At 42.0% G+C, this 72089-nt stretch overlaps 2 protein-coding genes and 1 pseudogene across 2 annotated transcripts in view; all 3 read left to right on the top strand.

Annotated features, from left to right (window-relative positions):
* The first annotated feature begins 22540 nt into the window (after nt 1–22540).
* LOC145393680 (sodium-coupled monocarboxylate transporter 1-like) lies at nt 22541–30522 on the top strand. Its single transcript, XM_080267728.1, has 9 exons — nt 22541–22766; nt 23288–23421; nt 24061–24249; nt 24809–24960; nt 25275–25415; nt 26447–26665; nt 27538–27656; nt 28843–28997; nt 30265–30522. The coding sequence occupies exons 1-9, from the start codon at nt 22541–22543 to the stop codon at nt 30520–30522; spliced, it is 1593 nt and encodes a 530-aa protein (XP_080123854.1).
* A 10640-nt stretch (nt 30523–41162) lies between these two features.
* Nucleotides 41163–55184, top strand: LOC145393679 (sodium-coupled monocarboxylate transporter 1-like; annotated as a pseudogene).
* Nucleotides 55185–68097: 12913 nt separating this feature from the next.
* Nucleotides 68098–72089, top strand: part of LOC145393677 (sodium-coupled monocarboxylate transporter 1-like) — a 15110-nt gene continuing 11118 nt past the window's right edge. Inside the window, exons 1-2 of the mRNA XM_080267727.1 lie at nt 68098–68323; nt 68914–69047. Coding sequence (XP_080123853.1) covers nt 68098–68323; nt 68914–69047 — 360 coding nt within the window. The remainder of the gene's footprint in view (nt 68324–68913; nt 69048–72089) is intronic.

Genomic DNA, 72089 nt, shown 5'->3' with positions numbered 1-72089 from the left:
CTGTATATCTGATATTGTTGTAAACTGCAAAGGCTGCAATTACCAAAAATAATAAAACAGTAATAAAATAATAATAATAATAATAATCATTCATTCATTCATCATCCAATCCTATATTGCCCCATGAGGAGCGTAGAAGCCCAGGACCAGGCACGTTGGTCCTGACATTTAGGATGAGAGTGACCAGCCTCTCTCATCCCAGAGTGCCATTACATGAATAATAAACCCCAACCACCCCTTGGATATAAACCTTCACCGGCTCAGTCCGATTGGCGCGCCGTTATTACAGTACTCACTAAACCACCAGGGGCCACAATTTGGTTATATGGCTACCACCCAGCGTAGTAAATGGTCTCCTGGTGAACAAGAAACCATTTGGCTTGTCAGTGTAGGGTCACCCACAGGCAGAAGGAAGAGGAAAGATTGAAGGAAAGAAAGACAGAAGAGGGAGTGTAAAGTCACCTGTAGGCAGGAGGATGAGAGAGAATGAAGGAAAGAAGGACAGAAGAGGATGGAAGGAAGGAAGGATGGAGGAGAGGAAAGGGCAGACACCCGAGAGGAGCACTACATCGAGTGAGTGGATGGTGAGTGCCCCCGCCTACCACAGTATATTAATAATAATAATAAAAATGATAATAATAAAAAAATTATAAAAATAATAATAATAATAATACCCTCAACACATCGAACTTTACAAAGTAGCCTATCATATATTCTGTCCCAACCATTTCACTGGAGAATTCCCAGGAGGGATCAGAATGATGACTGATACAACAAATTTCCCTAATGCAGTACATACTCCAGAGCTATTGCAAGACAACAAACTAGTCACTGCAACCTACCAACACACTGGCACTCCACTCTCGGGTTCCTACACCCTATAGGGGATAATGCGGGATTGGCTTTTTTCATTCTATCACTTTCCTTTCTCGCTCCTTCAAAACTGCATCTTAAATTATGGGCATTATGAATTTGTTTTTCTGATTGGCTTATAATCTAAACTTTCCATACAGAAACTGAAAGACGGTAGGGAAAAAAGTGTGATAAAGTGTTTCTCTATAAGCAAAAACGGCAACCTGGCAACAGCATTATAAGGTATCAGTAAAAATTAAAGAAGTTTTGTGACAATAAATTGGGAGAAAACTAACCAGGAAAACTTGTGGAAAGCATACACATTGTCTTCCAAAAAAGTAATCAGCATTCTGCTGAAAATCAGTGGTGCAAGTGAGGTGATCAGCACTAGTTTGTGGAAAGAATACACATTGTCTTCCAAAAAGGTAATCAGCATTCTGCAGAAAATTAGTGGTGCAAGAGAGGTCATCAGCACTATTATAATATATATATATATATATATATACTGTACACCCTTTTCACCATCTTATTTACATATGTTCTTCCCATATTAAAGCACCCATTACAACTCTTTCAGACTTCCTTCTTGTACCTCTTTCCTATAGCCACATGCTCTTATTCTCAGACGGCATGGTCGCCTACAAGCTAACTCCCTCCATGTCACTCTGTCCTCCATCACCAGGCTGCCCTTGCTCCTATTTGCACCATTCAAACACCTCTACGCTTCATTCTCTCGGATTCTTCCCCCTCCTCCTTTTCTCTTCTTTATCAATCAATGTTTTCCTATCCTAACCACACTACAGATACCATGTATATTCCTCAATAATTTAGTTTCTTCAGTGGATTATGCCTACTGGGGGAACCACACTAAAAAAAAATGAGCCAGTGCCTACCTACTGGGTGGCTGGGAAATACCAATTGCACTTCGGGTCTTATTCTTGTTGGTTACGAGTACTCCCTGGCACCTTTTAATCAGCAATCCATTTAACTTATTTTAACTTAAGATTTTATTCCGGGCAACCTAAATCTCCTTAATACTGATGTTATTTCTGAAGGGACTCTTAACGTTTCAGATAATGGTAAATGTGAGGAAATGATGAAACGATGTTGTAAAGCCTCCTATGCATACAAACTTATAGGCATTATGACATAACTCGGTACGTTATGTTATGTGGCATGAAGGAAAAATGAAAAAGGTACCTGCATAGAATGACAAGCCTCAGTAGCCTATGTTATGTGATCTGGGAGAGTGAGAAAAAAAAAATGCAAGGAAACAAAACTGCAGTAAGATATAGTGACAGGCCACTCTAGCCGGCAGACATATTTAACACCTTACCTGCCATTTACCATGTCACTCTATGATAATTGGTGAATATATTTGGCAGTTTTAGCAAAAATGAGTTGTTCTCTACTTCTGCTAAAATAAATAAAATTATATTACAAATAAATTACTTATGAAAAAGTACAAATAACACAAAAAATGCCTGAATGCTGTTCTTATCTGAAAGAGAGAGAGAGAGAGAAAGACAGACAGAGAATGGCTAACTGGTTGTTGAGAATCCTCTGTATACTTAAGAATAATCTTACTACACAAAAACATAAAGTAAAAGTATTCAGTGAAGTTATGGACACTAACCCATAAGGTGGTTGCCAAGGTAGTCTGTCAACTTGGCCTCAACCAATCACATAAATCACTATTCTGCTGCTGTACCTCCACCATTGAGATGCACTTGCCAATGCCACACCCACCCAGCTAACCAATCACCTGCTGGTATATTTCAACAATGAGAAACAAATGCAGCATAGGGTCACATTCATTAATTAACCTCTTCAGTCTGCTGATGCCTTTAAATTTTACTCTTGCTGCTACCAGATTTAACTTATTCCAGCTTAGTAGTGTAACTTAGTAATGGGGGGTGGGGGGAGGGGGGTTAATGGAGGCTATACGAGTGTACTGTATTACTGACCAGTACAAGTCTCTCCAAGTCTCAATAAAATAGTTTACACAATAAACTCATCATGCCACACCCACAGCTGGGAAGTTGTGAATAATTTTGTGCTATTCCTTACCCGAGAAAAAATATATATCATTCAGAACTTTTCCCACTGAATGACATGGTAAGGTATAGGGTCTATACGGCAGAAAAAAATAACTAAATAAACTAACAAAATATGAGAACTATCCAAAGACTGCCCAATTAAACTGGCCACACACTTTCACTCACCATTCAAGTCCCAAAATCTTGGCTCCATCTCACACACACACACACACACACACACACACACACAAATTGAAAATTATATGTATGGTATATATGGTGGACGCTGACTGTGTACAGGAACTTATGGGAGGATCAGCCAAAATGATTGCCAGGAGGGATTGTTTGTAGCTATAAGTTATTTTCGCAAGGAAGTGTAGACAATTATGGTGGTGTGGGTGGACTGGTGAAGGAAAAATGGGTGGAATATGTCTTGAGTATAATAAGAGTGAATGAAAGGATTATAGCAGTGAAAATTTTGTTTCGTAAGCTCACGATTTCATTTAGCTATATCAGTGTATGCTCCACAGGCTGGCTTGGATGATGTAGAAAAAGACAGATTCTGGAACAACCTGATACCATAAGTGTGGTAACTGGTATGGGGGATTATCAGATTGTAGTTTCGGGAGGGGACTTAAATGGTCATGTGGGTAAAGCAGCTCAAGGATATGAAGGTGTACATGGAAGTTTCACATATGAATGAAGAATATGAAAGCACGAAGATTATTTGAAAATACTTATGCGGTATTTGTGATATGTGACAGCAAAAGAGATGTGGTAGTTTTAGTGGTCGGCTGCAAGATAATGTTGATTTTGTGTGTGTGGTGTGCCAGGGGGAGCATCTGAAGATTGTCAGGCATAAAAGGATTGATCTTGCTGGGAAGTCTCTTAAGGGAGTGGATGAAACTTGTTGCCTGGGAGACATGTTATGTGCTGGAGGTGGTTGGAGGAAGTTCAAGGAGCTGTTGCCTCACCTGACACTGACAGAGCTCTCCCTCTGTGCAATGCGATCTTTGTAAGCGGCATGTGTTAGGAGTGTAGTGCTGTATGAGAGTGAGACCTGGGCAGTAAAGGAAGAGGATATTCATAGGCTCAAATGTTCACAAATGACAATGATTAGGTGGAATGTATATTGTGTCCTTGAATGCAAGGCCTCGGGGGGAGGGGGACTAGCTTTACAAATGAAGAGCTGAGAGGAAGGATGGGACTGGAGTGTACTGGTGTTATGATGAGGTGGGGCTGGGGAAGAATTAGATGGTTTGGGGATGTGGAGAGGATGGAGGATGACAATTGAGTGCGGAAAGTCAGAAGTGCGTACTGTAAGTTGGTGGTAGGGATGTACGAGGCAGACTGAAAAAACCTGAGACAAGGTGATAGTGTGTGGCCTCATGGATAATGGACTGAATAGGAGGGCTTCCAAAGATCAAGCAGAGTGGGCAGCTGCCATTAGATGACCAAAACCGATGCAAGCAAGCATGTTGGAGCCTTTAAAAATTATAATAAATTAAAAATAATAATAATAAATGTACTGTACAATACAAATTAGAATCAGAACACTGAGTAGTTGGTGCTGTTGAAATTTCTGCTTAAAAAAAAAAAAAAAAAAAAAAAAAAAAAAAAAGAAGAAGAAGCAATGACTACAGTAACTAGGTTGATTAGTATGCCCTGTACACTATTACAATTATTCTCGCTTACATTCTCCTCAAGGCAGGACAAATATCTATCTATCTATCTATTGCCAGACGCCATAATCCAATAAGGGGTGGCCATTTGACTTAGGGTTATTTATTTTACGGGGAGGGGCACTAACCCTCCATCAACCCACTTGCTGACACGTAGGGAGCACGTATGGTTTGGTCATATGGTTAGGCTATCACCCAGTGCTTTAAATGGTTTTTTGGCTTACAGGAAACTATTTGGCTTGTCACTCAATGTAAAGCCACTTGTAAAGGAAAGAAAAGCAATAAGACGTGACAGGAAAGATAGGAGAAATAGGAAGAGAGGAGGGCAGGCACAGAAAAAGAATGATACAGGCTCCGTGGCTCAGTGGGTTAGAGCGCTCCACTCTGACTGAAGGGTCGGAGGATCGAATCCACCCAAGGGTCATTGGTAGACATCAGGAAGGGCATCCGGTCATAAAATGCTACACGCTCCAGTCCAAAGTCCTCTACCCAGGGGCAACGCCTTAGCCCTTCGGGGATACCTGGCGTAAAACCAAATTATTTTTTATTTTTTTTATTATAAGGAAAAAGTAGGCAGCACTACATCAAATGAGTGGATGATGGTCGCCACCATCTACCACTAGGATAAATATGTTATACTGTGCTACAGTAATTCTGCCAAGACATACCCGGGAACCACTAACCCATCATGTGGGTGCCATGGTAACGAGTTGGCACACACGCCAGTCAGTCGTATTCCATCACTCTATTGTTGCTGCTTCTCCATCAATTAGATCTAGGCTATACAAGCACCAATGACAGCCAACCATCTGCAAATAAATATCAACAGTGAGAATAATCATCATCATCATCATCATCATCATCATCACCACCACCACCACCACCACCCAATCAGCTGTGGATAAATATGAAGTGGCAAACAAATGGGTTAAATAGTCAGACTGATCTGTTGACCCATTTAAAGATTTATATTATTCTTGCTGTTACCATATGATTTTTTTTCAATGTAAGGCAATACCAATGACTCGTTAACCCTCTGAATATGGTGATATATTTTACACTTACTATGATTTTTTTTCATGACTGAGCACCCACAAAATGCATGGATTAATGAATGGATATGTACTAACCCTCCAGTTAAATTCTTGTCTAGCCTATGCAAAACTATTTCGATAATTTTTAAAATGTCACCATACTGAGTAGAAATTAATCCTGGCAGCATAAAAGCAAGGTCATTACCATCAAAGAGCAGAAACACATACCGGTACAAAATTCTAAACTTCCCCAGCACACTGTAACATTTACTTCTTGTATCCATGTTTTTTTTTTTTTCCCCCATGGCAACAGAATTTTTAAATAGCCTTAGGGTGGACCTAGTTGTAAAGGGGTTAAGGCTACATCCAACACCTCCAGTAAAAAAGAAAAAGAAAAATGGGGTTAAGGCTACATCCAACACCTCAAAAAATAAAAAAAGTCTGGAAGCAGCAACAGCTAAAAAAAAATAATATGCCATCAGTGTGAGGGAAAGAGTAAGCATTAATAGCTGTCAAGGTCTCTCATTACAGTACAGTACAGTACTAGCTACAGTATATACAGTACAGCCAACCTCTACTATCCCTTCCCATCACAGGAGACTGAAGCTTGGCTACCATAGTCCAGGATACAGTAAACTCTCAATTATCCTGAGAAATTCAGACGAACCCTATGCTGAATAACGTGAAACGCTGGATTTTGCACTGTGCCCCCACTGACTCAATATTCAGTGCTGAGTCAGATATTACATTACTATCTGTCTCACCTCTCTATCCTATAAATTTTCCCACACGTAAAAAATTAATATTATGCATAAAATACAATATATTCAACACAGGAATACAGTAGTACAGTACCAGTTGGCTACTGTTTACAAGACTGTTGATACACCTCAATGCCAGATATTGCATAGAACAGCCAGTTACATCCCATTTCGGCGCCGGATATTGTGTTGAGCCAGATATCGTGACGACAGATAATTGTGAGTTTACTGTACTAAAGGGGAAATGACCACTGATTTCTGATTAAAGTGTCAAAGAAGAAACCGAGCTTGCATTGTTTTGATCTAACTATACAATATCCATTACAGGCTGAAATGAGAATACATTTTGCTATAATGGCATACAAAGCAATGCTGAAACCTACACCAACTTTTAAAAGTAACAAAGTACCGTACTAAGAACAAAAAAATTTCAACATGGAAAAAAACAAAAACTGGATCTAACAAATCATTTACTCAATTAGGTAGCTACAGGCAGTTATCATTTTCAAACCCAAGCCTAGGGTTCTTACCCAACTAAAGAAGCTGGCTCATCCCAACCCTAACCAAGTGTGAATCTTCCGAGCAAAGGACCAATGGATCATGTACCTCTGCAAGGCAAGGAGAGATCCTTCGAGAGACTGCTACATTTCTCACCAGAAATATGCTACCCAGGTGCAGGCTTGAACTGCCAACCCTAAGGTTGTGAAGTGTGAGTGCTACCACCGAGCCACTCTTGGAATGCCCTGATGAGTGTGGTTGGCTTTGGCTAGAAGAGGTTAGGTTAGGTTTCCTAGACAGTATATGTGGCTTGGCTTAATTTAGGGGGAGGTGGTGGTTGAATCGGCAGAGAGGCAGCCTGCAGTCCTAATGGACCCAGGATCAAATCCCGGCAGGGGCAGGGAACAGTTGAAGGATCTGAATTTCCTAAATGCAGACTTTCCTGATCTACCAGATGACCCATCGACACGTCGTAAAAATACCCCCGCTAATACCAGTACACCGGTCCAGTATGAGACAGTCCTAGCATGTATTCAATATGGACGGTGGGTGTTAGCGCCGAAGTGGTGACATGTTGAGGTGTAGGAGGACTACTGGGCCTTGGGATAGGCCACTGCCCCCGAGAAATAGGCCCTGAAGCCCTTGCCCAGGGTCGGACACGTAAAAAAAAAGAAAAAAAAAAAGAAAGAAAAAAAAAAAGTATTGCTATTTTCTGGGGAAAACTAGCTAATACTTAACCCATCCAAGCATACTTCAAGACGTGAGGCTACTTTTTTTTTTTTTTTTTTTTTTTTTTTTTAACCCATCCCATCCAGGTGGCATGTATACATGGCGACATCCGTGTAACATGTATAGCCTACATGATCTAGTGTTTTGCTGCATGATTGTTACTGTATCATTATTATGATTACAGCATTATAATATATACAGTAATCACTCCAATATCCGGATCAATAGAGCCATCGGTAGGTTCGGATATTGGTTTTGTCCGGATATTGGGCCCCAGCTTATGGACTTGTACTTACGGACCCTAACACAGAGAAACACCTATACAACTCCCTCCGGACATGCATAGCACCTATTTAACACCCAAATCACACCAATAAGGCACATAAATGACTGAAATAAATGCAATAGACACATAAAATGTGGGTTTAGAAGTATGTTCATACATTAATAAACATTCTGGTACTTATGGACTCTAACCGAACCTAACCTAACCGAACTCTGAAAAACACATTCCTACTGCACATGCATGAGGTAAGGTTAGTATGGAAAGAAGTACAGTATGACACTTTCTGGTAAGTATAGTATGGGAAAAAATACAATATGAAACATTCTGGTAAATATAGTATGGAAAATAGTACAACATGAAACATTTTGGCTACTTACAGCAAGTCCCTGGCCACCTCGATGAATAACCGCCTCCTCTCGGACTCTGACAGTAAGAACGATTTCCTGAAGCACTTGCACTACACTCTTCCTGAAGTCTTGCACTGAACTTAGTCACTAACACACAGAAGTCCGTTCTTTTCACAGTGTTCACTTTAGTCCAAATAATGTTCCATTAAATTTAAGTGTTGCACATTAACTTTTCCCAAGTTTTTTTAAGTTTCCAAAGCCAAAACAAAGAAGGTTAGTTACGTTAAATTTCTTTTCTACTTAGTCTTTTCTCCCAACTTGAAAACCTTAACACAACACACCGTTTTTTTCACTGCACAACACTCAAAATTCCCGTGTGGTCTAGTGGAAAAGTTCTTGCTGTTTATTCACTGTCAGAGCCCGAGAGTATCACTGGCAGGCGTCCAAGGGGTGCATCGGTGGGTAGTGGTGATGGCGTACCGACTACAGAAGACTCTGAAGACAGCCGCAAACTCACGCGAGCGGTGACTCCACTGTAGCTGATGTGCTGGGCTGTGGCTCGGAGCATGAGGGCCTGTCTTGGGGAGGCAACGGAGTGGAACCAGGGCTTGGCACAGCGGGGTCACGGGCCTGAAAAACTGTCAATCGTTGACTGACGCAAGGACCGACGATTCTGGCGATTGATGATGCGCTGCCGGAAAGCACGCACTTCCTCCACGAGTCCCAAGGGCCCCATCTCCCTGTCGCAGTCCGGGTGTTCCAGGTAGTCTAGGACGAACTCTAGATGTTCCCGGAGTGCGCTCAGCTTGGGGATGGCTGGAGTAGTGTCCTGCTGGGCGGAGTCTGCATCATCATCGCCTTCGTCGGAATCTTCAAGTTCGGGACTGACACCAGCAACCGAAGACGCAATCTCGATATCAGACAACGTCTGATACCCAGGATCGCCCTCGTCGTCGTCCAACCACTCACGAACATCGTCCACATCAACATCGTCGCCGTGCCGTGCGTACGTGGCCGTGCATGGAAGTCATCCACGTCAAACCCTAGGAAATCGTACTCCACATCTGTTCCGAGAAGCAGACGAGACCAACCATTTTCAAGAGTTTTCACAGGGACTTCCTTCCATGCACTAGCCCAGTTGTACAGCGCAGACTTGATGTTATAGCGGCGAAGGTTTTCCAAAGTCCGCTTGCCTCGAGTGTCACGTCCTTCCCTGCGCTCGTCCTCGTCCTCGAGAACCACCATCACCTCGTCCAGGAACTTCCGACGGTACAGGCGCTTTGTTGCCACGATCACTCCTTGGTCCATTGGTTGAATGAGAGCAGTCGTATTAGGTGGCAGAAACATGCACCTAATACGGCCATTCTCAGCAACCAAGTCCTTGTCGCACGGGTGGGCAGGTGCATTGTCGAGGAGAAGGAGAGCCTTTACCTGGTCGCGAGGGAATTCCCAGTGTCTTCGTCTGGTAATGTATGACCTCCTTGACGAAGTGATGGTGAAACCAGTCTTTGAAAATCACAGCTGTGAACCATGCTTTCAAAGAATGGTACCATACGACAGGAAGGACATCCATCACCCCACGAAGGCACCGAGGCTGCTTTGCACGGCCAACAATAACGGGCTTAAGCCGGTGCATGCCATTAGCATTGGCACAACACAAAGCAGATATCCGTTCCTTAGAAAGCTTGCGGCCAGGTACACGCTTCTCCGTCTCATCGGCGAGAGTGTTCGTTGGCACCGAGCGATAGAATAGGCCAGTTTCGTCAGCGTTATAGACTTGACCGCGAGTGAGGCCCTCCCTGTCGATCAAGCCTTTCACCTTGTGCCGAAACTCGTCCACTCCATCCTCGTTAGCGTCCAATGCTTCGCCATGTGCTTTACGGTTAGTAAGGCCATGTCGCAACTTGAACGCGCGAAGAGCCAACCCTCGGATGCCTTGAAGTCTAGGGCGTCGTGAAGCCTTGCAAACTTCTCAGCAGCAGCCTTCAGCTCCGTTCCACGTACCATCACACCAGCTGCACGTTGCTGTGATGCACCAAATCAACGTGGAGCGGTCGATCTCTGCATACTTGGGAGTAAACATAACCTTCCTCTCCACGTTGCGTTTGCTTCTCGACGAGAAGTCAGCCGTGTACTGCATGAGCTTGTCTCGGGAACGCTTGATATCAAACAAAGTCGACCGGGCCAGGTTGAACTCATGGAGAATGCGAGAGGAAGACCAACCCGCATCAACCTTCTCCAATATCTCCCGTTTCTTCTCCAGAGTCAACACCACTCTCTTCCTTTTCTCAGGAGGCGGGGCCATCATCACACACACTAAGAGTAGGGCAGAGAGCAGCAGGAGGCCTTGCAGCAAGTACGGCACCACCACAAAAGCGAGCACGTGGGCAGCCATGACAAAGAGCGTAGGTCTTGTCGCGGTGAGAGACAGGCGGGAAGTGGGGAGGATGCAGCGGCGCTCTATCGGACGTCGGAGGAATGACGAACCAAAACAATGCTCTCACGCGGCGCGCGCGGCAAGTTCAAATTACGGACGGCAAAAAATCGATTTTTTTTCCAATTTTTTTGGATTTTCGGACCATTTTGGGAATGTTTGATCCCAGGACGATAAGGTTCGGTTAGTGGGGATGTTCGGTTATTGGGCGTCCGGATATTAGAGGGATTACTGTAATACTATAATACTGTATTATACTTTTAGCTGTGAAATTATGGTTCAAATAACAGTGACACCTGCTGGTGGTTTGGGTGGTGAAAACAACCCCCCGACGTAATGGGTTAATCTACCTCTGAATTGATTCAGTGAATTTGTACAAGAGTAGAGAAAAAGTACTTTTCCAGTACAAAAGGATCCATCAAGAAAAGGAAAATACAATTATACAAGAGATGGGTTAGGTTAGGTTTTGCAGTTGGGTTAGGTTATTATAAAATAGGTAAACTAGTGAAAACAAACCAAGACAACAAAAGTGGATAGAATAACCAGGTAAGTGAAGAAGATAAAATGCATGTGAAAAACAAGGGAAAGAAGATTAATCAAACATATACAGGGGCAATGGTATCTCAGAATATTTCCAAACATAACTATAAAATAGAGACCTAAGAAATCTACGGAAGGGCCGATGCAAAGGCAACGCTTCAAATGAAGTGAACTGAGGGTTATAATTTAAGTAGGCTGGGTTATTACAAAAATTTAGGTTAGGCTGAATAAATCAACACTGATAAAGATAATTCTGTGCCAAAAATGACATTCTAAGATGTCATCCATCTGCCTTCAGCGCCACTGGGGACAGGAAACAACGACCACTTTTAAACACTATTCACGGGTCTTTCATTACTGAGAAACTGGGAGAATCTGTGACACCTGTTCAAAAATATATATATATATATATATATATATATATATATATAGTATATAATTATATATTTTAAAAAATATTATTTTAAAGTCTTATGCACTATAATAATGAATACACACATACAGTATTTGCATTCTTAACTGGGATTTAATGTCTCACTCTGAAAAAAAGCATCCTAACCCAACCAAACCTAATATGCACATGTCTTCAATTGCTTGTCAATCAAATTGCTTGGCCATGTCTATGCATGACTATGGAATCTGGTAAGTGTGTTATCATCAAAACAAGGTATGACCAGTTTTTTCTTCTTTAATATAATGCAGCCTACGTAAAGATGGGAAGGTAAGAGAAGGAATATCTTTGTATACACATATATTTTTGAGCCAGTTTCACCTCGGATTCTCCCAGTCTCTCTAATACCATACTACCGCACTATTCACTATTTAAGATAAACATCAAAACTTGAAAACTCTCAGAAAATACTCAAGAAATGAATGGTTAGGTAAAAAAAAAAAAAAAAAAGGGGGGGGGGGGGGGGGAATAAGGTGGTCACATCTCAAAGAATACCCCAATCCTGTGCTATAAAGTCAGTGATTCCAAATAACTATGGTAAAGTTACCAATACTTTGTCTATACGGGAGGCTCCATGATACGCTGAATATCTACACCAACTGGTACAATGTTCAACCCTCATATATACTGCACAAAAGCAAAGCAGGACATGTTGCAAAACCTTCGTAAAATAAACATGTGAATTTATGAGGCCTGTGTTAGCATGAAAATAATCGGGTATTACTTTATAAGTTGCCAATATGCAGTTCTCAGATATTACCACCATAAATGCATAGTATATTACCTAAGAATGCTAATGAACCCCTATAACCCCATTCGGAAATCGATATCTACAAAGATAATGAATTTATTAAAATTCTCCCCAAAATCATACCTTTGGTCTTGGACAGTCCGTGTAAAAAATGCATGCGTTCATACATGTGTTTCTCCTTCCGTCGACTGCTCATGCATCTGCTAGTTCTGTTTCACCCACTCATAGGCATATTTTGTCATGTGATGGTGTTCTACCAATCAATTTGAAGGGCAGTCTTTGATTCCTGCTGGGTGGAAAATTAAAATCCTTCTAGCTATGGCTTCTGAAGAAGAAGGACGTGACCTGAGCACTGAGTGTAATATTGATTATTTACGCGTTATGAAGTGTTTCCACTTGGAACCAGAGGAAGCCACTGAGTTATTGGGCAAACACGGTGTACTTTTTCTGCTAGTTTTTGATGAGATTTGAGTGATTTTGACCTTCATTCTTTTTGGAAATGCTTCACTTTGCCCCTTTTCCAATCATGAACTTCGACTGGATGAGGAGGTGAGATGAAGCATTTTCGACAGAAAACGAAGGCAGAAGTAAATCAAATCGCATAAAAAAACCACCAGATAAACATACTGCACAACCTGGACCATTGTCTCTCTACGATAAGCATTCCGCTGTAGCACGCTAGATTAGGTTAGGTTTGTTTAGGTCTGTTTAGTTTGGTTAACCAGTTGTGCAATATATTTTTCCGGTGTTTTTTTATGGGATTTGAGTGATTTTTGACTTCGTTTTGTTGGTTAGGTTAGGTCTGTTTGGTTAGGTTACGTTGGGTATGACTGGTTGAGTTAACCGGTTGTGCAGTGTAGTTCTATGGTGGTTTTTAATGTGACGAGTGATTTTTATCTTCGTTTTCTGTCGGTTAGGTTAGGTCTGTTTGGTTAGGTTAACCGGTTGTACAGTATATTTTTCTGGTGGTTCTGGATGCAATTTCTGTGATTTTTGACTTCGTTTTAAGTCGAAACTGCTTCAATTCACCTCCTCATCCAGGCAAAGTTCATGATTGGAAAAAGAGACAAAATGAAGCATTTCTGACAAAAATTATGATCAAAATCACTCAAATCCCATCAAGAATCACCAGAAAAATATATTGCACGACCTATGGGGTGGACTGGCAACTAGAAAAAATTTACCAAATAATCACATAATGGGACAAATGGGAGGCAGGCAGACGCGGAAAAAAAAAAAAAAAAATCTCCCTGGGTTACCTACAAGATTGTAACTTGCTACGGTATATAACAACCAGAGCATGTTTTTATTTGGGTGGCTTAGTTGACATCTCACAACATGGTAACGTCTCCTAACATATAGCCAGCCAGCTTTTCATCACTTGCCTCTGGTAACTTTTATGTCTCACTTATCATCCACTACAACACTAACCTCACACACGTACCTGGCTTGTGAATTCGGTACGCTGCAGCTGGCTGAATATGGTACCCAGAGTAACCACCTTCACTCAAGCCAAAGTGGTGCGAATGGACAGATACCCGGCGTCCAACCTCTTCTCCTTCCAGTCTCCAGTGTATTCTGATTTTGTTTCTTCCAAATAATTCCTATTTACACTTAAATGAGAGGAATTTTTTTCTCCTCGTGGTTGGACTTCTTCATCTCCCGTACAAACAAATATGGCGTCGGCGTCACTAAATGGCAGCTACTGGGCCGATGGTTCTTTTCTTCAAAAAAAGAAAAACATTGGCAATAAAATAAAATATATACATAAAGTACGCAAATTTACAATATTACGTCACCATAAGGTTCTTTTTCTTCAATATATTTACTCGAATACCCATTTAAAGACTCAACAACGAAGAATTTTGAGGGATTTCATTTTTAGGTAAATGCAAGTTTTACTTTAAGCATCCAATTCCTATCCCTCCAGCTTGTTTCCTGCATTTTTTCTGAGTATATTCGTGGTGGTAGACAATTGTTTAATATTGACTTTATTCTTCCTTGTTATCAACTTCCCTATGTCCCCCCGACGTTTGTTTTTCCTCAGGTATAATGGAAGACTTACTCAACTACCCAAATTCATTTACTTTTGTTGTTATCTTTTGATTCATTTTTCTTTCGTACTAATTTTATGGGAGTAATGATGTTTACTGTTGACTGTTTCTTTTCTTGATGCTTTCTGCCACGGGGGTAATGGTGGACTTACTATAACTTGCTCGAATCTGGGTTGTTATGTTAGGTTTAATTGCTAGGTTACATTAGACTAGGTTAGGTTGGGTTAGGTTAAGATGTAAGGTTAGGAAGAGGTCTTAGAAAGCGACTGGGTCGAATGTTGGAGTAAGTGTGCACCATTACACTCGGGAATGCGTTGATGCAGCGAAAGAAACATGGCTAAAAACAATACAGAAAGAAATTCAATGTGAAACGTTCATTTAGCACCTTGAAAATAACCAGAAATACATGAAAGGCTATCCAGAAGAAATTATTTGGTAAAGTGCTGCTACTGCTTAAAGTAAAACATTAAAAGGTTAGAGACTGTTTCCTTGTGCAACACATGAGGGAAATTACTAGAATCTGATGTGATAACAGGAACAATACTCTGGATCTGATATTAAGGAATGATGAAACCATAATTGAAGACATCTCTGTTGACAGTCTTTTGGGGAAAAGTGACCATGCCTGCACTAGGTTTTATTGCAATGTGAAGGAACTGCAAGAAAAAAAGTGAAAAAGTAGTATATATGTATGAAAAAGCTGACTAGCTGACTACAATCTTATGAGGCAGAAATTGCCGACTGATTGGAGGGACTTTTCATCATCGGAGCCAGACATAGACGGGAAGTGGTTCAAATTCAAGAAGATACAAGATATAGTTGAAGAGTGTGTTCCCAAAAAGTCATTCATTAATGACAACACAAAAAGATGGCTAAACAGGAACTTACCAATGAACAGGAAACCATGGAGTAAAATTGAGAGGAAACAAAGACTGTGGGAACAAATAAAGAGACCGAAAGCCAATTACTATAGGAATGGTAAGAACAGAATGGAAGGAAGGGTGAACACTAAAACTGAAAGAGAAAATAGGATTGTCAACAACCAAGTGAGAAGAGAAACAACGAAAGCGGTTCAGAACAAGGAGCAAGAATAGCGAGGCTTCTAAAGGAGAGCCCAAAATTATTCTGGAAACATGTTCAGTCGAAGACTAGAACCAAGGCAAAAATTCTGGAGTTGTACGTTGGTCAAGACAAATCTCATAGGATGGTAAATGACAGAAAAAGCTGAGGTTCTCTTAAGGCACTTTTCTAATGTATTTGTAAAGGAACCAGATAGGGACTCCTCGAAGGGGATAGACGAGGCAATATCGCCTTTGGTGATACTAGACATCACCGGGAAGAAAATTAGGAGGGTTATACAGAAGATGAAGAAGGACAGCTATACCCCAGGATAGTTAGAGGTGATGGGGGAAATAACAGAGCCATTAACAATCCTCTTTGAATGTTCCTTCCACACCCAGTAGTTACCAACAGACTAGAGGATTGCAGATATTTCGTAACTCAATGGCTGCAAAAGACAACACTACAGCTCTATATTTTTTCCGTAACACTTCATAGAGACCGGCGCCATATTACAGTGTTAAGTCTCTTGTTTACACGTCAGTATTCAAGATGGAGAATGGGTAAGTTTAGGCCCTGTGTGTCCTACCTTCCTCTTATCCACCTTTAGGCAGTATTTTTTTGTATTACCTTTTGTTTTACCGTCTGTGCCTTGAAACTGTAGTCCTCCGTCTGTCCTACCTTTCTCCAAACTCCCTCATGACTATCCTTCGAAATTTTGATTGTATCTTTAAACTGTATCTTCTGTCTCACCGTCTGTGCCTTGTGTCTACCTCACCGTCTGTGCCTTGTACCTACCTCACCGTCTGTGCCTTGTACCTACCTAACCATCTGTGCCTTGTATCTACCTCACCGTCTGTGCCTTGTATCTACCTCACCATCTGTGCCTTGTATCTACCTCACCATCTGTGCCTTGTATCTACCTCACCGTCTGTGCCTTGTATCACACCCTTTCCTCTTAGCCTTCTCCCCCTCTGACTTACTTCACATGCCTTGTTAACTAAACCATACAGCCAGCAACGAACACACGCGGCCACAGTGTAAAAAGAATAAGGGCATAAACAGCATATTATATTCAGGAGAGGGAAGAAGGAAGGGCAAGAAGGAAGCGACAGAGAGGAGAGGAGGAGAAGGGTGTTGTGAAATGCGATAATGAATGTGGAAGCAGGGATGCAAGCAAGCGAGAGGCGGAGGGAAGAAAGTGAGGGGGAAGGAGAGGGGAGGTGAGGGAAGAATGGGATGGGGGGAGGAAGGGAAGAAAGGTAGGGAAAAGACGGAAGGAAAATCAGAGGCAGAAGGGAAGAAAGGGAGGGAGGGCAGGGAAAATCACAGAACTACGATAAACATTACGGAAAAAGGGCTGGAAAAAGAGGGAAGAAAGCGAGGGAGAGGGGTGGACGATGCGAGAAAGGAGAGGGACGCCAAAGAGGAGAGGGGAGAAGTGAAAGAGGGGAGGGAAATGACAGAGAAGGGAAAGGGGGGAGGGAAGTCACAGAAATGGGAAGGAGAGTTAGGGGTGAAAACTCTATGAACTGTGAGAGGGAAAGATATGGAAGGAGGGGGGGAACTGAGAAAACAGGGGGTAGAAGGAGAGGGAAATGAACACGCGTGGGAGGAAGGAGAAAGTAAAGAACGGGAGGGTGGGTGGGTAAGAGGAGAGAGGGGCCACAGTAATACTTCAAATTTTTATTTTTTTTATGACATCTAAAAGAAAAAAAAAAAAAAAATTGCCTCTCTCTCTCTCTCTCTCTCTGTGTAATTAGACTACTAACAGGCGAATATGTTCAACTTGCTAAGGCCTCTTCTGGTGAAGGGGTATAATTAAGGCGACATCTAACCCCTCCAGTTCAAAAGTTCTCTCCCAAACTGGACAAAATCGTCTGGTGGTATCAAAAATAAAAAGTAAAATTCGTCATGGCAGTGAAGAAACCCATACACAATGAGAGTGACGATATACAGACAGCACTGCCTGTGGCTGACGGCCGGGTTGCTCAACAAAACAATTTTTCTTAGGAGTAAACAAATTCAACCCCATGGCTAAGTGACGTTAGACAATGAAGCCAAAACACAGGTGACCAATACTGAGCCTTTCATAATATTAAGGATGTTTAGGATAACCGAACATATATACCGGTATACAAATACTGTATATATACACACACACTGTATATAACGTGCGTTATGTATGAGTCAGTAACGATACGTTATATCATCAGTGGAACAATCTAGGGATAACTTTTCAGCTTTTCGATTCATGTCTACTTCATAATTATTTTACATCTAACAAAATCTCACTCATCAAACTATAAGAGACTAGTGGATCTAAAATTGCCCTAACGGCATGTGAAGGGATGCTTTAATTCTCTCTAACTTGGCCTAAATCTGCCATCTCTCCGTCTTAAATAATGAATTATAACAAGATTAAACCTAGAAAATGATGCTAGTCACAGATAAGTGCTATGGAAAGGGTACAGAGTCGTAGCCCTTTTTCCCCCAATGAGCTGCGTGAAACAAGCTGAAGAGGGTGAAAATCTGGTCCAGCTTAAGGTACAAAGAATACAGTAACTTGTGCTCATACCCATCTAGTTTACACTTCGTAACCATTACTCTCTCGTCGCAGCAAACTCCTTCACATCATTAATAATCGTTTAGATTAAAGTTACGATTTGGATGTATTGGTGCTAAAATGCTTCCGTTTTCTATCACAAAACTTTTATTACTTTTCTTTCATGAAGGGAATGGTAAACCAAATTTTGACTTGTTTCTCTTGCACAGAAATGAAGTGGCAAGAAATACGGAATTTTGTTTACAAAACCCTAACACCAGATTCCTAGTATATAATAATAAGAATCAATTCGCTGCACAGTTCAAAGCCAACTTTCTTCTGTGGCGTTTCTTCGGCAAATACAAATGTGCGTGATATTGTGAAGTCTCTGACGTGTGTATGTGACGGCGGTTTGCTTAAGTTTTGTCCTGTAAAAGCGATGTGTTTTTTGTTTCTTGGTGGTGCTGGAATGGGCCTGTCGCGTGATGTCGAATTTGAAATAAGTCAAGATGGACGCCGGTAAGACTGGAAATTGTCTTAGGTTCGAATGACATGGATCGAAGGTTAGGTGGCGTTTGGGTAGTACAGTACATTCGCTTGTTTATTTAAACCTTTAAGGAAAAAAAAAAAAAGCTTGGGGTTTATGTTTCCAAAGTACATACGAGACCCCACAATATCTCGCTTTTATTTATTTATTTATTTTGCGGAAGAATCGTCATATGAGAAAGCTGACTTTGAACTGCGCAACAAAGTGATTCACGTTATTAATTGTAAGAGTCCGGTGTTAGGGTTTTGTAGACATTTACAGAAATCGAAGAAATTTTGGTTGACATAAGTAGTACTACAAAGTTTAACCAGTTTGTTCAAGGAGAAAAGTAATAAACAATAATAACTTACTCCACTCCGTCACCGTTCATATTCTCTGTTCCATAGAGGTTGGGTATAGTCTACGATGGAGGGAGAGGGGAAGAAGTGGTGGGGACAGAAAAATAGAAAGACGGTGAGGAGAGGAGAGGGAGGTAGAGGAGTCGAAGGGAATAAAAGAGAGAGAGAGAGAGAGAGAGAGAGAGAGAGAGTTTAAATCCACGTGGAGGTGAAAGCTGAGCATGTGAAAGTGGAGCATGTGGGTGGAAGGTAGATTCCGTTTTCTTACTTAGAATAAATTAATTCACACCAGCAGTACAACCACGACGAGGAGTGAGCATGAATATAATCAACACTCAGGGCCGGTCTCTACTGTACTGTAGGTGCTTGGGACACCCCTTATCTCGGCGAATTAACCAGAAAAAATACTGTACACGTTACTACCCTCATTCATGCCTATCAATTTCTGGCGTCTGTAACGAACATAAGGATGAAAAGAGTAAACGAAGGAAAACAGTGCTCCATTCATGAAGCTTACTTAATTCCACCTGTAAAAATTCAGTGTAGATTTTTTGTGTTTTTGTATCACCAGCAAACATACTTGGGTAGCTTCCACTTCCAATGTTGTTGTCTGTCATTTACATATACTAAAAACACAATTGGTGTCAGCACCGAGCCATGTGGAACTCCACTTGTCACTTCTTTCCATGATGAATAATTTCCCCTTAGCTTTGTTCTCATTTCCCTTTTACTAAGAAAATATTGCATCCCTTCTTGTTATCTTTGGTGATTCTATTCCTTATTTCTTCTTCATCTTTACCAGTGATGATCACAGATTTGTTAATCCCAGCTGTTTCCTTTGTCAGCCTTGGTCTTTTTCTTATGATATTTTTCACTTCTCTTGTCATGTCTTTTGCTTCAGCCTTGTTTTTAAATCTTGACTTGTTTTGGCTACTTCTTCCCATGTATTTTGTACTTCCTCTATGTAATTTCTCATTTCATTTGCCTGAGTTATCTTCTTATCAATGTCTCTGCTTTGTTTTATCAGATTACCTGCCTGTCTAATTATGTCCTTATCACACTGTACGCCTTCAAAACTACCGTATTTCCCATTCCGTTCATTTTCTTCTTCAGAATGTCCAGAATGTCTACCTCTGCTTGTAGTTCACCTATTATTGTATCTTTTCTGTTTAATTCCTTTATCAGTTACTTATTTTTTCTCCCCTTTGTTGGTACAGTTCCTTCCTTATTTCATCCAATTCCAGTTTGAAAGTTTCCTCCAGCTTATTCCCTTTCTCTGCCAATTTAGAAAATATATCCAGTTCCACTAGGTCTGTGTAGTCATCATTTTGTTTTTTGCTGTTTCCCTTCCTCCTACCTAGATGCACTTATTGAGAGTACGCCATCTTACTGAAAAATACTTTCTATATACAGTTTAGCATCTCCGATGTCTATCTATCTATCTATTGGCAGACGCCATAATCCCGTACGGGGTGGCCATTCGACTTTGAGTTATCTGTTTTACAGGGAGGGGCACTAACCCTCCACCAACCCACTTGCTGACACGTAGGGAGCACGCATGGTTTGGTTATATGGTTACCACCCAGCGTTGTAAATGGTTTCTTGGCTTGCAGGAAACCATGTGGTTTGTCACTCAATGTAAAGCCACCTGTAACGGAAAGAAAAGCATTAAGTAGTGACAGGAAAGATGGGAGAAATAGGAAGAGAGGAGGGCAGGCACAGAAAAAGAATGATAAAGGCTAAGGAAGAAGTAGGCAGAACTGCATCAAGTGAGTGGATGCTGGTCGCCACCACCTACTACTTCACTGTTGGCATTTACCCGGCGCCCGTCTGTTGTGACGCCCGGCGCCTGTCTGCCTAATAAAGCCTCTAATTACTTGGGGCTCTAATTATTTGACATACTTTCTTTGGACTTCACTTTTTCGTTTTTACTTGCTCAACAATACTCAATCATCTAAAATTTAGCTTAGTACCGAGCATTATTCACTGTTAGACACCCTTAGGTATCTGTTGCAGCTGTGCAGCAGAGCTCAGTGACGCACATCTGCTCTGTCCAGCGTTCCATTGTGTGTGTGTGTGTGTGTGTGTGTGTGTGTGTGTGTGTGTGTGTGTGTGTGTGTGTGTGTGTGTGTGTGTGTGTGTGCGTGCGTGCGTGCGTGCGTGTGTGTGTGTGTCTGTGTGCGTGCGTGTGTGTGTCTGTGTGCGTGCGTGCGTGTGTGTGTGTGTGTGTGTGTGTGTTGACTCGCATTCTCAGTAGTGCACAGCAATTCAGTAAGGCTTGTAGAGGCTTGCTTGTTCCTTGGGAATCGCTCTGATTATCCAGTTCATTCAGGAATTCGGTAAGTCCTGTATATTCCTATTACATGTGTGAATGGTGACAGGTGGTGGCGACCAGCTTCCACTCACTTGACGTAGTCCTGCCTACTTCTTCACCTCTGTCACTTTTTTTTTTTTTCTTGTCTACTCTCCTTCCTTCCTATTTCTCCCATCTTTATTTTCAATTTTTATTGCTCATCTTTCCACTTCAGGAGGCTCTACACTATGTGACAGGTCTAATGATTTCCTGTAACCCAGGAAACCATATATAACGCTAGGTGGTAACAATATAACTCAATAACAGGGTGAAGACGCAAATGCGATGTCCATCTGGAAACCAAATACTCTTCTCCACGCCCCAGTGTGGCGAGGTGCTGTCTGCCGTAAGGGAACATCGGTTCACTGCACGAGACGTCCCCGCAGGGGCGGCTGCTTGCCTGCGGTTGATGAATCTGCTCGGCCTGACAGACCGGGGTTACTCAGTAACAACAACGGCGTTTAAATGCGGGCGGTATTCAAGGTGACCCTCTTCCTAAGCAATGTACTCTGCACATCAAACATATCCTCGTGTGTGTTACTGAGGCAGTGTTAATACAGCAACTACGAATATAACATACAAGGAAGGTCTTCTCTAAGCGGCATTGTATATTTCGCAATATCATTTCGTTAACGTTTTATTCTGTATATGACACCTCAGTATCCTCTTGCAATGTGCTACTGCTGCATGGTATGTCGACATTAAAACTATAAATAACGTAGAGGAGAATTACATGTAATATACAAAATAAATCGCTAAGAAAGAGGCACTGACCCAAGGAAGCTGTCTTGCATCATTTGAAACCTGTGACGCGTATTTTGTGTTGCTATATGTAATTCATACATTAAAAACACAATGAAAATCATAAGGAAATAGCAAGAACAAAATAACGAAATTCATGGGGAACTGCCCCTTGTCCCCTCCCCCGACTTCCAGCGCCCTCGCCCAGGTGTGAGTCCCACACCAACCACGATATCTTTGGACTGTATGTGCTTCGCTATCCATCCCAAACTATTCTCATCTACAGCTAAAACAGGGACCATAATCTCCTAATGTTCAGGTTGTATGTCCTAGTCAGGACGAATGTCTGTTGGATTTTTTTTTTCTTAGACACGTAATGATTTCAGAAGTGGCCTGGTGCCGTCACGATATGGGATGAAAACCTGGTAGGGGTGCAGATCATCCTTGATAATGTTGTCTTTGCAGATAACAGTGTTAGTGGTGGTTTGGTGCAGTCATGATGTCAGGTGGGGATGAAAGCCTGACTGGGGCGCATTTCAGCGTGGTGGACTACGTTCTGTTCAGCCTCATGCTGGTGGTGTCGGTGGGCATCGGGGTGTGGAGCGCCTACAAAAGCCACGGCAAGGAGTCAACACAGGATTACCTAGTGGGCAGTGGCGCCATGTCACCCTTCCCTGTGGCACTCTCACTCCTCGGCGGCATCATCTCCGCTATCTCCATACTAGGTCAGCATACCTTAACTAAATACATGAACAGGTGCCATACCATGCTTACATACACACTCTCTCTCAGCATTTAACCCTCTCATGGAGTCTGGCACATCAGTAGCGTCAAACATATTCCAGGTTCAATTTTCAATACAGTACAGTATATAATGTGTCAATTTCACATAAATTGTTCTGAGGGGAAATGTTTTGAAGTACTTTGCAATACATTACAACGAGTCATGGTGAGACATCAGTAGAACTAAATGAAACAATTGTCAGTTCTCTATTCCCTCCTGGGGTGACAGAAGACATGACACATGCTGCTGGTTCTGCTGTCATGCTTTATCATTTTTTTTTTTACCATAGTTATGTCGAGAACTTTTAGTTGTCCAAAAATGGAAAGTCACTATTGGCAAGTTCATGAACTTCTGGTTCTACACATGTTCTTCAATTGTAATGGCATGATCAAAGTTTTGGTCTGACACTCCACTCCTGTCTGGAGGAACCTTCTGGCTATTGCACATGCATTTCTTCCTCAGGTAATCCCACAGAGGTGTACTTGTATGGGACGCAGATAACTATCAATTTGCTGGGTATAACCATCGGCTGCATCGTGGTCCATCAACTCACCCTGCCAATTTTCTACAACCTTCGTCTTGTATCCGTTAACCAGGTCAGTGTCTTTGGATGTTCCTCCCTAAATCTTTTACGTTGATGTGACTCCAAAATCATTTACTTTTCTGGCATCATAAACTGTAATGTGTTAGTTACAAATTTTCTTCACATATCAGACGTCGCAAAACCTGATAATGTAGATTAAACCATTTTATATTATTAAGTGGATATGTGTATATGACAACGATGATTATGCACATAACTGATTAAAGCAATTGAACTGTAGATGGACTGGTCAGGGATCAGAAAGGATATGTTGGTTGTCTCAGGTTATGTGTGAATACTTGATACGGGGTTCCACCAACCTGTAATGTTATGAGCTAGGTGACTTGGGCAGTATAAAAGGACACTATACATTATCAGGATGTAAGCTGTTGCCATTAAGTGTGTTCGTATAAGCTATGTTCCATGACCCTTTGTTGATTAAGCACACAGCCCCTTAACGTGAAGAAATCATTTTTAAAACTTACTGTTACCTTCCAACACTTCGCGCACTTTCGGGGAGATTTTTCATAATGAAGCTGTTTAACTTCTCCAACTTGGTGTAGTTTGCAATATTAAAATGTAAATAAACAAGCCAGTGGGGTGATACGGTAGTTAAGAGATCAGTAACTTCTCAGACTTATTTCTGCCACAGTACTTACAGCTGCGGTTCAGGGTGAAAGCAGTGCGTCTCTTGGGAACCATGTCTCAGCTACTTTCAGAGTCCTTCTACATGGGAGTGTGCCTGTACGCCCCCTCCCTGGCCCTCTCCACTGTCACCGGCCTACCCGTTTTAGGTTCCATGGTTCTCATGGGCCTCGTGTGTACCTTCTACATCTCTGTGGTAAGTTGCAAGGGAAGAACCAGTCATTGTGTCTGCAGACCCACTTAGGCTCATTCAGGTCCAGTTATATCCATCCAATGCCATGCTGGTCCATTCAATTCACTCCACTTGGATAAACTCGTGTTCGTCAGAGGTCGTGCAGGAAAATTACGCCCAACTAGGTCGAAGTAGGAAGTTGCTTAGTGCCACTTCATATCCAGTTAGGCTTACCACCTCGATTTCAGCGTAGTCAGGTCACTAACCTCTGGTCAACTTAAGGTAACTAAAGTTCTGTTCAATCCCCTCAGTTCCCTTTAGGTCCTTCACATCCATTCAAGCTCGGACAGGTGACCTCAGGTCAGTTCTAGTCCATTCAAGGCCATTACAGCTAACTGCATTAGGTATAGTCTGGGTTTCCACATTCAGCCTCACCCAGTCATAAAAACTAAGATCCAGCTACATTTGTATACTATAGGTTATTTTATGTCTATATTCATGGGTGTGGTTGCAGGGTGGTATAAGGCGGTGGTGTACTCAGATGTTATGCAGATGCTGCTGATGTTCATGGGTGTGGTTGCAGGGTGGTGTGAAGGCGGTGGTGTACAATGATGTGATACAGACGCTGGTCATGTTCGGTGGAGTGCTGCTCGTGGTCATCATATGCTGCAACGAAATTGGTCTGGCCAACGTCTGGAACACAGCTGTTCAGGGCTCCAGGGTAGAGTTCTTCAAGTGAGAATTGATTACTTTGCCTCGTGTCAGCTGATGGATAGTACTAATGTTAAAGTTCCTTTCTTGTGACCGAGGAAATATTTATCTAGATTCTCGTTATGCACAAAGAAATGTGGTAAGAGTAGCCATCAACAGTTATGGCACACATTTATGTTTTACAAATACGGTACTATTCGATTTGTGAAACAAAAGACAAAACGCTCAATCGTCAGAGTCAGCACTATAAAAATCAACGATCATGAAATTATATCATAAAAATTAATATCTAGTCATGCAGGTAACACTTAGACGCCAGCTTCCTATTTCTGCCCCAGCCTAAACACCAGCCCCTTCGTGCGCCACACCTTCTGGTCCACCGCCGTGATGGGCGTCACCTTCACTATGAGTGCCATTGGGATGAGCCAGCCCACCTACCAGAGGTTTGCCTCCGTTGGCAGTCTCACTACAGCACAAAGGTTAGATGCCACTGTTTTCTCTCTTTCTTTCTCTCTCACGCTCTTATATATATATATATATATATATATATATATATATATATATATATATATATATATATATATATAGATAGATAGACAGATAGATAGACAGACAGATAGATGGATAGATATAGATAGATGGATAGATATATAGTATGTAAGTGGGGGCGCCCACCATCCACTCACTCAATGTAGTGCTGCTCTCGTGTGTCTGCCCTGTCCTTTCCTCCATCCTTGTTTCCTTCCATCTTCTTCTGTCTTTTTTTCCTTCATTCTTTTCTCTTCCTTCTGCCAACGGATGACTTTGCACTCCCTCTTCTGTCTTTCATTCCTTCATTCTTTCTTCTCCCTTCTGCCTGTGGGTGACTCTACACTGAATGACAAGCCAAATGGTTTCCTGTACACCAGGAAACCATTTACTACGCTGGGTGGTAACCATATAACCAAATTTTGGAGCCTGGTGGTTTAGTGGGTAATTATTGTGCTCCAGTCGGATTGAACCGGTGAAGGTTTATATCCAAGGGGTGATTGGGGTTTACTCCTCAAATAATGCCACTCAGGGATGAGTAAGGCTGGTCACTCTCATCTTAAATGTCAGGACCAACTGCCTAGCCCCAGGCTTCTACGCTCCTCATGGGGCAACGTAAGATTGGATGATGGATGGATGATAAATATATATATATATATATATATATATATATATATATATATATATATATATATATATATATATATATATATATATATATATGCTATTAGAATTACTGAGTCATCCAATCCACTCAGGACTCAGTAATTCTCAAATTCTCAAAGCACCTAATGGTTTTGTGTGCCTCATCCAAAACACACCTCAGCATTTAATTATTTCAGTATATACACAATATGAAGCATCATTCTTAGTGTTCAAAGATCTTTAATTAAAATGTTTCAGTATGAGGTAAATCACTGACACACCCTAGTAGTACTAATGCTTAATTTATATGAACTTTAACCTTGCATTCTTATTGCAGGTTGGTCATCTCCTTTGTGGTGGGTATGTGGTTGTTATGGGGACTGTTTTACTTCTCTGGACTGGTGGCATATGCTGCCTACAGTCACTGTGACCCCCTGACCTCAGGCAGGATACAGAAGGCTGACCAGGTCATCCCTTACCTGGTCATGGAGAAGCTGGGTCATCTCACGGGCATCCCAGGGATCTTTGTGGCGGCCGTCTATGGGGGCGTCCTCAGGTCGGTGCTGGAGTGGCGACTACTTCTTCTTTCAGCATTCTTATATTATTCATCACCACTCTTACATCCTTCATCATGGGCAGATCCACCGATGTTCCCCTTTCCCCACAGGCAGCACACCTGGTTAATTACACTGAGATTAGTATATTTTACACCCACACACACCCACACACACACCCACACACACATTATTACTAAACTTTTTCTTTTTACATTCTTAACATTTCACTGGTAATGCAAGACTTGGTTACTTCTCTAAAGCCGCTGGATTGAGTTATTACACGAATGAGTATACTAAAAATGAAAATGTAAACAAGCATACACATCTAATAAGACTCCTGTTATCTGGGAATTCTTTTGTTTCTTCAGTTTCCACATATTGTCTTATGCATACCCTCACACTTTATGTATCTGACCTGCCAATTAAGCCTCACTTTTCAAATCACCTACCGTTCCATGTACTTTCTTCGCTACCCTAACCTATCAATGCTTTCCACGTTAACAGAAGCACAGTTTACAGTTCTTGAGTAAAACTAATCCACTGCAGTTCAGTTTTAAATTATACTGATTCTTCCAACCTTAATAATTCTAGGAAACCACTCTAAATTTCCGATCACTATCACTCATTTTTTCATACTACTTCAGACTCTTACATCCACAATGCAATACTGAGTCTAGGATTCCTTTATGAAGTTCTCTTGCACGCTCTGTAGTTAATTTGCTGTTCCAAACGACAAGCTTCGTTGCAAAAGAAAGGTTTCTTCTTCAAGCCATTAATTTCCACATTTCACACTTTTGCTTCTACTTACAGTAATCTTGCAAAATAATGGATTATACATTTTTAATAACCGTGTACCATTTCTTCCACACAGTTCAATGTCCAGCAGTGGTAACTCTATAGCGTGTCTGATTTGGGAGGACTTTCTGAAGGATATCCCATACTTCAACAAGATGTCTGATGTCTCAGCCACCAGGGTCCTCAAGCTTATTTGTAAGGTCTTCCTCTCTGTAGCAGCAATATTTCAGCAACTATGGATGGCCATTACACTCCCTCAAATATTATTCTCTGTGATATCAGTAAATAACCCTCTGTCCAGACAGTATCCGACCTTAGGCTCTAAAAAAATAAACAGCTACCCTGTTGGGCTAGGACACCGATCCTCCTCAAAGTACGCCACTTCTGACTTGACACACGCAGCCCAGCGTTGTTTCCACTGCCTGATTCGGTATCTCCTGCAGTTGCTTCGTTGTATCCGTTATGATCTCTTTTCTCGGATGAACGTTCCCCAGGACCTGTTGGAGTGTGAAAATCACAATTCAGAGTTTCTGAAGACTGTTATCACTGGTAATGAGACTTGGGTGTATGGGTACGACCCAGAAACCAAAACACAGTCGTCCCAGTGGAGGCATGCAGGGTCGCCTCGGCCAAAAAAAAAAAAAAGCATGACTGGTCCATAGCAAGGTGAAATGCATGCTGACTTTTTTTTTTTTTTTTTTTTCTGACAACCGTGTTGTGCATCATGAATAGGCACCAGAAGGTCAGACTGTCAATAAACATTACTACCTCGACGCTATCTGTCGTCTTCGTGACGCAGTTCAGCGGAAAAGACACACCTTTGGAAAGCGACACGTTGGAAGCTGCACCATAACAACGTCCATGCCCATTCTTCTCAATTGATTCAGGAATTTTTGGTGAGCACATCCCGCAGGTCCAGCAGGTTCCCTGCTCACCTGACATGCCTCCGCACGACTTTTGGTTATTCCCCAAACTCAAAACTCTGCTGAAGGGTTCCCAATCTGAGACGAGAGAAGAGATAATTACGAATGCGACGAATCACCAGCAGGAGATACCGAAATCTGACACTGAAAAATGAATCAGGCAGTGGAGAGAACGCTGGGCTACGTATGTCAAGTCAGAAGGGACCTACTTTGAGGGGGATTAGTGTCCTAGCTCAATTGGTTATCTGTTTAATATCTGAGCCCAAGATCGGATACTTTCTGGACAGACAGCGTACTTACTGTAACTCAGCACTGTACAATATGTTGCCCAGGACATTTTTTTCATACAAATGGAATAGAGATATAACATGCATACACTGTAAGAGGTTTTGTTTACATTCTGGCAGACACCAATTTTTAATAGTTTGTTAATGCTTTAATGTTGGCTGTGGTGGCAGCTGTGGTGGCGGGTCTGTTAGGCATCTGCCTGGGTGTGGTGACAGGCAAACTGGGCAACATTTTCCAAGTCATCAACAGCGTTTTGGGATCTTTTTTAGGACCAATACAAGGCGTCTTCCTGGCTGGCATGTGCACACCCTGGGTCAACACTAAGGTGGGCAGAGCGTCACATTTTTCATTTAAAATTATTATACAGTCAATAGTTAACGTATTAAATACCTAAAAGACAGATTTTTTTTTTTCTCAAACACGTTACCTCCCACTCCATTATTTCGCAGGGAAAATCACCACTGTCAAAAATAATATTTACTCTTCCTAAAGCGTCAAAAACGCAACACATACTGAGAAACTACATGATGTGCGAGTACGAAAAAATTGTAGAAATTTGACTGCTGAGTTAGTCGGACAGCATTCTGAGTAGCCATACACACCGCATGTCTGGGGCTGACCAGGAGTGACCACTACGGTTATAATCATAGCGTAATAGTGACAAAAATACCACAATTAACTTTCTGGAACAGTTTCAGTGGCACTAATTCAAATGGCATGCCAAATAACTTGCATTTACGTAGCTTGCCAATGCGTTCTCTCTTACTTAACCTATTACTGTATTATTTATGTTCAAAATATGCCTTGATAATAACACAAAACAACAAAGTTATCATTACATTCTGTAAATATTCTTATATCTCACTTATCATGCATTTTCTTCATTATCACATTTTTTTACTGACTCATATGATAATCTGTGACACTGCAATTCTGTTCTTGTGAACTTCATACTTTTGACCGGCACCGTTTTAGGATTTTGCCGTATCACAGAGGAAGATCTATTGGTATCATCATGATAACCGCAATAAAATACTCGTATAGCCCCCTCCACTGCTATCACACCCACACCACCATCAACATCAGTGTTACTCTCAGTCCCGTAACCATCTACATGTTCTGTTTTCACAATTTTCTTTCCATCTGGTTCATATCCTTCCTTCAACTTCAAAATCTCATTAGTCAGAGAAGCAACCTCCTGGGCAATTCTGTCCTCTTCCAAACCCAAACATTTGCTACTTAGAGTTTGGGGTGGAAGACATTCAATCAGTAACTGGAAAATATAGCATAACATTCCAAGGCCAAAGGAAACACGTTACTAAAGCCGGGTGGGCTGTGAAAGCTTGGAGCATCAACTGGGAATAAGTGACAGATACCATCAAGCTCACTTCAGTGAGGTATCAATAAATATAGCTGGGAAAAGCCAGATCGTATATATACCATCGATGTGCTACCTCTTCCTATGCTGTACAATGCTCAGTTGATACATGGTACTAAAGTGTCCACACGCATATCGCTACATACACCACAATTTGTCTATATTAACGCATGTCACAAAAAAGAAAGGTTATTAGAATTTTCACAATCTTCAGGGTGCAGTGTCGGGATTCCTGGTGGCCTTCTGCTACAACATCTCGGTGGTGGTGGGCAAATTTCTGCGTGGGGGAGGCCACCCCCCTCACCTCCCTCTTTCTGTTGATGGCTGTCCAGAGAACCTCCTCCACCTTGCCAATGCCTCCATAGCAACTTTCATCAGCAACGCCACAACTGACACCAGCCTCATCACTGACCTCACCACCGACTCTGCCACTCAGGGACCCGATATTCAGAGGTTAACAAACATGGCCTAAAATATGAAACTTTCTCCTTCCAATAAAGCATATGCATCTCGTTAGGGTAACATCATTTAACAAGGAGAACTAAACGAGTACATATTTTTAATACTAAATTGTCTCAATGTTTTCTTTTTCTTGAGATTATTCATCTACATAGCAAAAGTATAAGATGGTGTTGTGTGATGCTGACAGGGATGAGGGGAAGACCGTGTACGATGTCTCCTACTGCTACTTAGGCGCCGTTGGCATCATCATGACTTTCACCATCAGCAACCTTGTTTCCGTCTGCACTGGTGAGCTGTCTTTCTACTCTACTGTGTACTTAGGATTATTTGCACAGGCAGGCCCGAGTGGTGGTGCACCGTCATTTACATTTTTTTTTTTTTAAGCATGGAATTATGTACCACGATTAAGTATATACAATTGAAGCACGTAAAGAGACTAGTGAAGAGGAAAAAGGAGGGGGTTAATGACGCTCTAGGAAGGCGTCTTGTATGACCTTCCAACAGACAGCAGACCATAAGAAAAAAAATTCACGACCTAGACCACCACAGCAGTCATGAATGTAAAAAATCATGGATCATTTCTGCCACAGAGGGTCTCATTTAGCATAATATTCGGGAAAAAATTAATTGAACTTCCTGATTACTTTTCCATTTCACTTAAGGCATGAATAGCTAACTTATACTTTCTTTTTATAGTAATTAGGCTTATTCCAGCACGAAAATAAATGAAGTCGTTACAGTTCATGCCAAAAACAATACCTTACTTACAGAAATTAGAATATTCTGGCTGCCTGTGTTAATTCTTACAAATTTCACAAGTTCTTTGCTGGACTAAAGTCAATCAACCTGAAAACTTTATCCTGCAATGTGACTACTACCACTACTACTAATACTAGCAGTAGTATGAGAGAGAGAGAGAGAGAGAGAGAGGGAGGGAGAGAGAGAGAGAGAGAGAGAGAGAGAGAGAGAGAGAGAGAGAGAGAGAGAGAGAGAGAGAGAGAGAGAGAGAGAGTCACAGTGACTGATCTAGTTTGTAAAGTGGTATTAATATATTATTATTTGCATAGGCACATCTCGAAAAGAAACTGGTTTCAGTATTGGTGCCATCACAACCATTCTTGGTAATTATTTGATTATATGTCAAAATTAATTTAAACTGGTACTTTACCAAATTCAGTAGATCAATGCTTATATTACTGTCTCGTATCTCAGTACAGTAGATGTATACAATACATTACTGTACAAAACATAAAAAAACTGTTACGGGGCGCATTGACTATCATATAATAACATGGGAGGACAACCACTCCATCTTAATCTGCCACTGACAATGCACAATACAAGAGTACACTTCTTGCAACATACAATGGACAGCCTAGTTATGCCTAAAACACCATTTCAGTATATACTGTACAATATTTCTGGGAACAGCGTGTCAGTTAAAGCACAGTGGACATCATGAGTGTCAAACTGCTGCCCACAGGTCCCCTGAGCCCGAAGGCTGTGGATGATCAGTTGTCGTGCCACAGCGGCGTGCGGCTGCACCGGTGGCTGTGGAGAACATGCGGTGGCACAGCTGAGACCACAACCACAACCACCACCACCACCACCACCGACTGAGACAGATCACGAGAGCGCTATAAACATGCAGGCCCACACCAACATGCATCACAACAGTGTCTCTTCGTAGCCCATGCTGCCGCACCAACATACTACCACTCAAAAAGCCATTTACCGCACATGGGTGAAACATCTTCACAGATCAGTCCTGTATTTTCCAGTAGGAATTTACAGCAAAGAGTCAATGAGACCTGTTCGTTAATACTGTTGAAAAATTCCTCGTAATGATCTGCGTTAAACTCAGGATCCATGCAATGATAATATCCATACTCTACAAGTTCAAAAATGTCATTCACCACCATCAACACTTAAGGACAACTCTATGGTCTCTTTAAATGAATAAAATGTTGACGTAAGTCGGTTACCTGTGGCACTGGCACTGACAAGGAGCCTACACTTAGTGGCGCTCCTCACCCTCGGTGAAGCAGCTGTGACGTTCACCCAGGAGCCAAACCTCCTTATATCACTGCACCTCGTTATGCGATGAACCCTTGTCCGCCCCCGGTGAGGCAGTGTCTACCACAAAGGGGTATCACATCCCCACATGGTGTACATACTGTATTATACCTGAAGGACGGCACCACAGAAACACTAACTTACCTCTAGCCAAAAGGTCTGCTCGGCTAGACAAACAGGGGGTTAATCAAAACAACAACAGAAAAAGTCTATGGCACGTAATGCTCAGAATATAGTTCTAAAATAAATTTTGCGCTTCATTCTATCTGGATGATGCCTGAGGGCATGAGGAAACATGTGCTGTATGTAACTCTTCAGATTTATGGATCAAAGTTGTTTCTGACCTATGGAAGAACTATCATTAAACGTGCTGTATGTAACTCTTCAGATTTATGGATCAAAGTTGTTTCTGACCTATGGAAGAACTATCATAAAAAAAAAATAAATATGTAAATAAAATTCCCCTGCCTCATTTAATAATGCTTTCACAGATTTACAAACAGGTGAAAAATGTATTATGCTGTCAGGGGTAACAGAAGGAGGATGGAAAAAGTGGCCTTATGTGAGCAGATGTAAAGCAGTATGGGAGATATCTACCAGTGAGGAGTATATGGAGATATGATGGTGCGAGGAAAGACGATGGAAGAAAGATAGGAATGATCAAATTTGAGGCTGTAGGTGGAGACATCCATCACTCACTCGGTGTGGTGTCAAGTTCACTCAACTCTACACTAAGTGAAAAGCCAAACTTTTTCTTGTACTACATTGGGTGGTAACCATATAAGCAAACTGATGACTGTTTATCAATTAGTGGTAGTGAGATAAGGCACTCCATCTACATATGGCCAATGAGGGATAACATCAGTGTGGTGGCTGGGGTTCATGGCTCTAACAATAGTGAACCATTCAGCGACAATAACTGGTCATTCTTGCTTTTAATGTCTGGACAAAGTAGTTCATCCCTGGGCCGCTACACATATGATGAGGCAACAAAATACTGGATGAAAGAACAGAATAAATATATACCTCTCACTGGTTATTTACACTGACAACACCCACTTCAGGCAAGATATTTTCTGAAATTTCTAAGCTATAGATTTAAAACACTTTTTGCTAGTATGTGCCAGAAGAAGCCATGCAAACAATTTATATGTTTGGTTACGAACTGTGAAACAATTTAAGTTTTCATAACGGTATCAAGTAAAGTACAAGTAAATGACAAAAAGTCAAGAAGGGAAATTTATGAGCACTGTACATGCCTACATGAAGAATGATGTCTGATAAAAGTTTCAGTTGACGAAGCAGGCACACGATCATCTTGATGCACTTCACAAATCATTCAGTGCCAGTGTTGGCTGCTTTACCTCGGCTCTTGGGGGCTGTTTACTACATTCATGATGCTGTTAAGTTTTCTTTCATTCCATCAGACGAACACTGAGTTACTGAATTAAGTTTATAGATATGAAATTCACTTTTACTGTCACCATTAGGGAGAGAGAGAGAGAGAGAGAGAGAGAGAGAGAGAGAGAGAGAGAGAGAGAGAGAGAGAGAGAGAGAGAGAGAGAGAGAGAGAGAGAGAGAAATGGTTAATCTGGAGTAAAACGAACAGAATCGATGAAAAAAAGACACTGGGAAATGATAAAAGATTGAAGTGGATGAAACAGAGAGGAGGAGAAGCAAGCAGACAGACAGACAAGAGAGGGGAGGGGGCTGGGAGAGGGGGAAGAGGAAGTGAAAACGAGTAAAGGACGTAAGGGGAGGAAAGGAGAGAAGAGGGAGGAAAGGGAGGAAGGGAGAGGGAACAGAAGAAGGAAGAATGAGATGGAGGAGGGAAGGAAGATGGAGGGGGAAAAGACAGTGGGAAAGGGGGGAAGGACGGAGAGGAAAGACAGATGGGGAAGGGAGAAGAAGGAGGGGGAAGAGGGAGAAGGGAAAGGGAAAAGGAGAAGGAGGAGGAGAAGGGATAGGGACAGGTAGAAGATTGGAGGGAAGGGAAGAATGGAAGGGGAGAGAGAGAGAGGAGGAAAGGAAAGGATTAAAGAGGAGAGGAAGGGAGAGGGAGTAGAGGAAGTGTGTATAAACAGGCTGTTGGCACACAAGTGAGTGTAATGGGCAGTGAAGCTGTCTATTCCTACACCACTTCAAGCAGAATGAGAATGTTTAGAGGCAGTCACTTCATACAGCAGCCTTTCCTACCACATACAGCAGCCTTTCCTATCACATACGGCAGCCTTTCCTACCACATACAGCAGCCTTTCCTACCACACGACATTGCAAAAATTGACTATCAGCCGTAATGAAGAGAGTATGTGGAGTGTCCTGTTTTTCGTCAACGATAAGATATAAAGTACTTCAATAACGTCTACACCTATCACTCTGACTTCCTTCATCCCGATATAAAGCATTAACAAGGGAAGGGTAGAGTGGAATGTACTAAGAATGTATTAATAAAGACGAACATACAGCACAGGTGAGAAAAAATATACAATCATGGGGTATTCAAGGTAGTTCGTTAAATACCTCTTCACTGTTATTTATTTGGCCTTCTACACATGGTCTCTTTTTTGTTTTCATTTCAATATCGACATGGTTTGTGTCAGTGATATAAGAGAGGGTACTGGGTACAACTGGCTGAGTAAATAGCTAAGGAGGAGGCCATACGCAATCTCCAGAGCTACTTGAAATACGACACATGAGGTAACGCCACTACAGAAAAACGATGCCAAAGGGGACACGTAGAACAGAGTAACAAACCCTGAGTGGACCATGTGGAGGGGTGAGGTGTGGTGAGGCTAAGTTACACCCAGAATTGATTAAGCCATGCCGATAAAACTAAGGAGAGAGAGGAAGGAGGATGAAGAGAGCACCCCGGACCTCATCGCAGACAAAAAGAGGTGTTGGGGTATGTCCTTGACTCTGCTCCCTTTTCATGTTTTAGTTAATGTGGATTTAATGTTGGTTGTGCTTGTTCCATTATCCGTGTTCTCTTACCTATCTATAACCAGACGCCTTAATCCCGTAAGAGGTGGCCACAAACAAAGCGCCTCCATCTCGCCCTGTCCCCTGCCATTTCGCTGCCCTCCCCCACCAACATACACCCCCCCCCCTTTCTCATATACCTCTCTACTCCATTCCTTCATCTCATCCTCGGTCTCCTAACTAACTGAAAAGACAAACATAATCCCTTTTCTTACAACTGCTTAATTATTCTTGTCGTGCATGTTACATCATCTGTGGCGGGTGTTTTAAATGCAAGTGGAGGGTGACTCACATAACTCTTGGCCTCGATATCTGGCGTGTTGTGCGGAGGTCAGTGTTATCAGTATCTACCCTGCATCATTCATTCATTTCGTACTCCCAATGCCACAGCCACGCCCACACCAGCAGACCGAGCCGTTCCCGCAACACGCAAGTTACTGCCACGTGAGGTTGTACTGGAGGGCTCTATACAGTCCACCTTGGCCTAATCTCTGTGTGACTCTGAATACAAGTTTGTTCCTTATTTATCCACAGTCATTGAAGGAAAGCACAAAATGAGACTGCAGCACCTTCTTCGTGTTTTTTCTCCGTATCCTGGTATTCTTTTTCTTTAGTACATTCTTCTTAGTGCTTTTTTATCAGCAGTACATCCTGATATTCTTCTTTAGCACATTCTTCTCCGTGATTTATTCTTAGTAGTACGTCCTGATATTTTTTCTTTTTCTTTTCTTTTCTTCTTTTCTTTTTTTGGCTAGGTATATAGTTCTGGTATCGCCCTCTCGAGCCTCAATAATTCACAAGATAAAAAGAAGAATACATATTTCCTGCTTTACCTTCGATACGGCCCCACAACAACGGGTCGCCATATTAAAACATTCATTCCGAGGACGTACTTTACTACTTCTACTACTACCATCACCACTGCCACCACTACAATACTACTACTACTACTACCACCATCAACAACATCCCCACAACTACTACTACTATACCACCACCACCACCACCACTACTAGTACTACTGCTACTACTACCACCGCCCCTATTTACACAGCTTAGAGGAGATATCAAGCAGTGAAGGGCGTACTGAAGGCTTGCTCTAACCTCACCAATTCAAAAAGTCATGCTAAGGTGGACAAGACGGTGTGTTGGGAGGGGTGGGAAAATGTCATGAAGCTGACAGATGTAACTGCCGTGATGCAATACCAGTAATACGCCTTTGTCGGCGAGGTACGAACGAGGCCATTTAAATCCGAAAGCACTGAACTGCCGCCTTACACCCAGAGGATGCCTGGAGAATACTGATGGTTATCTACCTACCAAGTTTCATGCCTTTACGACAAACTAACTGGCCTGTGGCCCTCTTTTGAAGATTTTCGACATGCTGCACGTGGCGCGTGTCACGTGCCACGTGCACCGCCGGGGTGTAATGAAACCTGTCAAAAACAAACTTTAAAGAATTGAGCTATTATAATTATGGTGCAAACCATGCAGTGATCGGCCCTGTGGTTGCTGAGATATATGCTTCTCAAAAACGTTACGGTCTGGCCGGGCTGGGTCGGGCCGCTCTTATGTGAAAATGTCACTACTTGACGAGAGACTCGCGATAGCTTCGTCCTCACTCGTAATAAATCGGCGCCTCCTCCTCCTCCTCTTCTTCTTCCTTCTCCTCCTCCTCCTCCTCATCATCATCATCATCATGAGTTTTTCCTACAACAAGCTCGGAGTAAAGTAGGACTCAAAATCACGATGCGAAAATAAGAAAGTGGGAGAATAATGAACAGCATCGCCAGGGAAATGGGCCACAAGAACAGCAACAAACAACAACAGTAATAAAAACAATAACAAACACAACACAATAATAATAATAAAGACAGCTGTAACGGTGCGACAGGTATAAATCTCCCTCTATTATTGCCCGTTACACTCATACGAACAACTTCACTCCCATGACGAATTTCTCTCAATTTACCCTTGTTATTCCCACACTATTTCACTCAGGACAATTTTTTCAAACTGGCCTAAATATATATATATATATATATATATAATCGCCTCTAATGATAATAAAATTCGTCAGGTGCCAGCAAGAAGTACAATGGAATTACAACGTCTGAATTATATTTGGATTAAATTTCGGTGAACTGCCAAAACTGTCCACATTAAAGTAGGGGTTAACACGGAAAGTGAATAGCAAAAGAAGAAGTGTTTCCAAAGCTCCTAATAAAGAACGGTGGTGTGGTGTGGTGTGGTGTTTGTGTGGTGTGGTGTGGTGTGGTGTGGTGTGGTGTGGTGTGGTGTGGTGTGGTGTTTGTGTGGTGTGGTGTGGTGTGGTGTGGTGTTTGTGTGGTGTGGGTGGTTTGTTATAAAGGAACAGTGATATGATTTGGTATGGTTGGTTATAATGAACAGTGGTATGGTATGATATGATATGATATGATATGGTATGGTATGGTATGGTTGGTTTATTATAAAGAACAGTGGTATGGTATGGTATAGTATGATATGAATCTTTGTTACCCGGTATGGTATGGTATGGTTGGTGTGTTTTCCCGATGGAACTGGGCCACTCTTGAATGATGGGTTGTGGTAGCATGAAATTCGAAGACCCTTAGCCATAAGGTGGAAAATATTCTTCGTTACAAGTCAAAGAGACCTCCTTTTTTTTTTTTTTTTTTTTTTTTTTAAGAAGAAGGAACCAAAGGCCTCTAGACGCCCGCAAGTTTGTTCCCTCCAAAAAAAAAAATAAGAACAAAATAACAGCTAAATTCAAGATCAATTTACTCTATTTACTCTTGAACCCCAAACTAGACTGGCTACGGTAAAAAAAAAAAAAAAAAAATAGCATTATATAGTCAGAGAAATCATCTAATCTGTCTACGTTTGGCCAATAACCGAGCCAGCTTAGAACAAACGTACGATAGGCAGATCAACCCTCCAGTGTGCCTATACTTGGCCTAAAACTGAGTGTGCGTAGACGTTCAGTGCTGCCCAGGACGCTCGGTAGTGTACACCCATTAGGTAAGTCCATTATATATATATATATATATATATATATATATATATATATATAGATATATATATATATATATATATATATATATATATATATATATATATATAATATATATATATTGGAGGGGGGCCTTTGACGGAGTCCCTAGAGAGGTGGTGGGGTGGGCGGTGGGAGTGCTTGGCTTGGAGGAGTGGCTGGTTGGGATGGTTGTGGCTATGTGTGTGGGTGCTCACACCCAGGTGAGGGTGAGTGGAGATTTGGGTGATGGGTTTTCCGTGAATGTTGGTGTGCATGGGGGGGTCGGTTTTGAGTCCCATGTTGTTTGTCATGGTACTTGAGGCCCTTTCGCGTGACTTTAGAGGTGGACATCCGTGGGAGTTGTTGTGTGCTGATGATTTGGTGTTGATTGCAGAGTCGGGGTGGAGGCGGAGGAAGGGTTTGGGAATTGGAGAGATGGTGTGGGGCACAAGGGCTTAAGGGTAAATGCAGATAAAACAGGTGATGATATCTATACTCAGTTTTTTTTTTTTTTTTTTTTATCAAGGCGAAGATGTACTTGACAGATTGGTGATGACTGGCTGAATGCAACATACTTCATAATCTCTTTATCATTGAAAACATATATCTGATGGGGAAATTTGGGTTAGTAAATGTTATTCGGACATGTTGCATTTAGCCAATCGTCACCAACCTATCAAGTGCATCTTCGCCTCAATAAAAAAAAAAATGAGTAATAATAAAAAAAACTTAGTAATATAGGGATGGTGGCGGTGCTGTCAAAGACGAGGGAGAGTGGCCATGTGCAGTTTGTCACAGAGGCGTGGGAAGTAATTCCATCTTGTGCAGTGTTTGTGATAAATGGGTGCATAAAAGATGTAGTGGTATCACAGGCAGACTGCGAGATAATGCTGATTTTACGTGTACGGCGTGTCGGGGAGAGCAGGTGGAGATTGTCAGACGTGGAAGAATTGAACTTGCTGGTGAATCTCTTGAGTGTGTGGAGGGGTTTTGTTATTTGGGAGACATGTTGTGTGCTGGAGGTGGGGCTGGAGCTAGCTCTGTGGCTAGGGTGAGAAGTGGTTGGAAGAAGTTCAGGGAGATCTTGCCTCTCCTGACATTGAGAGGACTCTCCCTACGTACTAAGGGGTCTTTGTGTGCAGCATGTGTTAGGAGTGTAGTGCTGTGTGGTGGTGAGACCTGGGCAGTGAAGGAGGAGGATATTCGCCGGCTCAGACGTACAGAAATGACAATGACTAGGTGGATGTGTAGTGCGTCACTGGGTTCACGATGGAAGAGTTGAAAGGTGGGATGGGACTGGAGTGTATTGGTGTTGTGATGAGGACAGGTAGATTGAGATGGTTTGGATATGTGGAGAGGATGGGGGATGATAATTGGGTAAGGAAGGTGAGAAGTGTTAATATTGGGGGTGGGGTTACGAGGGGTAGACCGAGAAAGACATGGGACGAGGTCATTAAGTGTGACCTCAGGGTTAGGGAACTGAACAGGGAGGCTGCAATGGATCGTGCAGCATGGAAAGCCGCCATTAGGTGACCAAGGCCGACGCATGCAAGCATGTTGGAGCCTTTAAAAATGAAACGAACGAAACGACATACATATATATATATATATATATATATATATATATATATATATATATATATATATATATATATATATATATATATATATATATATACATATATATATATATATATATATATATATATATATATATATATATATATATATATATATATATATATATATTGTACACACACACACACACACACACACACATTGGAGGATCAAGGCTGGATGAGGGTGGGTGAAGAAGGGTAACTGATGGTAAGGGCTGGGTGAGAGAGAGTGAGAGGTGAGGGGTAGTGGGTGATGGCTGCGTGTGAGAGGGGGAAATGATGTGGGGGAGAGGAAGGGATGGGTAAGCAGAATTTTGTCAGTTCCTTAGATCACTAACAAGTTGAACAACTCACACGACTCAGCAAATTATTCATTTTCTTGGGACATATATTCAAGTTTTGTGATTTCATCAGAAGACGTTCACCTTTTCGTTACTGTGGATGCACTTTATTGCTTTCTTTCCCCCTTTATTTCTGAGGCCTTCCTGCCATCCAAAGGAACATCCTTGTGACCTTCATTTGGGTCACTACCCAAGTTTTGTGAATGTAATACTTGTTGCTTATACAGTTTCACCTCAGTTCCCTGGTATTTACTAATTTTACTGTAAGAAGAAATGCTGTTGCAGGTGTCAGTAATGAAAGTGAAAGCATACACAGCTCGCAAATGAGAGGTTCAGGGCTCGATTCTCAGACCAACCACGAGATCTTTGGGCTGCGTCTCTCTTTCAACCCAGTCTAAAATGGATCACGATCTGTAAAATGACGGTTGTATACGTAGTCAGTCCATTGGGTGCTTTCCTTCATAGTCACGTAACGGTTTCAGTGGTTGACTGGTGCAGTCACGACTTCAGGTGGAGACAAAAGCCTGACCTGGACACAGTTCACCCTGCATAATGTTGTCCCTGCAGGTAACAGTGTTAGCGGTGGTCTGGTGCTGTCATGATGTCAGGTGGGGATGAAAGCCTGATTGGGGCGCATTTCAGCGTGGTGGACTACGTTCTGTTCAGCCTCATGCTGGTGGTGTCGGTGGGCATCGGGGTGTGGAGCGCCTACAAAAGCCACGGCAAGGAGTCAACACAGGATTACCTAGTGGGCAGTGGCGCCATGTCACCCTTCCCTGTGGCACTCTCACTCCTCGGCGGCATCATCTCCGCTATCTCCATACTAGGTCAGCACACCTTCACCTTAATTAAGTGCAGGAATAAATACCATGCCATGCTCACACTGTCTCTCTCTCAGTGTTTAACTCTCTCATGGAGTCTGGCACATCAGTAGCGTCATTCAGGGTTCAATGTTCAATAAAGTAGGTGATGAGTCAAATTCACGTAAAGTGTTCTGAAGGGAAGTTTTCAATTATTTTGCAACACATAACAGCAAGTCATGGTCACATAAGTAGCACTAAATGAAACAATTGTCAGTTCTCTACTCCCTCCTGGGGAGACAGGAGACATGACACAAGTTGCTGGTTCAGCTTTCATGCTTCATCAGATTTTTTTTTTTTTACCATTGTTTTGCTGAGAAGTTTTAGTTGTTCAAAACTGGAAAAACGCTACTGGCAAGTTCATGACACTTTGATTCTATACATGTTCATCAACTGTAATCGGCATGTGCAAAGTTATTGTTTGACACTAAACCCCTGTCTGCAGGAACCTTCTGGCTATTGCACCTGTATTTCTTCCTCGAACCTTCTGCCTATTGCACCTGCATTTCTTCCTCAGGTAATCCCACAGAGGTGTACTTGTATGGGACGCAGTTAACTGTCAATTTGTTGGGTCTGATCATTGGCTGCATCGTGATCCATCAACTCACCCTGCCGATTTTCTACAACCTTCGTCTTCTATCCATTAACCAGGTCAGTGTTTTTGGATGTTCCTCTCTAAATCTTTACGTTGAAGTGACTCAAAAAACATTTACTTTTTTTAAATGAACTGAATAAATGATACCTAGTGTCACGTATCATAGATCAGAGGCACTAATTCAAAGCAATGGTAGCCTATATGACTAGCAATGGAACAGAAACGGGAATGACGTAAAAGTGGTTTTGGCATAGAAGTAGTCTTGGCACAGAGTGGCAAAGGATTCTTTTACTTACATAAAGTCCCCTACGCAGTTACCAGAATACAAAACAGTTATCAGTTTGCGCAAAAAAAAAAGTTACGACAGCTTTAACCCTTCATTCTGAAGACACTTGTTTAGTTTATTCTTGTTTCGACAAGCTATTTCAATCAGATTAGGAGAGATTTTTCAAGCAGTTCAGGTTAGATAGACCCTTTGCTTACCCCATGACTGTTCGAGGTGTGTACACTTGATCCAGAAAGTATCAATCCAGGGTGTGATCGACGACTACCGAAAGGATACGTTCAACTTGTGACATGTAGTAGTAATAGTAGTAGTTGTTCCCTAGGCAGTCTGGCCGAACAGCCCCGAGTCCCTTAGGAAGGCCATGGCCGAGACCGGGCTTTCCCACAGAGCTCTCAAAGAGTGTATGTTGTGTTCTTGGCGTAGGTGACTGTGTGCAATGCAGTCTTCCATAGTGCTTAATAGTATGGGGTGCGGTGTTGCATCCTGGACAGGCATCAGCGACGGAGTCATCCAGCCTCTTCTGGCAGCTTAAGAAGGCTGGATGGTGCCCACATCTCAGCCTGGCCAGGTGGACCCTGTCCTCACGAGGAAGATAGGATTCAGAAGGGTGGATGTCAGGAGGCCGTGCATGCAGCTGTGTGTTGTCTTTAAGTGACTGAATGGAGCGGCGAGTGGTCTGAGTGTGGATATGCTGCTGGATGCTGGTCTGAGGTGGGCGAGGGGGGAGAGGTGAGAGTATTTGTGTATGGTATCGATTGCTGGGTGTTGTTTTGATGTTCCTTGGTGTGGGTGGATGTGCTGCCATGTACTGTAGTGGATGTTGTGGGTTTGTGGAGGCTGCAGCAAGAAACTGGGTGCCTCTCATGTCTAATTGATCCTTGACCTTGAGGACTTTGGTTTCTTGATGTAGGTGGTCTGTGGGTGTAGTAGCTGTGCAGCCTGTGATTATTTTAGGGCCTTGTTCTGTATGGTCTGTAGAGTGTTGTGGTGAGGTTAGAAGCCCAGGCAGGGCTTGCATAATTCATCACTGAACGTATGTATTGTTTGTATACTGTTGTGGTGGCTTCTTTGTTGTGTCCGAATGTTGTATGGGTAAGTGACCTCAAGGCACTGAGTCTTGGTGTTATTTTATTTATAATGTTTGTGATGTGTTGTTTAAATGACACTGATGTGTTGTATGTTACACTAAGAATTTTGTGTGTGTGTGTGTGTGTGTGTGTGTGTGTGTGTGTGTGTGTGTGGTAGGGGAGTGTTGTTTATGGTGAGGTGTGGGATGTGACTGTGTTCTGCTGTCCAGTTTGTGAGAAGAGTCACTGTAGATTTGGCTGGGGCTATTTTGAGCCTGTTTGTGGTGAACCATTCGTGTAGTGTGTTGAGGTAAGGTTGAATGATGTGTGCAGCTGGGTTTGCGTTTTGGTGCGTACAAGTGTTATATCATCTGCATAGGAAGCTATGTGTATCTGTGGTGTGTGGGGTGTGGGTACGTCGTGCATGTATAGGTTAAAGAGTGTAGGGGACAAAACAGATCCTTGGGGGACGCCGTTTGTGAAGTTTGTGATGTAAGAAGACTGACCGGCAAATGTTACGTGTGCACATCTGCCTGCTAAGTAGTTTGCCGGCCATCTTTTTGTGTTATTGTGTATGTTTGTGTTGAGTATTTTGTTTGTGAGGTTGTGGCCGGGGATGGCATCAAAAGCTTTGCTAATGTCTAGTGTGATTAGAAGTGTTCTGTGTGGTGGCCTAGCTGAATTCACGCCATCGAAAACTCTCTGTGTAAGGTCTGTAAGAAGGGTGTTTGTGGAGTGTAGTGGCCTAAAGCCATGTTGTGACTGGGCTAGGGGAATGTGAGGTGTGACTAGTTGTAGTACCAGTAGTTCAGTGACTTTAGAGGGGGTGCAGAGGAGTGTGATGGGGCGTTGTGAGGAGGATAACGTGGGGTCTTTGTTGGGTTTAGGGATAGTGATGATACTGCCATGCTTCCAGATGTTGGGTATTATCTTGTGTGAGTAGCTGTAGTTTGATAAGTTGGTGAGTGCTTGTATGCCTTGTGGTCCTAGGTGTTAAAGGTGAATGTTGCTTATGTTGTCTGGTCCACAGGCAGATGAGTGCTTGAGGCTGATAATGATGTGCTTCGTCTGGTTGTAAGTGAAAGGTGCATAGTCTGGGTCTGTGGGGAACTGTCTCTTACGTCGGATGATACGTCGGTCTTCGGGATGGGGGTTTAGATGGCTGACTTGTGAAAAGTGATTGATGAGAGTGTTTGCTTGTTGTTTGTTTGAGGGTATTGTGTCTGTTGTTGTGATGGCAGCGTGTGATTGTGTGGTGTTGCTGTTGGAAAGTGTGATGCTGTTTAGTGTTTTGTAGAGTTTGCTGATGTTTGTTTTGTGGTCAAGTGTTTGGAGGTAATTTTTCCAGTTTAGTGTTTGCTGTTCTGATATTTTATTGTTTATTTGAGTGTTGAGTTCTTGTATTTGTTGTACGATGTCTTGTGTATGGGGTGTTGGGGAGTGTCGCAGTGTGTCCCGTTGTCTGATGAGGCCTTGAATTTCTGGTGTGAAGTTGGGGCTGTGTCTCTTTCTGTTGCCTCTAGGGATGTGTCTTTTCTCTGCGTTTTGTATAATTGTGACATGTCTGGAGGGTTGGTCAATATGTGCGTGCTTTTTAACAAATAATCGTGTAATTACAAACGTGTGGGATGGGTACGGCAAAATATGTCCATACACAAACGCTGGCACCTCAGCAGGAGTACAGGGCTGCCGGAACAACGACACATCCCAGTACCTACCGTCGCTGGTCTCAGAATGTTCACACTAGAGTATGCACCGATACCTTCTGGAGCTTGGGTACAGTATTAAGTTGAATAAAAACATCTAGTGAAAGCAAGGGTATAATTTACCAGTAAAACTGCGCTTTGTGAAGGCGTGAGGAGCAAAACAAGCGTTTGTACATACGCCTATCATCATAATTTCATACTGATGTAAACTTTCAACATTTCTGGTGAGGTAATTGAACAATAACAGAAGAATAATTGGACTTAAATATTTACTTTTTCACGTTTTCTTTCTCTCTCTCTCTCTCTCTCTCTCACACACACACACACGAGCGCAAGAATTCAAAATATGAAAGTGAAAAAGAACTCATACCTTGCATGTGTCACTTTCAAAGTTCTTTAAACCGATTTCATAGTGGAGCATGTCAACTGAAGCCCTCGGTACATTCCCTCGGAAAGCTGGGATTCCAAGGGGATTGTTTGGTCCCATGAGTAATTATATAGCTAAAACAAAATTTATCGAATGAATCTACTGCCTGCTGAAAGAATCTCTTCTCTACCTCACACAGAAAAGTTATTAGCCTTTGAAAACCATCGCGGTCGGGTCGCTCATTTCTCAGCTGAGCATAAACATAGCTTTGCAATGGTTGCTCGTTTCGCTCGCTCGCTCGCTCATAAAAGTATCTATCTCTCTGTCTATCTATCTATCTATCTATAGGCAGACGCCTTAATCCCCTAAGCCCCACAAACTCACGTAGCCCTGTCCTCTGCCATTTGGCTCTCCTCGCTCCAACTCACACCCTCTCTCATGTATCTCTCCATAGTTTTGGTAACTGAAATTCGTAGATGGCAGCCACACTACATTCATATTGCATCAGCCTCGTGAAGCAAGCCAGACGGTCTGATCAAAGGCAGTAATATGACTTGTAGACGGTGAAGGCTGATGGTACCTGGGGGACCCCACTTGCTAGGCCGCACACACAGACGTGACCAGTGATAAGCCACCATAATATCTGGCACACATTAACGATGCTCCTTGTTTGGCGTAACACTTAATGAGACTCTATTATGTTCACACGTCTCCCCATCCCCATTGTCCCCCCTCCTCTCACCTCCACCTTATTGTCCACTCTTAAACCAGATATGGGGCCATTATGTACGAGTGTACTGGTTTTGACTAAAAATGTTTGTGGATTTGTTGGATGATTCCTTACTTCAAAAGTCAGCATCTCTAACAAGTTTCCCGCGGCATTAAAGTTCCATTAAATTTCACGTTTTAAGATAGCCTTCATTAAATTTCACGTTTTTAGATAAGTCGCATTAAATTTCACGTTTTAAGATAGCCTTCATTAAATTTCACGTTTTTAGATAGCCTGCATTAAATTTCACGTTTTTAGATAAGTCGCATTAAATTTCACGTTTTTAGATGTTACATTAAATTTCACGTTTTTTAGATAAGTTGCTTTAAATTTCACGTTTTTAACTAAGTTGCATTAAATTTCACGTTTTTAGATAAGTTGCGCTGAGTTTCACGTTTTAGAATTAGCTGGGGAGGGTTGCCAGAAAACATACACCGCACTAAATTTCAAGTTAAGGATTTGCCGCGAGGAAGAGAGGTCACAATTCCTTTATTTTCCATCGCGGGTTTCGATGATGCTGAAAACTTGGGGGTCTCCCTTCGTCTTCACTATCTCAAGTAAAAAAAAAAAAAGACCCCAAGTGTTTTGAAAATACTTGTCGGTGGAGGCAGAGCAAAACAATAATAATAATAATAATAATAGACCCATTCGCCCTCCGGACTTTTTTTTCTTTTCTTTTTTTTTTTTTTTTGGTTACCTACAGACGATTTTGTTCAACTCAGGAGACCGCTCTTGTAATGCGTCATAACTGAAGGCTATTTTTAACTTCTCCAGTGCGAAAATGAATATCTTCTACGCTGAAGAAAATCATGTTAAAAGCAAGAATAGGACAGATAAACACGTCGCTGTTGTCAGAGGGTGAAGGTCCCACTAAAATCACGCAGTATCTTTGCAGTAAAAAAAATCAATAAATAAAAAATATAAATTCTCACGCAGTATCGTTGCAGTAAAAAAAAAATAAACCACAAAAATGCTCACGCAGTATCGTTGCAGTAAAAAAAATAATAATAAACTACAAAGCTCCTCATAGTTTAGTGATTCAGGGTTGTATAATTACGACACTACGCACCAGAGTGAGAACAAGCCTGTAACAGTGACAATCATTAATGAAATACTTGCAACAGTTAGGTGTGATCGTCCTGAATCCCACATTGCAGTGCAGCTAGCAACGATACAGAAAGGTTATGCTTGTTAGATCATCATCACGTTTCAAAAAATGTAAGAGAAAGAAACAGTAAAATCTTATTTACACCCTGCACGCTCAGTTATAATGACAAGGCCACAAAAACTCATTAAACTCATGCCTGTGTGTAGGTCAGGTAGACAGCAGTGCAAGAATATACCATGAAAAGATGTCATTACAGTAGTCAACCCCATCAACTTGAGGATGGCATTTGTTTTTTGTTTCTCTTCAGGCAATTTCATTTTGTTTGCAGATTTCTTAAGGCAAACGGGTTAATGAAAGCTACGTATAACATCAGCTTGAAAAATACTCTGTTCCCGCTCGAAAAGTCTCCCCTTCAGGTATGCTACATAAAAGTGTAGTTTGCAATATAAGAATAAAAAAAACAATGTAATGGAACGAAGTACTTAGGAGCTTACTCTCTTTTTTACAGTACTTACATATGCGATTCAAGTCGAGAGTTGTGAGTCTCCTGGGATCCATTTGTCAGCTCTCTTCCAAGTTCTTCTACATGGGTGTGTGTCTGTATGCCCCCTCCCTGGCCCTCGCCACTGTCACCGGCATGCCTATCTGGGGTTCCATCGTGCTCATGGGCCTCGTGTGTACCTTTTACATCTCAGTGGTAAGACGCAATGGAAGAACCACTCACGTTTAAACAGGTCCATCCAATTCGGTCCAGTTAGATAAGGCTTACAGAAGGCCATGAAGGAAAAATAGGTCCACTTAGGGCCAGGCTGGTGGATTCTGGTTAACAATTGCAACGTCATATCCTATCAGGCTTATCATATCCACTTCAGTCTCGTCACACCATTAATTTCAGGTCAAATTAGGGCAGTTCAGGTCCAGTTACATCCATTCACGTCCAGTTAGCCACATTCAGTTCTTCTACATCCACTCAACCTCAGTCAGGTGGGTTCAGTTCATTATGCCCGGTAAGGCCCATTCAGGTCCAAATTGACACATTCAGGGCTTCCACAGTCAGTCAGACCCAGTGATAACAACTAAGAATCATGTTTCTATGGACCAGTTTAGATCCGTTCTTGTCATTCTCGTTTATTTCAGACAAGACAAAATGAAGCCTCCAGTCAGAGTGTTACAAGCTGGAAGTTCTGATGCATCTATTTTTTTGATGCATATGATTCTTCTCAGCTGCATGTTGTATCCGATGCACAACATTCACTATAACACAGCTCATTTCACTAACAAATGAAGAACCAGGTATCAGTAGTCAGAAACATGTATTCTCAACCCTTAATCTGAATTTCTTACGTTTGTGGTGCTAACAGAAGACTAGCAATATCAAGACTCCCTGGGAAGGAAAGTTAACTCAGTAAGCCATCTTGGAAGCTCAGTACTTGATTAGTTCCAAATCTGAGTCGTCTGTTTTATTTCTAGTATGACGGCACTTGCGTATATGAGGAGAATCTTCAATATGAATTATTCGCCCTTTGAAAGGTGTTCAAGCTTTAGTCGAATATTATAATGTTAGATAAACTGGTCATGAGGTTTCTGTGAAAAACTCTGGAATACTGGAACCTCATCTCATGCTTGTATTTAACCGGAAAAAAAAAAAAAAAAAAAAAAAAAAAAAAAAAACTATTTGGGCATCAGGGCAAGACGACTGAAAGAGGCAGAGAATGTGTTATGAGGTGGAGAATAAATATGCCAATGTGTGAGGTTTTGCCACCACACATAGTGATGAGGTAGCAACATCTGCACTGACTGCTGCTTGCTGAACGAGGGATTCACGTTTACTCAACAGTACTAGAGTAGAACTTATATATTTTTATCAACATGTTTGGGAAGCTGTGCATGTACTTACAGTGCTTAGCTCTGGACAACTTATCTACTAATGAAATAATGAATCTAAAATGAGTTAAAATGACTGTTAACTACATGTGCCACTGAACTCCATGCAGACAATTATTTTGAAGACCATGGATGGTTTTTGGGTAGTTCAGTGGGAGGCAATAACAGTAAGTACAGTATTGGGTTAAACAGGTAGATGGCCATGGTAACTGCTAAATATGAGTAACATCTCTGTGGCTGTGACTGTAGGGTGGTGTGAAGGCGGTGATGTACACTGATGTGATGGACACACTGCTCATGTTTGCGACTGTGGAGCAGGGTGGTGTGAAGTGATGTAGATGCTGCTCATGTTCATGGGTGTGGTTGCAGGGTGGTGTGAAGGCGGTGGTGTACAATGACGTGATACAGACGCTGCTCATGTTCGGAGGGGTGCTGCTCGTGGTCATCATTTGTTGCTCCGAAATTGGTCTGGCCAACGTCTGGACCATAGCTGACCAGGGTTCCAGGATAGAGTTCTTCAAGTGAGACTTCTTTGCTAGAGTGGCAGTTAACTGAAAGTGGCAATGTTTGTAGCCCACAGGTCTTGCAACAGAGAGGATATTCATCCATATTCTAGGCATGAAACAAAGAAGTGTGATTTCACTGCCTTTTTTAAAGCGCAGACAAGCAATTATGGTATCACTATTTTCCTTAAAGAATTTATAATTTCGTGAAAAAAAAAAAAAAAAAAAAAAAAAATGCTTCTTATAGTCAGTATCATAAAATTTAAAATAAAAATAAAAATTGACAAAAATTAATGTCCAGCCATGCCGGTAACACATATGACTCCAGCCTCTTATTTCTGCCCCAGCCTGGACACCAGCCCCTTCGTGCGCCACACCTTCTGGTCCTGCATCGTGCTTGGCTTCTACTTCGCTATGAATGTCGTCGGTATTAACCAGTCTTGCTACCAGAGGTTTGCCTCTGTCGGCAATCTCGTTACGGCACAAAGGTTAGATGTCAGCGTTTTACTATATCTATATATCTATATATATATATATATATATATATGCCAGAGTGGACTGCTAGAGGAAGAAGAGGTAGAGGTAGGCCGAGGGAAACCTGGTTGAGGACTATGAAAAGAGAAGCAGGATAGGAATGTTAGTGGGACCTGAAGGAGATGGCAAGAGACAAATATTGGTGGAGAGAGTTCATCGAGGCCCAATGCATCCCGTGGGGTGCCACAGGAAATGATATATATATATATATATATATATATATATATATATATATATATATATATATATATATATATATAAACTCACTTGGGGATTGAGGTGATGACAATTTTCAAAGCCCCTGGTAGTTTTGCTTGCCTCGCCCAAAATACAGTCCATATCCCTCTCCCAATTTCTTTATCCTTTTTACATGGTACTTATTCATCCCCCCCCCTGCAGAAAATATTGGTATGCTGCACTGCTGTGCCTAAGAAACCATAAAGACGATAAACACATTGTATACATTGTTTTTAAATTATTTATAAAACTTAATATGTATTGCAGATTTCATATCCTAATGAAAACAACATGGTGAAACATAGTGTGTACACTAAAATGCATATGAAAACCTTGTGAGGGTTAAAAACGCCCAATTCACATACACGAAACAAGTGTTGCCCCAGCATAACACTTACCCTGTTCTAGTCCATGAGTCATCTCAGAGTGTACAGAGTGACAGGAGCACCTTGAGGTGGTTTTAAAACACACAGTTCACTTGAATTATACAAGTATTACCCCCAGTCTAACTCTATTCTAATCCATGTCTCATCCCTACACCTCAGTACTACTGCACAGTATATACACAATATGCAACACTGTTCATATTATTTCAGTGATTCAAATGTTTTACTATGAGGTACTTCACCCACACACACTAGTACCACGAATGCTTAATTTATCCGGACTAAACCTTGTGTTCTTACAATAGGTTGGCCATCTCCTTTGTGGTGGGTATGTGGCTGTTATGGATATTGTTTTACTTCTCTGGACTGGTGGCATATGCTGCCTACAGTCACTGTGACCCCCTGACCTCAGGCAGGATACAGAAAGCTGACCAGATCATCCCTTACCTGGTCATGGAGAAGCTGGGTCATCTCACGGGCATCCCAGGGATCTTTGTGGCGGCCGTCTATGGGGGCGTCCTCAGGTCGGTGCTGAAGTGGCGACTACTTCTTCTTTCAGCATTCTTATATTATTCATCACCACTCTTACATCCTTCATCATGGGCAGATCCACCGATGTTCCCCTGTCTCCACAGGCAGCACCCCTGGTTATTCACATTGAGATTAGTATATTTTATACACACACACACACACACACACACACACACACACACACACACACACATACATTGTCGTTCACTCATTCACTACTCTGTCGACATTAACATGGTAATGTACTCTTTTTATATATTATAATGGTAATGGAGGATTTTGTTACTTATCGAATGTGTGTGGGACTAAATAATTACAGAAATGGGTTTACTAAAAATGAAAATGTAAACAAGCCTCACACGTCTACGGTATAATCCCTTGACTCATTAATATAACTTCTTCATTCTTCTGCCTCCTCAGTTTCCACATCTTGTTGTCTTATGCATACCTTCTTGCCCAATTTAGTACCTGCCATACCTCTCTCTCTCTCTCTCTCTACTCCAGTTCCGTGTACTTTCTTCACCATCTTTAAATATCAATTCTTTCCATGTGATTCCAGTACTGATGCACAGTTTACAATTCATGGATGTAACTACCTCATTACACGTCATTTTTAAAATTATACAGATTCTTCTTATCTTATTAATTCTTGCTTATCACCCAACATTTCTTGGTGAATCACTATCACTCATTTTATAATACTACCAAGTCAATCTCTTACATCCACAGTACAATATTGAGTTCAGGACTCCTTTATGAAGTCTTCTTGTGGTCTCTGCAATAGATTTACTGTTCTATATGACATACTTGGTAGCACAAAAATAGAAGCTCTCTTCTTTGAGCCACTAATTTCCACATTTCACAATTTTGCTTCTACTCACAGTAATCATGCAAAATATATAATGGATTACGCATTTTTTTAAACCATACTCACAGTAATCATGCAAAATATATAATGGATTACGCATTTTTTTAAACCAATGTACCATTCCTTCCACACAGTTCACTGTCCACCTGTGGTAACTCTATAGCGTGTCTGATTTGGGAGGACTTTCTGAAGGATATCCCATACTTCAGCAAGATGTCTGATGTCTCAGCCACCAGGGTCCTCAAGCTTATTTGTAAGGTCTTCCTCACATAACAGTAACAACATTGCAGTACCTGTGGGTGGCCATTACATCCCCTCAAATATTACTCCCTGTAATATCAGTAAATACTTAATGTAACTTAACACTGCATAATGTGTTGCCAAAGATATATTTCCATACAGTGGAACAGAGATATAATATGCATACACTGTAAGAGGTTTTGTTTACATTCTGGCACACACCATTTTTAACAGTTTGTTAATGCTTTCATGTTGGCTGTGGTGGCAGCTACGGTGGCGGGCCTGTTAGGCATCTGCTTGGGTCTGGTGGCAGGCAAACTAGGCAACATTTTCCACGTCATCAGCAGCTTTGCAGGATCTGTTTTGGGACCAATGCTAGGCGTCTTCCTGGCTGGCATGTGCACACCCTGGGTCAACACTAAGGTAGGCAGAGCTTCACTGTTTTCACGTAAACTTCTAAATGACATTTTTTTTTTTTCAAACACGTTACCTTCCATTCCATTATTTTGCAGGGAAAATCATCACTATAAAAAATGATATTTACTCTTCCAAAAGGGTAAAAAAAAAACGCAACACATAATAAAATACCAAACCACATCTTCAGGGTGTAGTGTCGGGATTCCTGGTGGCCTTCTGCTACAATATTTCGGTGGTGGTGGGCAAATTTCTGCGTGGGGGAGGCCACCCCCCTCACCTCCCTCTTTCTGTTGATGGCTGTCCAGAGAACCTCCTCCACCTTGCCAATGCCTCCATAGCAACTTTCATCAGCAACGCCACAACTGACCCCAGCCTCATCACTGACCTCACCACAGACTCTGCCACTCAGGGACCCGATATTCACAGGTTAACAAACATGGCCTAAAATATGAAACTTTCTCCTTCCAACAATACATATGCATCTCGTTACGGTAACATTATTTTATAAGAGAGGAGAATTAAGCAAGGACATAATTTTTGAGTCTAAAAGCTAAAAATGGTGTTTGAATCTGTTTTTCTTGACATTATTATTTTATATATGGAAAGGTTTAAGACAGTGTGATGTGGTACTGACAGGGTTGAGAGCAAGACCGTGTACGATGTCTCCTACTGCTACTTCGGCGTCACTGGCATCCTCATGACTCTCATCATTAGCAACCTTGTTTCCGCCTGTACTGGTGAGCTGTCTTCCAACTCTTATGTACACTCAAGGACTGGTGGCTTAGGTAAGGCCAAGTCGCGGTGCACCACCATTTAGGACTTGAAGCACTGAAAGGGCTGGGTGGTGGCAAACTAACAGTTAGAACTGGAAGTACTGGTGGTGGCATAACAAGAGTAATTCATTCTACTGTCACTTGCTATTGTGAAAGTTGAAGTTTGTACGCTGCTTGTGATTAGCATGACTAAACTGAATTCAGGATATAGTTATTATCCTAGAGGACATTTTGATGATCCGAAAACTGCCATTTCATTGCTCTTCCATACAGTCCCATCAACGTTATACATCATAATACATATAATCTATGTTTAACGCCACAAATATACACAAAACTGATCTTACACAATAATAATTCATAAATTTGTTCTGAACTTTTCGAAATAATGTAATATAAAAAAAAAATAAATAAAAACATATGAGGGTCTAAACATCCTTGATGAATTCTTACTAGTTTGGAACACTGCTAAAAATGGCACATGTTATTACAGCACAATAATAAGTGTTTAAAGTCGATGCCAAAAACAAGGAATATATTACAGAAAAAGGATATTTTCTTCCAGCAGCCGGTGCTAAATCTTACAAATTTCACACATTAATTTTAGCACTTAACAGTCAACTAACCCCTGTAAACTTTATCCTGAGATGTGACTAGGAGATAAACAGAGAGAGAGAGAGAGAGCGCTTGTATGCATACTGTGGGGTGTTTCCATTACAATGGCACTTCATAGTATGGCATTAATACATTATTATTTGCATAAATGTAACTTTCAAATAAAGTGGATTCAGTTTGGTGCCATCACAATCATTTCTGACAATTTACTGGATTAAATGCTCAAATAATAACCAACAGTAAAAATTTTCCAAATCTGTTCTCACATTATCGTGTACTATCCGTATATGTGTATGGTACATTACTGTATATAGCATATGAAACTGTTATCGTGTCAGTTATAAAGGCCCGAACATACTTGCATGCCTCGGCCTTGATCACCTAATGGCGACTCTCCATGCTGCTCGATCACTGGCAGTCTTCCTATTCGGTCCCTTATTCCTGAGGTCACACCCTATGACCTCGTCCCAGGCCTTTTTCGGTCTGGTGTGCATTTATCTTGTTAAGAAGGAAGGAAAACCACCCTAAAGCGATCTGCCACTGTCAAAAGCATTATACTGTACATGAGTACATATTTTGTAAAATACTGTGCATGGTGTAGTATTGCCTAAAACACCATTTCTGTATAGATTTCAGGGAATAGTGTGCCAGTTAATGCATATCAGAAATCTTGAGTGTTGAACTGGTGCCCACAGGTCCCCTGAGCCCGAAGGCTGTGGATGATCGGTTGTCGTGCCCCAGCGGAGTGAGGCTGCACCAGTGGCTGTGGAGGACCTGCAATGGTACAACTATGACCACCGGCTATGACACAGACAATGAGAATACCATGACCATGTTGCCCCGCACTAACAACCATCACAGCAGTGGCCTTTCCTAGTTCATGTTGCCACACCACCACTTCCCTCACAAGGGTGAAACATCATTCCAGATCAATCCTGTATTCTCATATATGTATCTAATGCAAGCAGTCATGAAGAGTTGGCAAGCTGGTAGGTCTATACAGTTGAAGGGATTCTTGTAATGATATGTAATGATCTCAGAAGCCTTCCAGTGATAACGTCCATACAATTGTTTTAAAAGACTATACTTATGGTGCTTCGTATAATACTTACTTTAGAAGACTTACAGAATGCACTGTCAATATTTTTATATTTTCCGGTTAATATAGGGTGTAATTCTTAGTGTGATCTGATGATTTTTTCGCCACACATTAAAAATAATTATACATAAACTTCAATGATGTTAATCGTCTTATTATCAGGAATAGCGGTAAATGAAAGGTATCTCTCAAATAGAAAGGTTCAGTTAATGTTAATCCGAGTCTGCAAGTACTGCTTACTCTTCTTTTCTGAATATCATGACACAAATATCATTATCATCATCAGCTGCTATACACACACACACACACACACACACACACACACCATACAATCTATGTTCGCAAACTCACACAACTGCGGATGGCCGAAGCCTGACTGTGTAAAGGCTGCAGCATCTAATAACAAAGATAACATAGAACGCCTCTGGGTTTAAAGTACAGTAGAACTCAGAGACTCACTTTAAATAGTACTTACTTTCCTCTGCCATATTAGAGATTTGTCAGCCTAAACACACCTTACAAAATTGCATCTCAAATTTAAGATAAACAGAAAAGACATGGGGTTTTGTATAACAGCAGATAGGCTGTACAGAACACTGTCAATCTAACTACTGGCTGCAGTAAACCCCCAATCATACGTCATAATTCAACCAAGGCCCTATCAGATTAAGCATTTTTTCGGATAATGACGTACTACCCCCAACTCCTCTGCATGTGGTATAACCACAACAAAATTTTATAAAGGTCTCCCTCGTTAACAACGGGGATTACATTATATAATTCTTACACACCCATTCATATGTTATGTTATCTATCTATAGCCCGACGCCATAACATGCATTTAATGATTAAAAACGTGTTTCCTTTATACATACGGGGAGGGGGGAGGGGAGTCCCAATGTTATGAATAGTTACATTTATGGAAATAGTTAAGAGAATGCTCGTCTATCAGGGTACATAACCTATGAGATAAAGAGTGTTCGGTGTTCGACCACAACCAGCTTACACGTACAATGCTATGTATGGGAATTTTAAAGCAAAATAAATGTTCCTGTTGTTACATTTAAAACATACCTGTAACATTAACATATGACCTACAGTAATGCAAAACCACTGAAATGGAAGCATGAAGATCCCTAAGATATGCCATTACAATTGCATCCACGTCCACAACCTCTGAACTGTGACTACTGACTGTACAAAATATGAGTGCTGTAGTCTTGAATAATAAACACATAAATCATGCAGTAAAAATGTGTATGAAGCTTGGGAATTGGGCGTCAATGTTTTTTTTTTTTTTTTAACTGCAACACCTCTTTTGAATGTAATCAATCTGACAACTGTTTATGTTATTGCTTTTAGTATGATACTAGTATATATTATTTACATAGCTGTAAAAATACAAGCATTATAAGCTTCGGAAGCTGAGCAATGGGTTGGGATGAGGACATGGTCTCCTTCCAATGAGACAAAATGTTTGTGTGCACTTCTAATACTTTACTTTTCACATAGCTACAGCATCTTAGTTGGATGTAATAGTCATAATGACATTCTACTTCTTTCCTAGCAATGTGGCAACCACTATTTACCTAGCAGCAGTAATAATAGCAACGTCAGCATGGATGGTGAGATACGGACTGGATTGAGGAAGTGGTCTGTAGCCTCGAGATGATTTTTGCTTTACTGCAGTTCGAGGGAGTATATTATTTACCAAGCAATGGAAATTAAAATACTACTAGCCGTGGAAAGGGGGAGCACTGGGTAAGGGGACCACAAACTCAACCTACAATGAGTACTGAACCAAGCCCTAAGGGTTGTGCACAATGATATAATTATTCATATCAACACTCTACTATACCAACCCCTCTCTAGACCCTCTACCTCACACCTCTTGTCTCACCATCACTAACCTGCACCCCGTCACCTCGCACCTATAACCTACACTTCGCACAGACCTCCCACCAACCGGCACTCTCTTCTCCCACTTCAGTTTCCTCTATTCCTCACTATCATCAACATACACCACAATGGGTACAAAATTACAGAGAGAAAAAAAAAAAAAAAAAAAAAAAATATCTTATAAAGGGCAAATTACACACACACACACAAAAATAAGGGTGGGGGGGAGAATAAGGAAGGGCAAGAATGAAGGAAAGAAGGAAGGGAAAAGTGAGTGAAGGATGGTGGGCGTCAATGGGAATGGGGACTGGCACCTCTTTCATTTTTTTTTCTTTACTAAGTCTAAATTATCCTTGTCACATGATGCGTCTACCGTTGTTTCTTAGTCTGCTGGCCACTTTATTCACCAACCAACCTCAACTATCCCTACTAAGCCCTACGGTTCGTGCTCAGTGATATTTATCCATTTGACAACGCTACGTTCCCTCTCTGCTCAAAGAATGTCAAGGAACATATCACCACCACCAATTCAGAGCGAAGGAATTATATTTACCGTACCTTCACTGTCACCCGACTGAGAGAGAGAGAGAGAGAGAGAGAGAGAGAGTGTGTGTTTATGCAATATATAAACTGCTTTACTCATCACAGGCCAAAGTTCACATAAGCTTCAGGTAGGATAGGGGAATGAAAAAAGATAAGACAGTAACCTACTGTGTATTCCCAAAACATCCCCACTTTAAAAAACGGTAAATTTTTACTTTAGTCCCACCCTGCCATATTTTCTCAAGAGTTTCAGAATGCAATGTTTTATAGTGTTTCTCATGTGAATCTCATAGTCATTTCTGTCGCAAATCACTGTTTTCCGTAACTCCCCCCCCCCCCACTGTACCAAGGTTATTGGGGGAATACGACGAAAACGAGTAATTTTCACTAAAAATGACCACAAGAATCACATGAATAACACTAAAACATTGCATTCTGAAACTCCTGAGAAAGAATAATGGGGGACCTGTGGGAAAGCGTCGTTTTGGGTGGGGGAAACACGGAAAATCGAGTGATTTCCGACTGGAACTGGAATCCAAATCAAACGAAAAACACTAAAATCCTTCGGAAAAATATAATTTTCAGCTCCTTGAGTTCGTGTTTCCTAATTGGGGGGCTTTGCCCCCCAGACCCCCCAGCCCTGGCCGTGTTTCCTAACTGGGGGGCTTCGCTCCCCAGACCCCCCATTACATTAACCTAACCTAACCTAACCTATCCTAGGGGAATGCTTACCTAGAGATCAGAAATGGTGAATTTGCACTGCACCTTCCCCTTACTCTTATTTTTTTTCCACCGGCCACAGTACCACTGATGTCTGTCTTCCCGATATTTGCAGGGCAAATCACACTCTTTACACTGCACTGCACTTTGCAAAACCCCGTGTTTTCTTAGTAGTTCAATAGATGTTTCGTTATTACTGTGACAGTCCTTGATAATCTGCCAGTAGTCCGTCTTATTCCCGATACAAGCTTTGAAATCGACAACACGTTCTTCTGCACCGGAGGCTATGACTGTGACTGACTTTTAAATCTCTGGAGTACTTGCGTCACCCACAAACACTTGAAGCTGATTGGCTGGTTTTACTTACGACTGTTGTGATTGGCTGGTTTCAAAAGTCCCTCTTCCTTTGCGACGCCTGATTGGCTGTTTTTAAAGCTCACATATACGAAATTGCCAGCCGAGTACACTCGAGTCCAGCCGACTTAGACCGAGTGAACGTGCCCGCACCAGCAAATATGGCGCGACATTCATCTCAAATAATTAAGAAAAATAACATATATCTCGGAAAGTAGTTATTTGCGACGGATGTTTACTGAGAAGAAAATGATGTACTCAATACACCGGACATATAGAGATTAGTCACATTTTCCAGCGACCGGGTGGGATTAAAGTAAAATAATACCAAAATATTTTCTGAAATTTTTAAGCCATAGATTTAAAACACTTTTTGCTAGTATGTGCCAGCAGAAGCCATGCAAACTATTTATGTGTTTGGTTACGAACTGTGAAACAATTTATCATAACGGTATAAAGTAAAGTAAAAGTAAATGACAAAAAGTTAGGAAGGAAAATTTATGAGCACTGTATATGCCTACATGAAGAATGATGTCTGATAAAAGTTTCAGTTGACGAAGCAGGCACACGATCATCTTGATGCACATCACAAATCATTCAGTGTCAGTGTTGGCTGCTTTACCTAGGCTCTTGGGGGCTGTTAAGTTTTCCTTCACTCCATCAGAGGAACACTGAGTTACTGAATTAAGTTTATAGATATGAAATTCACTTTTACTGTCACCATTAGAGAGAGAGAGAGAGAGAGAGAGAGAGAGAGAGAGAGAGAGAGAGAGAGAGAGAGAGAGAGAGAGAGAAATGGATAATCTGGAGTAAAACGAATAGAATCGATGAAAAAAAGAGACTGGGAAATGATAAAAGAACGAAGTGGATGAAACAGAGAGGAGGAGAAGCAAGCAGACAGACAGACAAGAGAGGGGAGGGGGCTGGGAGAGGGGGAAGAGGAAGGGAAAGCGAGTAAAGGACGTGAGGGGAGGAAAGGAGAGAAGAGGGAGGAAAGGGAGGAAGGGAGAGGGAACAGCCGAAGAAAGAATGAGATGGAGGAGGGAAAGGATGGGAGAGGGGAGGAAGATGGAGGGGGAAAAGACAGTGGAAAGGGGGGGAAAGAGGGAGAGGAAAGACAGATGGAGAAGGGAGAAGAAGGAGGGGGAAGAGGGAGAAGGGAAAGGGAAAAGGAGAGGGAGGAGGAGAAGGGATAGGGAGAGGTAGAAGACTGGAGGGAAAGGAAGAATGGAAGGGGAGAGAGAGAGAGGAGGAAAGGAAAGGATTAAAGAGGAGAAGAAGGGAGAGGGAGTAGAGGAAGTGTGTATAAACAAGCTGTTGGCACACAAGTGAGTGTAATGGGCAGTGAAGTTGTCTATTCCAACACCACTTCAAGCAGAATGAGAATGTTTAGAGGCAGTCACTCCATACAGCAGCCTTTCCTACCACATACAGCAGCCTTTCCTATCACATACGGCAGCCTTTCCTACCACATACAGCAGCCTTTCCTATCACATACGGCAGCCTTTCCTACCACATACAGCAGCCTTTCCTATCACATACGGCAGCCTTTCTTACCACATACAGCAGCCTTTCCTACCACACGACATTGGAAAAACTGACTGTCAGCCGTAATGAAGAGAGTATGTGAAGTGTCATGTTTTTCGCCAACGATAATATAAAGTACTTCAATAACGTCTACACCTATCACTCTGACTTCCTTCATCCCGATATAAAGCATTAACAAGGGAAGGGTAGAGTGGAATGTACTAAGAATGTATTAATAAAGACGAACATACAGCACAGGTGAGAAAAAATATACAATCATGGGGTATTCAAGGTAGTTCGTTACACCTCTTCATTGTTATTTATTTGGCCTTCTACACATGGTCTCTTTTTTGTTTTCATTTCAATATCGACATGGTTTGTGTCAGTGATATAAGAGAAGGTATTGGGTACAACTGGCTGAGTAAATAGCTAAGGAGGAGGCGATACACAATCTCCAGAGCTACTTGAAATACGACACATGAGGTAACGCCACTACAGACACACGATGCCAAAGGGGACACGTAGATCAGAATAACAAACCCGAGTGGACCATGTGGAGGGGTGAGGTGTGGTGAGGCTAAGTTACACCCAGAATTAATTACGCCATGCCAACAAAACCAAGGCGAGAGAGGAGGGATCGGGACAATGAGAGCACCCCGGACCCCATCGCAGACAAAAAGAGGTGTTGGGGTATGTCCTTGACTCTGCTCCCTTTTCATGTTTTGGTTAATGTGGATTTAATGTTGGTTGGGCTTGTTCCATTATCCGTGTTCTCTTACCTATCTATAACCAGACGCCTTAATCCCTTAAGAGGTGGCCACAAACAAAGCGCCTCCATGTCGCCCTGTCCCCTGCCATTTCGCTGCCCTCCCCCACCAACTTACACCCCCCCCCTTTCTCAAATACCTCTCTACTCCATTCCTTCATCTCATCCTTGGTCTCCTAACTAACTGAAAAGACAAACAAAATCCCTTTTCTTAAAACTGCTTAATTATTCTTGTCGTGCGTGTTACATCATCTGTGGCGGGTGTTTTAAATGCAAGTAGAGGGTGACTCACATAACTCTTGGCCTCGATATCTGGCGTGTTGTGCGGAGGTCAGTGTTATCAGTGTCTACCCTGCATCATTCATTCATTTCGTACTCCCAATGCCACAACCACGCCCACACCAGCAGACCGAGCCGTTCCCGCAACACGTAAGTTACTGCCACGTGAGGTTGTACTCGAGGGCTCTATACAGTCCACCTTGGCCTAATCTTCTCTGTGACTCTGAACACAAGTTTGTTCCTTATTTATCCAGTCATTGAAGGAAAGCACAAAATGAGACTGCAGCACCTTCTTCATGTTTTTTCTCAGTATCCTGGTATTCTTTTTCTTTAGTACATTCTTCTTAGTGCTTTTTTTTCAGTAGTACATCCTGATATTCTTCCTTAGCACATTCTTCTCCGTGATTTATTCTGAGTTGTACGTCCTGATATTCTTTTTTTTTTCTTTTCCTTTTCTTTTCTTTTTTCTTTTCTTGCTAGGTATATAGTTCTGGTATCGCCCTCTCGAGCCTCAATAATTCACAAGATAAAAAGAAGAATACATATTTCCTGCTTTACCTTCGATACGGCCCCACAACAACGGGTCGCCATATTAAAACATTCATTCCGAGGACGTACTTTACTACTTCTACTACTACTACCATCACCAATGCCACCACTACAATACTACTACTACTACCACCATCAACAACACCCCCACAACTACTACTACTATACCACCACCACCACCACCACTACTACTACTACTACTACCACCGTCCCTATTTACACAGCTTAGAGGAGATATCAAGCAGTGAAGGGCGTACTGAAGGCTTGCTCTAACCTCACCAATTCAAAAAGTCATGCTAAGGTGGACAAGACGGTGTGTTGGGAGGGGTGGGAAAATGTCATGAAGCTGACAGATGTAACTGCCGTGATGCAATACCAGTAATACGCCTTTGTCGGTGAGGTACGAGCTAGGCCATTTAAATCCGAAAGCACTGAACTGCCGCCTTACACCCAGAGGATGCCTGGAGAATACTGATGGTTATCTGCCTACCAAGTTTCATGCCTTTACGACAAACTAACTGGCCCGTGGCCCTCTTTTGAAGATTTTCGACATGCTGCACTTGGCGCGTGTCAAGTGCCACGTGCACCGCCGGGGTGTAATGAAACCTGTCAAAAACAAACTTTAAAGAATTGAGCTATTATAATTATGGTGCAAACCATGCAGTGATCGACCCTGTGGTTGCTGAGATATAAGCTTCTCAAAAACGTTACGGTCTGGCCGGGCTGGGTCGGGCCGCTCTTAAGCGAAAATGTCACTACTTGACGAGAGACTCGCGATAGCTTCGTCCTCACTCGTAATAAATCGGCGCCTCCTCCTCCTCCTCCTCTTCCTCCTCCTCCTCATCATCATCATCATCATCATGAGTTTTTCCTACAACAAGCTCGGAGTAAAGTAGGACTCAAAATCACGATGCGAAAATACGAAAGTGGGAGAATAATGAACAGCATCGTCAGGGGAATGGGCCACAAGAACAGCAACAAACAACAACAGTAATAAAAACAATAACAAAAACAACACAATAATAATAATAATAATAACAATAATAATAATAAAGACAGCTGTAACGGTGCGACAGGTATAAATCTTCCTCTATTATTGTCCGTTACACTCATACAAACAACTTCACTCCTATGACGAATTTTTCTCAATTTACCCTTGTTATTCCCAAACTATTTCACTCAGGACAATTTTTTCGAACTGGCCTAAATATATATATATATATATATATATATATATATATATATATATATATATATATATATATAATCGCCTCTAATGATAATAACATTCGTCAGGTGCCAGCAAGAAGTACAATGGAATTACAACGTCTGAATTACATTTGGATTAAATTTCGGTGAACTGCCAAAACTGTCCACATTAAAGTAGGTGTTAACACGCAAAGTAAATAGCAAAAGAAGAAGTGTTTCGAAAGCTCCTAATAAAGAACGGTGGTGTGGTGTGATGTGGTGTTTGTGTGGTGTGGTGTGGTGTGGTGTGGTGTTTGTGTGGTGTGGTGTGGTGTGGTGTTTGTGTGGTGTGGTTGGTTTGTTATAAAGAACAGTGATATGATTTGGTATGGTTGGTTATAATGAACAGTGGTATGGTATGATATGATATGGTTGGTATGATATGGTATGGTATGGTTGGTTTATTATAAAGAACAGTGGTATGGTATGGTATAGTATGATATGAATCTCTGTTATGGTATGGTATGGCTGGTGTGTTTCCCCGATGGAACAGGGCCACTCTTGAATGCTGGGTTGTGGCAGCATGAAATTCGAAGACCCTTAGCCATAAGGTTGAAAATATTCTTCGTTACAAGTCAAAGCCACCTCCTTTTTTTTTTTTCTTTTTTTTTTTTCAAGGAAGAAGGAACCAAAGGCCTCTAGACGCCCGCAAGTTTGTTCCCTCCAAGAAAAAAATAAGAACAAAATAACAGCTAAATTCAGGATCAATTTACTCTATTCGCTCTTGACCTCCAAACTAGACTGGCTACGGTAAAAAAAAAAAAAAAAAAAAAAAAAAAAAAAAAAAGCATTATATAGTCAGAGAAATCATCTAATCTGTCTACGTTTGGCCAATAACCAAGCCAGCTTAGAACAAACGTACTATAGGCAGATCAACCCTCCAGTGTGCCTATACTTGGCCTAAAACTGAGCTGAAAGGGGGTTAGGGATGTTTGTTTGTCAGGATGGAACAAATGCGCTGGAGTGATGTGGGTTAGGCTCTCTGCTCGGCGACTTTTATTATCAGTGATTATGTCCTTCCTTCAGAGGGGTGGCGTCGGTCAGGTGTGTGTGTGTGTGTGTGTGTGTGTGTGTGTGTGTGTGTGTGTGTGTGTGTGTGTGTGTGTGTGTGTGTGTGTGTGTGTGTGTTTGCGTAGACGCTCAGTGCTGCCCAGGACGCTCGGTAGTGTACACCCATTAGGTAAGTCCATTGCATGAGTGAATGAGGGACGTATTCTAGGTGGCTTTGCAGAATTCGTAACACCTCTTCCACAGCTATTTATTCTGCGCATTACAGCTCAATATCCTCTTGTATGTTACTGAGGCAACGTGTCAATATTACAATGATATAAAAACTATACAAGGAAGATCTTAGTGGCTTGGTAGATATCGTAATATCTTTTTCTTTGCAATTTATTTTGTACAATACACCTCAGTACCCTCTTGTTTATATGCTATTGATGCAAACTATATCTATTTTAAATGAAGTAAGAGGGAATGTTACGATGTAATACGTAAAATAAATCGCTAGGGAAGGGGTGCTAAGAAGTCCCTATGACACCAGGAGGCTGTCGAATCCGGTGACGTATTACTTATGTTCCCGCTATTTCAGACGATTTGGTTCAACATACATATATTCCCTTACACTGACGAGATGAATGAATGCTACAATTGGCTCCTAAAAAAACGGTACGGAGGTAGTAAGAACACAATACTGAAAGGCGTCGCCGCACTGACGGTGTTAATATTCACTCCCAGGTCATGGGAAGAGAAGTCGTTCATGAACAGCCATATAAACATCTGAAAGTTTTATCTGTCGTGGACATCCCGCATGGGATGTGGTGTCAGCCAATAGATAAACATAGATGCACGGACATTATACACTTCAAGTAAGTATACAGTACATATTACAGGCAAAGAAGAGACCTTCAAGTTTAACTGGCAAAATTACTAACTAAGAAGAGCCGGAGATGACTCAAAGTGACAATATGAAAAAAATGAGTGAAACAAACAAATAAACAAAAACAACGTTGGGCTTAAAATTACTAAGTACAGAAAGTAACTTCCTGGAGGCAAGATCTGTGATACTGTGCCGTCACCGAACAATGTTATTCAGCACAGGAAACATGTCTGACTCTGTACAGGAACAGGCTAATGAAGGGTGTAGACAACACTTCTTGTGTTGTAAGCTGACTATAATCATCTGGAGATAGCAAAAGATAAAATAAAGAAAAACTGATCACAACTGAGAAACTACATGACTTATTTCTTCAACAAAGATATATATATATATATATATATATATATATATATATATATATATATATATATATATATATATATATATATATATATATATATATATATATATATATTGGAGGGGGGCCTTTGACGGAGTCCCTAGAGAGGTGGTGGGGTCGGTGGTAGGAGGGCTTGGCTTTGAGGAGTGGCTGGTTGGGATGGTTGTGGCTATGTGTGTGGGTGCTCACACCCAGGTGAGGGTGGGTGTAGATTTGGGTGATGGGTTTTCCGTGAATGTTGGTGTGCATGGGGGGGTCGGTTTTGAGTCCCATGTTGTTTGTCATGGTACTTGAGGCCCTTTCGCGTGACTTTAGAGGCGGACTTCCGTGGGAGTTGTTGTGTGCTGATGATTTGGTGTTGATTGCAGAGAGCGGGGTGGAGGCGGAGGAAGGGTTTGGGAAGTGGAGAGATGGTGTGGGGCACAAAGGCTTAAGGGTAAACGCAGATAAAACAAAAGTGATGATATCTATACTCAGTTTTTTTTTCTTATCGAGGCGAAGATGTGCTTGACAGATTGGTGATGATTGGCTGAATGCAACGTACTTCATAATCTCTTTATTATTGAAAACATTTATCTGATGGGGAAATTTGGGTTAGTAAATGTTCTTCGGACATGTTGCATCTTCGCCTCAATAAAAAAAAAAAAAACGAGTAGTAATAAAAAAAATAGTAATATAGGGATGTTGGCGGTGCTGTCAATGACGACGGAGAGTGGCCATGTGCAGTTTGTCACAGGGGCGTGGGAAGTAATTCCATCTTGTGCAGTGTTTGTGATAAATGGGTGCATAAAAGATGTAGTGGTATCACAGGCAGACTGCGAGATAATGCTGCTTTTACGTGTACGGCGTGTCGGGGAGAGCAGGTGGAGATTGTCAGACGTGGAAGAATTGAACTTGCTGGTGAATCTCTTGAGTGTGTGGAGGGGTTTTGTTATTTGGGAGACATGTTGTGTGCTGGAGGTGGGGCTGGAGCTAGCTCTGTGGCTAGGGTGAGAGGTGGTTGGAAGAAGTTCAGGGAGATCTTGCCTCTCCTCACACTGAGAGGACTCTCCCTACGTGCTAAGGGGTCTTTGTGTGCAGCATGTGTTAGGAGTGTAGTGCTGTGTGGTGGTGAGACCTGGGCAGTGAGGGAGGAGGATATTCGCCGGCTCAGACGTACAGAAATGACAATGACTAGGTGGATGTGTAGTGCGTCCCTGCGTCCAAGGTCTGGGGGGGCTGGGTTCACGATGGAAGAGTTGAAAGGTGGGATGGGACTGAAGTGTACTGGTGTAGTGATGAGGAGAGGTAGATTGAGATGGTTTGGATATGTGGAGAGGATGGGGGATGATAATTGGGTGAGGAAGGTAAGAAGCGTTAATACTGGGAGTGGGGTTAAGAGGGGTAGACCGAGAAAGACATGGGACGAGGTCATTAAGTGTGACCTCAGGGTTAGGGAACTGAACAGGGAGGCTGCAATGGATCATGCAGCATGGAGAGCCGCCATTAGGTGACCAAGGCCGACGCATGCAAGCATGTTGGAGCCTTTAAAAACGAAACGAACGAAACGATATATACAGCATATATATATATATATATATATATATATATATATATATATATATATATATATATATATATATATATATATATATATATACATACATACATATATATATATATATATATATATATATATATATATATATATATATATATATATATATATATATATATATTGTACACACACACACACACACACACAGGAGGATCAAGGCTGGATGAGGGTGGGTGAAGAAGGGTAACAGATGGTAAGGGCTGGGTGAGAGAGAGTGAGAGGTGAGGGGTAGTGGGAGGTGATGGCTGCGTGTGAGAGGGGGAAATGATGGGGGGGAGAGGAAGGGATGGGTAAGCAGAATTTTGTCAGTTCCTTAGATCACTAACAAGTTGAACAACTCACACGACTCAGCAAATTATTCATTTGCTTGGGACATATATTCAAGTTTTGTGATTTCATCAGAAGACGTTCACCTTTTCGTTACTGTGGATGCACTTTATTGCTTTCTTTCCCCCTTTATTTCTGAGACCTTCCTGCCATCCAAAGGAACATCCTTGTGACCTTCATTTGGGTCACTACCCAAGCTTTGTGAATGTAATACTTGTTGCTTATACAGTTTCACCTCAGTTCCCTGGTATTTACTAATTTTACTGTAAGAAGAAATGTTGTTGCAGGCGTCAGTAATGAAAGTGAAAGCATACACAGCTCGCAAATGAGAGGTTCAGGGCTCGATTCTCAGACCAACCACGAGATCTTTGGGCTGCGTCTCTCTTTCAACCCAGTCTAAAATGGATCACGATCTGTAAAATGACGGTTGTATACGTAGTCAGTCCATTGGGTGCTTTCCTTCATAGTCACGTAACGGTTTCAGTGGTTGACTGGTGCAGTCACGACTTCAGGTGGAGACAAAAGCCTGACCTGGACACAGTTCACCCTGCATAATGTTGTCCCTGCAGGTAACAGTGTTAGCGGTGGTCCGGTGCAGTCATGATGTCAGGCGGGGATGAAAGCCTGACTGGGGCGCATTTCAGCGTGGTGGACTACGTTCTGTTCAGCCTCATGCTGGTGGTGTCGGTGGGCATCGGGGTGTGGAGCGCCTACAAAAGCCACGGCAAGGAGTCCACACAGGATTACCTAGTGGGCAGTGGCGCCATGTCACCCTTCCCTGTGGCACTCTCACTCCTCGGCGGCATCATCTCCGCCATCTCCATACTAGGTCAGCACACCTTCACCTTAATTAAGTGCAGGAATAAATACCATGCCATGCTCACACTGTCTTTCTCTCAGTGTTTAACTCTCTCATGGAGTCTGGCACATCAGTAGCGTCATTCAGGGCTCGATGTTCAATAAAGTAGGTGATGAGTCAAATTCACGTAAAGTGTTCTGAAGGGAAGTTTTCAATTATTTTGCAACACTTAACAGCAAGTCATGGTCACATATGCAGCACTAAATGAAACAATTGTCAGTTCTCTATTCCCTCCTGCGGTGACAGGAGACATGACACAAGTTGCTGGTTCAGCTGTCATGCTTCATCAGATATTTTTTTTTTTTTTTACCATTGTTTTGCTGAGAAGTTTTAGTTGTCCAAAAATGGAAAAACGATACTGGCAAGTTCATGACACTTTGATTCTATACATGTTCATCAACTGTAATCGGCATGAGCTAAGTTCTTGTTTGACACTAAACCCCTTGTCTGCAGGAACCTTCTGGCTATTGCACATGTATTTCTTCCTCGAACCTTCTGGCTATTGCACCTGTATTTCTTCCTCGAACCTTCTGGCTATTGCACCAGCATTTCCTCCTCAGGTAATCCCACAGAGGTGTACTTGTATGGGACGCAGTTAACTGTCAATTTGTTGGGTGTGATCATTGGCTGCATCGTGATCCATCAACTCACCCTGCCGATTTTCTACAACCTTCGTCTTCTATCCATTAACCAGGTCAGTGTTTTTGGATGTTCCTCCCTAAATCTTTACGTTGAAGTGACTCAAAAAACATTTACTTTTTTTAAATGAACTGAATAAATGATACCTAGTGTCACGTATCATAGATCAGAGGCACTAATTCAAAGCAATGGTAGCCTATATGACTAGCAATGGAATAGAAACGGGAATGACGTAAAAGTGGTTTTGGCATAGGAGTAGTCTTGGCACAGAGTGGCAAAGGATTCTTTTACTTACATAAAGTCCCCTACGCAGTAACCAGAATACAAAACAGTTATCCGTTTGCGCAAAAAAAAAAAGTTACGACAGCTTTAACCCTTCATTCTGAAGACACTTGTTTAGTTTATTCTTGTTTCGACAAGCTATTTCAATCAGATTAGGAGAGATTTTTCAAGCAGTTCAGGTTAGATAGACCCTTTGCTTACCCCATGACTGTTCGAGGTGTGTACACTTGATCCAGAAAGTATCAATCCAGGGTGTGATCGACGACTACCGAAAGGATACGTTCAACTTGTGACATGTAGTAGTAATAGTAGTAGTTGTTCCCTAGGCAGTCTGGCCGAACAGCCCCGAGTCCCTTAGGAAGGCCATGGCCGAGACCGGGCTTTCCCACAGAGCTCTCAAAGAGTGTATGTTGTGTTCTTGGCGTAGGTGATTGTGTGCAATGCAGTCTTCCATAGTGCTTAATAGTATGGGGTGCGGTGTTGCATCCTGGACAGGCATCAGTGACGGAGTCATCCAGCCTCTTCTGGCAGCTTAAGAAGGCTGGATGGTGCCCACATCTCAGCCTGGCCAGGTGGACCCTGTCCTCACGAGGAAGATAGGATTAAGAAGGGTGGATGTCAGGAGGCCGTGCATGCAGCTGTGTGTTGTCTTTAAGTGACTGAATGGAGTGGCGAGTGATCTGAGTGTGGATATGCTGCTGGATGCTGGTCTGAGGTGGGCGAGGGGGGAGAGATGACAGTATTTGTGTATGGTATCGATTGCTGGGTGTTGTTTTGATATTCCTTGGTGTGGGTGGATGTGCTGCCATATACTGTAGTGGATGTTGTGGGTTTGTGGAGGCTGCAGCAAGAAACTGGGTGCCTCTCATGTCTAACTGATCCTTGACCTTGAGGACTTTGGTTTCTTGATGTAGGTGGTCTGTGGGTGTAGTAGCTGTGCAGCCTGTAATTATTTTAGGGCCTTGTTCTGTATGGTCTATAGAGTGTTGTGGTGAGGTTAGAAGCCCAGGCAAGGCTTGCGTAATTCATCACTGAACGTATGTATTGTTTGTATACTGTTGTGGTGGCTTCTTTGTTGTGTCCGAATGTTGTATGGGTAAGTGACCTCAAGGCACTGAGTCTTGGTGTTATTTTATTTTTAATGTTTGTGATGTGTTGTTTAAATGACATTGATGTGTTGTATGTTACACTAAGGATTTTGTGTGTGTGTGTGTGTGTGTGTGTGTGTGTGTGTGTGTGTGTGTGTGTGTGTGTGTGTGTGTGTGTGTGTGGTAGGGGAGTGTTGTTTATGGTGAGGTGTGGGATGTGACTGTGTTCTGCTGTCCAGTTTGTAAGAAGAGTCACTGTAGATTTGGCTGGGGCTGTTTTGAGCCTGTTTGTGGTGAACCATTCGTGTAGTGTGTTGAGGTAAGGTTGAATGATGTGTGCTGCTGCGTTTGCGTTTTGGTGCGTACAAGTGTTATATCATCTGCATAGGAAGCTATGTGTATCTGTGGTGTGTGGGGTGTGGGTACGTCGTGCATGTATAGGTTAAAGAGTGTAGGGGACAAAACAGATCCTTGGGGGCCGCCGTTTGTGAAGTTTCTGATGTGAGAAGACTGACCGGCAAATGTTACGTGTGCACATCTCCCTGCTAAGTAGTTTGCCAGCCATCTTTTTGTGTTAATGTGTATGTTTGTGTTGAGTATTTTGTTTGTGAGGTTGTGGCGGGGGATGGCATCAAAAGCTTTGCTAATGTCTAGTGTGATTAGAAGTGTTCTGTGTGGTGGCCTAGCTGAATTCATGCCATCGAAAACTCTCTGTGTAAGGTCTGTAAGAAGGGTGTTTGAGGAGTGTAGTGGCCTAAAGCCATGTTGTGCCTGGGCTAGGGGAATGTGAGGTGTGACTAGTTGTAGTACCAGTCGTTCAGTGACTTTAGAGGGGGTGCAGAGGACTGTGATGGGGCGATGTGAGGAGGATAACGTGGGGTCTTTGTTGGGTTTAGGGATAGTGATGATACTGCCATGCTTCCAGATGTTGGGTATTATGTTGTGTGAGTAGCTGTAGTTTGATAAGTTGGTGAGTGCTCGTATGCCTTGTGGTCCTAGGTGTTTAAGGTGAATGTTGCTTATGTTGTCTGGTCCACAGGCAGATGAGTGCTTGAGGCTGTTAATGATGTGCTTCGTCTGGTTGTAAGTGAAAGGTGCATAGTCTGGGTCTGTGGGGAACTGTCTCTTACGTCGGATGATCCGTCGGTCTTCGGGATGGGGGTTTAGATGGCTGACTTGTGAAAAGTGATTGATGAGAGAGTTTACTTGTTGTTTGTTTGAGGGTATTGTGTCTGTTGTTGTGATGGCAGCGTGTGATTGTGTGGTGTTGCTGTTGGAAAGTGTGATGCTGTTTAGTGTTTTGTAGAGTTTGCTGATGTTTGTTTTGTGGTCAAGTGTTTGGAGGTAATTTTTCCAGTTTAGTGTTTGCTGTTCTGATATTTTATTGTTTATTTGAGTGTTGAGTTCTTGTATTTGTTGTACGATGTCTTGTGTATGGGATGTTGGGGAGTGTCGCAGTGTGTCCCGTTGTCTGACGAGGCCTTGAATTTCTGGTGTGATGTAGGGGTTTTGTCTCTTTCTGTTGCCTCTAAGGATGTGTCTTTTGTCTGCGTTTTGTATAATTGTGACATGTCGGGAGGGTTGGTCAATATGTGCGTGCTTTTTAATAAATAATCGTGTAATTACATACGTGTGGGATGAGTACGGCAAAATATGTCCATACACAAACGCTGGCACCTCAGCAGGAGTACAGGGCTGCCGGAACAACGACACATCCCAATACCTAC

This window comes from Coenobita brevimanus, chromosome 25 (assembly GCF_032717465.1).
Source record: "Coenobita brevimanus isolate Jiangsu-jjx chromosome 25, ASM3271746v2, whole genome shotgun sequence".
NCBI lineage: Eukaryota > Metazoa > Arthropoda > Malacostraca > Decapoda > Coenobitidae > Coenobita > Coenobita brevimanus.
This window is presented reverse-complemented; position numbering and strand designations above follow the sequence as displayed.

Bases quoted from the DNA above. Each gene is read 5' to 3' on its own strand.
- LOC145393680 (XM_080267728.1), top strand. From the start codon at position 22,541: ATGTCAGGTGGGGATGAAAGCCTGACTGGGGCGCATTTCAGCGTGGTG. The intron at 23,422-24,060 runs GTCAGTGTCTTT...TTTCTGCCACAG, and splicing joins GTCTTGTATCCGTTAACCAG to TACTTACAGCTGCGGTTCAG. The intron at 27,657-28,842 runs GTAAGGTCTTCC...CTGTGGTGGCAG, and splicing joins CAGGGTCCTCAAGCTTATTT to CTGTGGTGGCGGGTCTGTTA.